Raw genomic sequence first — 72,089 nt, forward strand, 5'->3', positions numbered from 1 at the left:
GAGATGATAATTAATGCCTACAAAAGTAAATTGGAAGCTAATCCCAAGCTTGCTATAAGAGAGGCTCGTGTAATTCTTTCCAAAGAATTAGGCATTGGTATAACCACAATATCCAACACGCTTTCCGAGTATCGCAACTTTAAAACAGTATCATCACCGAATAGGACGAAAATTTTCAAAAATATCAATGTTAAGGTTGATGATTTTGACAAAGAAGCGATACGAAGAAAAGTTCATCAGTTTTGGGTAAATCGTGAGTTGCCAAATTTAAATAAAATTTTAAGTGTTGTAAATGAAGATGACACTTTACCGGACTTCGCATTGACAACACTATGGCGTCTTTTGAAATCAATGGGTTTTCAATTTTCAAAAAGAGGACGCAACAGTGCATTAATTGAAAATGATGATATTCGGGCATGGCGTAGACGGTATATCAGGGATATAAGGAAATATCGAGAGGAAGGCCGACCGATTTATTACCTGGATGAAACGTGGGTGAATGCCGGAGACGTGGCAATACGAGTATGGTGTGATACAACCGTTAAATCGAGCCAAGCTGCATTTTCCCAGGGTCTTTCTACCGGAGCAGTTAACCCCACCGGAAAGGGAAAACGGCTCATAGTGTGTCACATCGGCTCTGAAGATGGATTTGTTTCGGATTCGTTATTATGCTTTGAGTCGAAGAAAAACACCAACGATTATCATGATGAAATGAATGGTGATAGTTTCCGTGATTGGTTGGAAGGTGTTTTACCGAGGCTCAAAGATAATGCGGTCATAGTTATGGACAACGCGCCATACCACTCGGTGAAGTTGGAGAAATGCCCGACTTCAAACTGGAGGAAGGCTGATATCATCCAATGGCTACAGGGTAAAGGAGAAGTTGTTGACCAAACTATGATTATACCGGAACTACTGGAAGTTGTTAGAAGGATAAAACCGATCTACAACAAGTACGTCATCGACGAGATGGTTTTACAACAGAACAAAACAGTGTTAAGGTTACCACCTTATCATTGCGAGCTCAATTCAATTGAGTTAGTTTGGTCTGTTGTAAAACGTCACGTAAAAGCCAACAACAAGACATTTAAATTACCTGATGTCAAAAACCTCTTGGTCGAAGGAATAGCCAAAGTGGACGCTGAAATGTGGAAGAACTTCGTAAAGCACACAATTGAAGAGGAAAATAAGTTTTGGACCTTAGATGGCACGGTGGACGAATTGACGGCTGAACAAAACAGATTGGTTATGGCCATAGGAAATAGTGACACTGAAGAAGATGACGATTTCGATCTTTTATCAGATTAAAAGATAAAATTGTGTAAATATTTGTAAAATTATTATTGTAAAAACCTATTTATTGTATTGTGTACATGATGTATAAAAATTTACTGTAAATTATTATTATACAACCATTAAGTTGATGCTCAATTTAAATAATCATATTATCAATAAAAAACTATTTAAAAAATATTAAATATTCCCGATTCCTTGGTAAACGTTAACGCCGTGTCACTTGGATATGATAAATAATTGTAAACCGGCTATTTTAATAATTAGTGTATACTGTATACTCGTCGGCACAGTTTGATCGGCAACTTTCGTGCTCGATCGATGGCTAGTTACGGCGAAAGTGGGAGAAATTAGCCTCGGGACGGCTGGCAGCCGTCAGTCGACATGCGCGAAACCGGTATGTTCTCTTTTGAAATGTAGTGTATGTTATAAATTATATATAATATCATTGATTATAAATACTATAGATCGCTCACTGCAATACAAAATACGTTGCGCGAAAATTAATTCCGATAAAGTGCGATAAGGTATTATTTTTGTCTACAATAAAATTAATATTATATTATTATCTAATTGCCCGCTGCATCATCGTCGTCGCCGACCTCTGTTGTACGTTATCGTCAACCGCCGTTTCGTGTCGACCCGCGGGCCGCGATCATATTCTCATGAGGAGCATTATTTGGCATTTGCGCAATTGCGCGTTGCGCTACAACTTTCCACAGGTCATCCGCGGCCAGGGCCGTCCCGAACAACAATTCATGGGGGGGGGGGGGGGTAGATCTATTGATTTGCCGACTGAAAAATTTTTTTCTCGCTTCGCTCGAATACGTTTTCTACTATATTATATTAATATTTATATTATTATTTAATTTATACCATTTACTTATTACCATCAGGGTTTCTTCGACAAATCCCGACCCACAAACACACATATAATGTGTCCCTCAACCAACCGTAATTCCCCTCACAAATAGTTGCCAATGGTTAAGACCAATAAACGAAGAAAAAAATTTCTTTACTTTTTTAGTTGCTCATGTGAAAATAAAAATATTAGGTACCCAACAATTTATCATAATTTTACAACTTCCACATTTCATTTACTCAAATTAATAAAAATGTGTATTTTAAATCTTAATTAAGAAAATGTAATAAGTATAATATCAGTTTTAAACAAAATATTTTTATTAATACAAATTATAATATTATTATTTGTATAAAAATATATAATAGGGGGCTTCATCTATTGACACATACAATTAGATATTAATTCTACGGTTTTTCAAAGTTGCCCATAATGTTGCTATTTTGTTTATATCTAATTGATCAACCACATCTTTTTCCACGCTTAAAATCAAAGTGAATCCAATCTATCATCACCTATAGATGATCTTAAATTATTTTTTATTAGTCGGAGTTTGCTAAATGATCTTTCATTCGTTGTGACACTTACTGGAGCAGTCAAGGCCAATTTACAAATTTTATTAGCCCATGGTAAAATGTGTTTCATTTCTTCAGATTTATTTATAAGAATGTCAAATGTATTTGAATCACTATCATGGCACATCCTGATTAATATTTCCATTTCTGCTTGAACAGAATCTATGTCTTTGCATTTTGCTTCTTCAGTATTGGGAGGAAATAATGCCAGAGTACTTTTAATGACATCAAGGGAAATATTTTCCTTTTTAAGAGGATGAGACAACATTTGGAATAAAGGCTTAATTTTTTCAATACAACTTTTCAAATTATCTTTTGATAAATTGATTAATGTTAACAAGACGCATTTGAATTCTTTTCGGTAAAAAGTTTTAATATCATAAATTACTTGTGTATTTGAATTTGGATCTAACCATGCTGGAGGCTTTTCTGGCGGTGATGAAGTTTAAAATCAGCTTCAGGATCAATTCCAAGGGCACTTGAAAATGATATTGCACTTTCAATTAAATTGTCCATAGCTCCATTATCTTTATTAATATCATCTAAACTGTTTATTGTAACATAAATTAAATTAGCAGCATCAATAATACATAAATTTTTTTTTCCAAAGTTTCAGTAAGCATTTTAAGTTTGTACATTATATTTTTCATAAATATTAAAGATACTATAAAATCAAATGAGAGCATTTTTTTGTTCAGTCCTAATGCTCTTGTTCTTGTAACACCATCGAAATAACTAGAATTTGAATAAATATTTGATAAAGAAATACATAGAGCTTCAAATGAATTCCAGACTGCTTTGATGGACTCGGCTCTTGCAGTCCACCTTGTTTTAGATAAGTTTTTTAATTGTAATTTATTCTCTATATCCATTTCTTTATTTAAAACACTATAACGCTTGGTACTAGCAGAGAAAAATACATATAAACTTTCTAAATTATCAATCATATTTGATATAATTAAACTAGTATTACAGCCATGTTCAAGGAATGTATTCATTCTATGAGCTTGGCAAGGAATATAATAAACTTCATGGTCTACTAATTTGGAAAGATTAACTTGTGCTCCATGACCCTGACATATTACTTGCAAAACCATATGATTGAAATGATAAATTATCAGTACTTAGAGTGTTCTTCTTTAATATACCAACAATTTGCTTTGCTGTGCCCAGTCCAGTTTTATCAATTCCTTCATTTATTTCCAACAGCCTTTCCATTGCTTTCCCTTCATTGTTAATATAACGTACACAAACTGCTAACCTATCTTTATGGGAAATATCAGGAGTTGTATCAGCCATTACTGAATATAAATTAGCATCTTGAACTTCTTTTATAATAATTTTTTTAACTTCATTACATAGAATTTCAATCATTTCATTTTGAGATCGAGGTCCAAGATATGACACTTTATATGAACGCATTGAAATATCCTTTATCCACCTATTAATTAAAAGATTGTGTCTTGAAATCAATTTAACAATCTGATTAAAATTACCTCCACATTCATCTCCATCATCACGAAAAGCTAACCCTTGTCTTGCTAACGTTCGAACAATGTCAAACAAGATCACAATAACTTGCCTGTTAAACTCGTTTTCATGTTCCAATGTAATTAATTCATTTCTTTTTGCTCTATTCATAATTACATCTATGTGATTTGTGTTCTTCATAAAACTGCAATAATCACCTAAGGAAGCTTTATGAGATAATGAAGTGAAATGTTGTTCTAATTTACCTAGCTTGGATTTTCCTCTGCTCTTCATTTTGTGCCATGTTCTAACACCTTCATCCACCCAAGCAGTATTTGAAAACATTTTTCCTGCTGCTTTAGGAAAAAAAGAACAAACAAAACAATACGCAGCGTTTTTTGCTTAACTATACTCTAATTTCGGATATTAATTATACCAAGATGAATTAAAACTTTGTTGTTTTACTTTATCAATATTATTATTAATTGGGTATTTTATAAGTTTTGGCTGGTGTGGGCCAATTGCTATAAGATACTGTCTTTGAAATAAAGTAATAACAGGCCCTCTTTTACCTGGATCATGTTCAATAAGTTGATTGGAATGTTGGTTTAATTGATCGTCAAATGAATTACAAACATGTTGTGAAATTTCTTTCAAAGTTTTTAAAAATAGTTCACACTTTGAATTTATATTGCTGATAATATGCTGACTTTCTAAAAGGAATGTTATTGGATTAGGTGTAGAATCTGATTTTAATTTTTTCAATAATGCCCTGCATTCAACTAAATTTGACACAATATCTTGTATATGACCAGCACACAATAACCATGAACTTTCATCAAATTCCTGATTATTTTTTGGAATGTTATCTGATAGTTGATTAGTAGAAATCTTAGAACACTCAATGTTAACATCTATAGCAGTAGATGTTGTTGGTGTTTCATTGGTAACATCAAGGAATGGCATATCAAGTGATTCTGGTGGCTAAAAAAACAATAAATCAATATTTAATAAATATATCTTAGGATAATTATAATTATCTTAATTAGTAGGAACATACAAATATACAATTGTAAAAATATATTATTCATAGTACAAAGGTATCTCATAAAGTAATTTGTGATAATTTTACAGCTAACAATGCCATACCTACTGATAAATTTTTAAATACCTTTGGTGGAAGATGGTTCAAATTAATATTTGTAAAACAACTTTTTTCCAGTGGTCTCTGGGTATTTTGAATCTAATAGATGAGAACATAAAAAAATTAATTAGTTACCTTAGTATCTACCTATATCTACTTACATAAATATTAATACAATTTACTAATTTGTATTTGTTAATAACATAATACTGATACAGTACTCCCTCGTTAACACGAACACGACGGGACCACAAAATAACCTGTTCGTGTTAAAAGAATTTTTGTAAACCGATAGGTTTAACACGAATTTGTTCGTAATATCAGAGAAGATTAAATCTAGTACGTTATTTTACACTCAAATACATTTTTTTTATTAAGTAATCTTCAAAATATAAATTTACATTACTTTGGTACATACATACTACATATAAATAAATATTTGAAATATTTTTAATTAATTAATTACTACGCTACATTACATATATAAAGAAATATTTTTAATACATTTAAAAAAAAAAAAAATTAATTTAGACTCACGTCGGTTTAAAAAAGTCAGTGATAGGTTTCTGGGTGAATGTAACTTCATAGTTTTCTAAGCACTGTTTTCTGATGCTGTTCAATTGGTCATCAAATTTGCAATCTAACTCTGCACTGGTTTGGGAAAATTTTACGAGGGTATCAAAGGCTGCCAACACATCAGCCCGAGAGGGTTTATCCACTGGAGGTTCAGTAGGTTCAATTTCTTGATCTGAGATTTCGGGGTTTTCATCTTCTCCAGCATTTTCATCGCAGATCTCGAGATCATTATCCATTTGTATAAAACTTGAAAAAGTTTGAGCATTTTCATCAGAAGTTACAGCTAACAATTTATTCCAATCGTCCTCAATCATCACATCCTCAATGTGTATTTCAGGGGTTAAGTTGGCGTCGTTTTTAATGTTCCAGGCTTTCTTAAAACAATTACTGATCGTTGTTGCAGTTACATCATTCCACGATGCAGCCATTGCCCTCATCGCTTGTAAAATATTCCATTTTACACATGGTTGATCGGAATCAAGGCATAACAGTGCATGGCGTACAAGTCTAGTCTAGAAATATCGTTTAAAAGCTGCAATTATTCCTTGATCCAGAGATTGTAACCTGGATGTGCAATTTGGAGGAAAATAAACTATTTGTACGTTTGGAAATTCCAGGTCTCCAATATTATTATGGGTACTGCAATTGTCCATAGTCAAAAGTACATTTCTATTCCGAAGTGCCATTTTTCGTTGAATTTTAAGTAACCATAGGCGAAAAGATGTTGAATCGACCCACGCGTTTTTTTGATTAGTGTATTCGAATGGAAGACTAAGCTTATTTACGTTTTTAAAGCATCTGGGGTTTTGATATTTGCCTATCACCCAAAGCTTGAGTTTTTCCGAGCCAGTAGAGTTGCAGCACAACACAACAGTCAATCTCTCTTTACTCTTTGCACCCCCATGCGACTTCACTTCTTTAAAATCCAATGAACGGTCGGGAAATAAATTATTAAAAATATCGGTCTCATCAATATTGTAGATATCATTTTCGCTATAGGATTGCCTCACCTTTACGAACCCTTGAAGCCATTTATTTACGTCTTCATCTGCAACTTTATTTGCCTCGCCGCTCAAAACATGACAAGAAATATTATACCGTTTTTGAAATCTCCATAACCAGCCATCAAAACACGCCATATGCTCAACGCCATTGGAAATACAAATCTCCTTTGCTTTCTCCCTTACAAGTGCACCTGATAGTGGAATGTTGGAGTCTTTGGCTTTTTTGAACCACTTCAGAAGTTCCTGTTCAACGTCTTCAAGCATGGGTTTTCGTAGACGCTTTGTACTGTTGGTTGAACCAAGCGCAACTGCTTCGTCAATCTTATCTTTATTTTTAATAATTGTTGATAATGTTGATTTTGGTATGCCAAATTTCTTCGCGATTTTGGTTTTAGGCAGTGTACCTTTTTCGACTTCTACTTAAATGAGTTGTTAAGTTTTTAGATCTATAGACATTTGCTTCCTTTTCAAACTCATTTTGGTCAATCACTAATGACACCAACAAAGTCAACTGATCAACTGATCGATAGAGCAATTATTAGTTTAAACGAGAGCGATTATCGCCGAACTAGATTGCACACATACAAATTTACACATGTATACATATGTATGTACCTACAATAGAGAATATGTACATACATAGTAGGGATAAGATAAGATATCGATAAAACTGTGTTGTAAAGATTAAATTACTAACTATACGAGGAATAAAACGAAAATAGATACATAGTATGTATTTCACGTGTATTTAAGAACACGAACGTACGTGTTTTTATGGAAACGGTGTTAAAGACCGTGTAATTCAAATACACGTGTACACGTGTATTTAGAGTCCGTGTATACGTGTATTTAGAGTCCATATACCCGTGTGACGTGTATTAAAAGTCCTTACGTTATGATCAGTGGTAGATACAAGGATGGGTAAAAGGGGCACGTGCCTTTGCCTCTCCGGCCTCCCCATTGTCATTTATAAAAAGTAAACATGAATTTAATTTAATTTTTAAATCTGAAACTTTTTTTTAATAATAATTACTGATTTGAGTTTTATTTAACGATTGTATTATAATATATTTGACAGTAAAACACTATAAAGATAACTTATAAATACGACAAAAACCAAACCAATTCTTTTAATAAACTACAAATTAGATTCATACATAATAATATAAATTATAAATGTTTTCGTATTTGCTTTTTCAATGAATATTTTTTATAAATAAAAATTACAATATAATAACAAAAATAATTTCTTAAACTATAAAGTATAAATACAATTATTAAAAATTAACTGTAGAGAATTTTTTCTTATGAAAACCTATGAATAAATAATTTAGGATAAAGAAACAAAAATATGAAATAATAATTAAACACAGTCAATGTATAATTATGAAAGAAAAAATGTACATTAAATGTTCTTTAATAATAATTGACGATTTTGATACAAAAATACTAACATATTAACATTTTCTGGTGCTAAACAGTTCCTTTTGGACGTAACGACATTCCCGGCAGTTGAAAAACATCGTTCCGAACTTATAGATGTTGCTGGTATTAACAAATATTTCTTTGCTAACTCGGCTATTAAAGAATATTTTTTTTCATGTGACTTCCACCATTCAAATGGATCAAAATCGTACCTCAGTTGTGGTTCTGCTAAGTAATAATGGTATTGTGTCGAAGCATCATTGATGTCACGAACTTCTTCGCCGTATAAAAATTCAAGTGCACCCCTATTTTTTTGAACACAAACGTTAGTTTCCTCTCTGTTATCCGAAGTATTCATTTCATTCAACCAGTAAATTTTTTACTTTGGAACGAATATTTTCCCTTACATCTATTTCTTAATGTTCCAATTCTTTATACCTCGGGTCAAAAAATGATGAGACTTGTCTTGTAGATACTATGTTTTTTAAATTGTTAAGCTTAAAACGTTCTTTCAATTGCGACACTACTGTCTGTTTGAAATTTATAACGACTTCATTATCATCTTTGTTTAGTTGTAAGTGTTTTTTAATCACTTTTGAAAGAAGTGGTCTAACCATTGATACAGAAGAATGTGTTTCGGCACAAAACACGGTTGTGACAATTTGTAATGGTTTTAACAAGATAATCAAAGTTTCCATTTTTGTTCAGTCACTTTCCGTAATTTCCAACTTTTTTGCTATTGAAACATTTGTTGTATTACGAACTGCTAAGACGTTTGTCACAGCACACCTGTTAGCATAAAGACGATCCAACATCATATATACTGAATTCCATCTTGTTTTACAACTTTGGATCAGACTTTGTTGTGTTAATCCGAGCTGCTCTTGCATTTTTGTTAAAACATGCTTAGCTACATTGGAATGCTTAAAATGACCAACCATTTTACTACTTAACTGAATTAGTGTAGTGATTCCATCTTGTTCTAATCCATTGTTGACCGCGAGTTGAATGCTATGAGCAGCGCATGTTACATCGTATGTTTCAGAGATATTTGTCAGTAACTGTACAGCATTTATTGCATTTCTCGCATTATCTGTGAAAACTGTCATAATTTTTCCACCAATTTCCCATTTATCAAACGTATCTTCTAATTGATGAGCAAGATTTACAGCAGTATGAGATTCCTCCATTGCATGTGTTGTAAGTGTATATGACTTCGGGCACCATTGATCATCAATTATATGAGTAGTAACTGTAATATAGCTGTGTTGAGATAATGATGACCAACAGTCAGATGTACATGCTATACTTTTAGAATCACTTAATTTTTTCTTTATTATTTCTGTTACTGACGATCTTAACACTTTAATTCTGGATTTTATTGCTCCTTCTTTACAAATTTTATAATTAGGTTCAACAATAGCCATAAATTGTTTAACACGTTCACCGCCCAATACTTTTTTGAAAATCTCAGGACAAACCCAAACCCAATATAGTTCATTTCTAGTTCTAAGAACTTATATTTTTATAGTTTAGACCTTAAAATTTTTTTTTACCATCCCTTCCTGTTTTTAAGGCATGTCACATATTTGTGTCATAGGTTTATATGAACAAAATTATTATTACATAAAACCCAATGTCACACATAATTGACATTTTATTCTTTTTTTTTCTAAATTGTTTGTATACCAAGATAATATTTTTTTATATTAATTGGAATAATAAAAACAAAATAAATCAACACGTTACAAAAAAAAAAAAAAAAAATGAAATCGTTTATAATTAAAAAAAAAAATTTATAATAAAATCAACACATTATAAAAATTGAAAATCAAATCGTTATAAAATTTAAGAAAAATATATAATAAAATCAACACATTATAAAAATTGAAATTAAATCGTTATAAAATTTAAAAAAAATATATAATAAAATCAACAAATCATAAAAATTGAAAATGAAATCGTTATAAAATTTAAGAAAAAAATATAATAAAATCAGCACATTATAAAAATTAAAAAACCAAAATGAAAAATCAATCCGTTACCCATATAAGAAGTAGGTAAAAAAACAAATTTAATTCGACGTAGAAATCGACTATTTTTAAAATTAAAACAAAAAGATTAACAAATAAAAATTAATAATAAAGAAATTATGAGTGGAATATTTTAAAACAAGGGTCTGGGCACAGTCCTATTGTTTTTCCTTTATCGTCAATACATATGTCACATACGAATGAAGTATTTTTTCGAATCTTCTTTGAATGGCAAACTCTACATCTTTTTCTCGTATCAACTTTTTTAACCACATGTAGATTCATTACACTAGTTGAAGGACTTGAGGTGTTTACAGTGGTATGTCCAATTCATTGGCTGGCAACTTTCCTTCTAAACTCCAAATGAGGCATATTTTTAACATTACTGTTATATAAATGGTTCCCGTTCCATAGACAAATATCCATTATATGAAAAAGAAACTTTAACATACCAGCGCATACTTTTTCTTGGTATTGGATAATAACTTAACATTTGATCTACTCTATCAATCCCGGACATTTTAGTATTGTAGTCAACTACCATATTTGGTTTCAATTTGCTTCGTCCAAATTTATCAACTACATTTTCAAAATTTAATTTATGTTTGGATGATATCATGCATACATCTCTTGTATCTCTCCATTTTATTACATGTTTATTTCCCTTTTGGGAGTGACTTACTTCACCTTTTTTTCAATTTAGCGTTCAAAACATCTTTAGGGTTATCTTTTCTGTTTTTCCGTAAAGTTCCCACGTTTGTGATTTTATTAGCATATAGATACTGAACTAATTTAACACTATTGTAAAAGTTGTCCATAAATAAAGTATGGCCTTTACCAAAATAATTTTGCATTAATTTAGTAACTATGCCAAAAGTTACTCCATTCTCGTCTACAACTGTTCCTTTTCCCTTGTAAATAATAAAGTTCAATAGAAAACCATCCGATGAGCAAAGTTCATAAAATTTTATACCATACTTATGGGCTTTACTAGGTATGTATTGTCGAAAGGTCAGCCTTCCTCTCCACAACATCATTGATTCGTCCAAAGACAAATTTTGTTTCGGATAATATTTCGTTTGGATATTATTTATGACATGTTTTGTTATGTTATTTATTTTATGCAGACGATCAGATCTGTTCACTGATCTAGGATCGTAAAAGCATAAAAATCTTAAAATGAGTTCGTAACGATGACGACTGATTGTTTTGCTAAAAATTGGGCGGAAATCTAGTTTGAACTTAGACCAATACGTACCTAGCGACGGAAATTTCAAGTATCCCATTACAATACTGAGACCAAGAAATTTTTTTAGTTCGTCAACATCAATATCTTTCCACCTATTAAGATTAGAATATCGGCTATGTCCTTTATTAATCACACTGTTTGCTCTTAGATTTATCCACGTAACAATATTTTTAAAAAGGTCGTCATCAAAAATAGATTAAAATAATTAAAAGGTTCAGAATTTGGTATATTACACTGTAAGCCAGGAATCCCGGTGAATTCAACAAATTAGGGTTCGATATTTATATCAAAATTCCATTCAGAATTTTCTAAATTAATATCATTTTCCACAAAAATACCATCAGCATGTTCACTATCAGATTCATTACCTGGTGGAAGATACTCTTCAGAACTACTGTAATCTTCCTCGTCAGAGTCTGAATCAAAACTGTAATTTAACATTTCATTGATTTGTTCAGGATCCATTTTTCAATTTTGGCGTTTTTTTCCACGAAAACGAAATAAAGTTATTTTTAAAATGTTAGTATCAACTATGATAACGATTTGCAAGTGTCTGAACACAGTGATACCAAGTGAAAAAATAAATATAATAAGCAATGAAAAGAAAAAGATCGATAAAAATCACGTAACATTAATTTTGATTATCTCGCTATCTAGTGGTTCTAACAAAAAACCACATACATCAATAGATAACGTAGGTAACGTTTAATAAAACCATAATGCTATGATATTTGTTTGAAGAAACCCAAACCCACCATAAACAGTAGAAAATCATATACCAAGTGTCACATATGTGACACTTGGGTTTTTTTAAAGAGACCCCATGTCACATATATGTGACACGTGGCGGCGAACGTGTTAAAACCTTCATTTGAACAAAAAGATATGGGCATTTGATTCACGGCTATCATTTTTGCCAATACTTGATGTATCTGTTCGGTTTTTTCAGAATTGTAAATTTTGTCGTCCTCCCGATTTATAAAAGTTCGTCGTCGTTTCCTAGGTATTGACGCGTCAATTTCCAAACTTTGCGATTCTGAAGAACTTGCAGTCGTAGTTGAACTGGTTAAGATATCGGAATTAACAAATTCATGACCAGAAACAACCCTTTATTAATGAGAAAATATATAGATAAGTTCCTATGATTAGTATTTTAAAATTTTGAATATTTTATTTTAAATATATTGTGAACTATGATGAAAATTCGATGCATTCCTAACTATTATTTACTAATTTTAAGTCTTTACCTATCTATATTCTATATTATACATATTAATATTTAATATATATATATAACATAATAGGTATAATATTTCTGTTAAATAAAACAGCAAAACATAATTTTACTTTAAAAATCAGATTATATTTCTAAATAAATACAGTGTGATCACGATAAGTGGAAACACTCAATAACTATGTGCAGACTTAATATAATTTAATATTGTTATTTTATTATTTTATTATTTGTTTAATTATAATACGTCATATATAAAAAATATTCTTTGTAAAAAAAAGATAATTTACGGTTTATGAACATAATATATATTATATTAAATGTACTTACCTTCGTGTTACAGTTGTAGGTGGTTTTATACTATGTATAGTTTTTAAATGTCTGCCCAAAGATCCTGTTGTTCCACCAATACAACAAAATTCATTGTTTTCATTTTCGGTACACAAATCACAGTAAGCTTTATCGCCATGCCGTTTAGCATACAGCCACACCCAACTTTTACACTTATTACTCATCTTATGAATTAATAAAATAGTTATCTATTGTTATTTGAGTATGGAAACATATGACAATGTACAAGACGTGAACAACACACAAATGAAATAACATCACTCCAAATTAAAGAACCCAACTCGTAATTTAAGTTTTATTAATAAAATGTATTTACGAATTTGCGATAATGTTGTTATCTTCACTATTAAATATCTATCATACTCGTTAAAGTTGCTTCAAGGACGTCGTTCCATAAATTAAAGTTAAAAATATTAACTCTAGACTTTGACAAGCTTGCCGTACTGGCTTCGTCTATCTGTTAGTAAATGTCAATTATCGGCCGATAACAAACAATATAAGAGACAAAATAACTCAGTACACGAAAATTGTATAGCACACGTCAGAATAACATGGCAATATTATTAATAAAAAAATAAAAAGTTTCTGGACTTTAAATACACGGGTATCTGGACCTTTAATACACGTGTATTAAGATACACGTGTACACGAACTTTAAAAACACGTGTAATTAAATACACGGGTATTACTACATTTTATTGTACATGTTCGGACTACGTGTACACGTGTATATCAATACACGTACCAAACCGAGAGCCTTAATACATACATATGTACAGATTGACATTTTTCTGTTCGTGTTAATCAACAAAACGACAATATGGTCCTAAAATTTGTTCGAGTTTCGTGTTAACCGAAGTAATAAAAAAAACCCTATCTTATAGTATAGAGATCTTTCTCGGGACCGAAAAACCTGTTCGTGTTATCCAATAATTTGTGTTAACCGAGTTCGTGTTAACGAGGGAGTACTGTAGTTAGTATTATTTATTTTAAGTACTTTAATTATTTTAAGTATTTTTACTTACTTGTTTTGAACTTGATTTAGAAGCTTCGAATGGGTTTTTAGGAGCACCAAAATGTTTAGTACCGACTTTTTTACCATTATGTATATTTTTTTCATGTTTTTGTTTATAATCATTGTCAAATGATTTGCCACATTCCAAGCACTCTAATTTAATCCGCTTTCGTTTGCCGGAATTTTTTTTCATTTTTATTGCCAAAATTCATGATTATATTTTAAATAGCAAAATGCAAAATTATATGAATAACAGAATAAATAAATAAATATTTTTTTAGGTATTTTTAACTTTTTATCAACCATTTTAATTTTTTTTGTTTTAGACGAACTTGATATTTTAATCCAAAACGTTATTGTGAATGCATGTTGTTATTGTGAAATACCCTCTAGCATAGTTGATCATTTTGATTTTAAAACTCTAATTCAAAAAGGCTTTCCTGGGAGAGCACTTATGTCTCGTTCAACTTTAATGAAAAGATTAAATACTCAATTTCAACACCATTTAATCCGTCTTAAAGAAGAAATGTCTAATATTGAATATCTTACTACCACTGCTGACTGCTGGTCAATATTTAAAAGGTAGGTAATCTACAATTTTAATAGTATTATTTAGTAAATATCAGTAGCAGTTTTGAAAAAAACTTTAAGGGAAAAAAAATTTAGTATAATGGTATAAAAATATGCAAAAAGAAAATTATAAATTACTATTTTAGAATATTAAGATATTAACAAAGTCCCATAATGGGGAGCAATCAGCTGTTCAAAGCCATCACTGCTGAATACATTTAGAAAATTGATTATTTTATAATTTTTTGATAGATCATATATAGGCATTACTTGTCATTAGATAGTTAATGAAGATTTAAATAGAAAATCTTGTTTACTGACTGTAAAACGATTGGAAGAGAAACATACATTTGATGTATTAGCAAAGGAAATGGAATCTGTGTACTTAAAGTATGATATAAGTAACAAAATAAGTTATACAACTACAGACAATGGTTCAAAATTTGATAAAAGTTTTAAGTAAGTAATAATTTACCAGATTTATGTAATTTATCTGCATAGAATCTAGACAAATTTTATAAAGGTATTAGTGTATTAATAATTTGATTGTATGTATAACACATTTAAAAAATAAAATTTAAACAGAGGTTATTCACTATAAGTTAGTTTTATTATTGATAAAATTATCAATGTATCAATTTAAAATTTTTTTACTAGGCTGCTAAAAACAATTTATCTTTTCAAATTATTTTATATATCAATACTTATTAATTATTATTAATACAATTTCAGAATTTTTGGAAAAGATAATAATATTGACAACTACAGTGATACTATATCTAATATTGATGAGATTGAAGAAGAAACAAATACTGAAATGATCAATATTGCTGATGTTTTTAATGAAAATATATTTTCTGATGACTTTAATTACAGTTTACTCAAACATCATAGATGTGCTGCTCAGACGTTAAATTTAATTGTAACAAATGTAAATATTCAGATCACTACCTAATATTATTATTATTTTTCAATATTATTTCATCAATAGTGATATTATTATTAAGTAGATATTTTTTTTCTCATTACAATACAAAATAAATTTTTATGGGAAGATTTGAAACTAAATACTCGTACATATTTTAACTGTCTTTAGGAAAAGTGCTAATAAAATATCTTAAAATAACTTTTTTTAAATATTATTCAAATTGTACTTTCTGATCTTTATTGAAATATACATATAACCAATAAAACCTTGTAAAATAAAATCTAAAATAATATTAATTTAACTGTCTCCAAAATAACCACCAAATGTGTGTTATATACTTTAAATTCATAATTAGGTGGTTTCATCAGTTTCGTGGATGGTTTTTAATAATTGTATTTAAAATATGTCACAGGATATTGAAAATGCAGTGAATAAATGCGACATTAGAAGAGACACTAGACATAGTGATTTGTTACTTTTAAAAAAACAGAGAAGACAGACAATTACCAAATACACAGCTCTATGGAACAAACAAAATAGGTCTACTACTTCAGGAGATATTGTTAAAAAATACTTAGGTGTCTATCTAAAAAACCCCAATGAGACTAGGTGGAATTCTTTTTTTGACTCAACCAAACATTTATTGTTACATTTAAAAAAAAATCCTGGGATATTTTTAAGAATGTGTGATGATTTAAATGTTATTCGTTTAAACAAATCAGACACAGAATAGTTAGACGACTATGATTTTATAATGGAACCTCTTGCCATTTGTTTGGATATTTTACAGGGTGACAAAAGCATGTATTTTGGATTTTTAATTCCTTCAATTTCGCAACTTATCAATAAATATTCAAACATGAAACAAAGACATTTTATCGTAAATGGCCCTTTTGTAGACATTATACACAATAGCTTATTAAAAAGATTTTCTACTATTCTTACTGATCTTTTTTAATAATTGCAGCAGTTTTTCATCCTTTTTTTAAAACACAGTGGTGTGACAATACAAATAAAGAATTTGCCATAAAAGTTTTTACAGATGCTGTATTAAAAATGCATACTAAATTACCTAATGTTCTAAATACCATACCTAGTCAAAGTGAAGAAAACTGTGAAGCTGATGAGAATGAATTTTTTCCATGGTCAAATAAAAGCTCATTGGATGTTTCAATTGAAAATGAAATATCCACTTACTTATCAAAAAGTCTTAATAAATTACTTTTATCATTAAATGAAACACATTCAATAAAAAAAGTGTTCATAAAATATAACACTCCTCTTCCAAGTAGTGCATCTGTAGAAAGGGTTTTCAGTGTCGGAAGCGCAGTGTTCACAAAAAAACGTGGTCGTATGAGCGATGAAAACTTTGAAAAAATAATGTTATTAAAATGTAACAAAAGTTTATTTGATAATTAAATATTAATAATATAAAATATTTAAATATGTAATAACCATTTGTAAGTAATAAATATATTATATTGATATATTATTAATACTATTTGTATTAATTATTAACTATAATCGTTAACTCCAACCATTCTAAGACTGACCAAAACTATTTTTTTATAAAAAATAATAATACATTTATAATATAATATATTTCGTCATATTCAAAATTAAAAAAAAATTAATAATAATATTACATTTTTGTACTAAATTTCGTCATAGTAATAATTAAGGTAAGCAGTAATCATGGTAGTGAAATATTATATGTTATGCCTTTTAAATATGAAATGTAGTCTCCACTATCATATTGCTGTACTATTTTCAAAATACGTTTATCTAGATCGGAAAATTTTTTTAATTTTTTAGGTGGACTTTTTCCTGCAATTACCTGAGAATAAAAATAATCATGGCCAGATTGAACTTTTTTCAAACAATTAATAAAAGCCCAGATTGACGGATGGCATACTCCCATTTCAACATTAAGTCGTCTATTCGCAGCTTCTGCATGGTTATTAGTCCTATCTTGGGAATTCAAATCTCTATTATAAAGGTTCCAAATATCAGGTGAAAAACGTGCGTGGCGTCTACCTCTACCATTTCTATTTACCCTTCCAATATAGTTGTCTTCGAACCATTCTAATAAAGTATGAAACTCTTTACTAAGGTATTCGGCTAACGCGTCAACAGCAGCATCAAGATTTTCTAATTTAACGAACGCTAATGCAACAATAATTTTTACAGAAACTGCAAAGTCGGAATTATTATTATACTGAGAAATAAGATGTAATTCACCGAGTTGTTTTCTAATATTTTTCGTCAAATGAAATAAACACCCAAATATTTGAACGTGAGGAAATGCTATTTTAATTGATTTTATTGCGGCTTGTTCAAAATCACATAAAATAGAACTAGGATTTAAATAGGGTCTTAAATTTTTTAACATTGAAAAATTTTTATCGTACGTTTTTGATTGTTTATCTGGTAATAAAATATATACTAATGGAAGTACACTGTCTATACTCCGGCCACTGAGAGAGCGCTACTCCTTGGCGCATCCAAATGAACGAGCTCCGCGATTCCGAACCCTTTTTCTCCCACTCTACTACCTATTGGCCGCCCAACATGCCCCCACTCGCTACGCGGTGATGGTAGCTAATTCCACGGCCGCCGCTGCCGAGCGGCAACAAGTGGTTTGTCTACAGCGGCTCAAGTAAACAATAGAAATAATAACACCCGGTCTCGGGCATGTCTATTGTGTATACACTATACAACACAAACGATATATATGTAACACCAATATTTTATTTATGCAATTTTTTATTTATTTAAACCAAAATGAGTAATTACATAATATATGTATATTACATAATACACATTTAAAAAACATGTATTTAGTAAAAAAAAATCGTTTAAATACCAAAAAAATTTAATACAAAAAAATTACAAATAAAATACATAAAAATTATCGCAATTCATTTAATAATTCATAAATGCAATGCAAAATGGATTTTGTAAATAATAATACCAAAAAAAAAAAAAAAATTTAAATAATACAATAACAAAAGAAATAATACAAATTAATCATTCAGAATCTGAATACTCTGAATCAAAATCAGAACATTCAGAACCACTGGTATCACCTGTTCCTATTTTCATGAAGTGATCTCCTTCGGCAGGTTCTTCCTCCAAAATTTCATCTGTGATGAAGTCGATTTCTTCAGAATTTGTGTTCCTCCTTTACGACATGCTCAACAAAATTGGTCCACATTTCTTGCGTTACATGTTCTACGCCTTGTTTTAATAATTCTTGTACGTCTTTTGTTTTGTATGTATTGTTATGCGTCCGGACATAATGTTTAATGGATGACCACGCGAGCTCTATCGGGTTTAGCTCGCAATGGTATGGAGGCAATCTTAATACGGTTTTATTGTTTTCTTTTGCGTACTCGTCGATAACGTATTTTTCGTGTTCCGATTTTATTTTTTTTACTCTCTCCAACAATACTGCCTTTACTATTGGTTGTATTACGACCTCACCTTTACTTTCCAGCCAGTTTATAATTTCTTGTTTTTTCCACGACCTTACTGGAGTTGGATCTTTTTTCACGGAATGATACGAGGCATTATCCATGACAATGACTGCATTATCTTTAAGTAACGGTAAAATTTTGACAAACCATTCAAAAAAAGTAGAACCATTCATCTCATCATGGTAGTCGGATGAGTTTGTTTTTGATTCAAAACACAAAAGGCCCCCCCGGGACAAAGCCGTCAGATGAACCAATGTGTAAGACGATGAGCCGTTTACCTTTGCCCGAGGGTTCCTTTTGTCCTGTTGTGAGGCCCCTTTTGAATGCGTCTCGTCGTGAAGTGACCAAACTGTCGAACCATGTTCTACTATGCGTTTCTCCCGCGTTGACCCACGTCTCGTCTAAGTAATAGATCGGTCTGCCCTGTGCTCTGTATTGCTTTATGGTGCTCAAATAATTTTGCCGCCAAGTTACGAGGTCATCTCTTTCAAGAAGCGCGCTATTCCGACTTTTTTTGACGTATACAAACTGTAATTCTTTTAATATTTTTTGAAATGATGAACGTTTCATACTTGGTAATTGCTCATCTTCATTTATGGCAGTCAACATCTTCGCAATTGTGGGCACTTCACGATTGAACCAAAAACTATGAATTTTTTGCCTAATTGCATTCTTGTCAAAATCATCCACTTTTTCAATAATTGTAGGTCTTATTTTCTTTTTGTTGGGCGATGATACAGTACCTTTATTTTTATACTCGGCCAAAGTAGTTTGGATTGTTCGTTGACCAATACCGCATGCCTTTGAAATTTTCAAAATCATTTGTCTATAGTTCAATCGGGGGCTTTCGGGATTTTCGAGTTGTTGATTGACTTCATCTTTGTACAGGTTTATGATCATTTGCTTTTGACCAGTACCAACAAACTGCAGAAAAAATAATTTAAATAATAAGAATTAGAAAAAGATAATTATAGAAAAAAAAAATTATACATTTTTTAACTAAACACCTACCTTTCCACAAGGATTTTTTTTCTTAGGTGAATTAATATCATTACGATCCATTGTAGTCTTGCTAATACAATAAACTAAAAAATTTAGTCAACTAAAAAATGTAAAAACAATAAAAAAATGTGTAAAACACGCGATAAAAACTTGGTATGGGTTGTACGGCAATACGTAAAAAAAGGTAAACAGTAAACACTATAGTCGCGCTGTATACAGACAACCACTGTCACGTGATACGTTTTTGGCGGTGACGAAAGCGACATCAGCGGCGGCGGTGGTAACCTGACGGTGGCAAGCAAAAAATGTGGTATGGTGGTGGAAATGCGCGAACATGGACGTAATTTGGTCGCCGCCCAGTAGCGGTCTCTCGGTGGCCGGAGTATAGATATTCGGCAAGTATTACATATACTTGACTAAACAGAGGAGGTGCAATTTTAAATGTACCGTCTACATACCATATTTTAGAGTTCTGTAGTATATCAAGGCTTCGGGAACGACCAAAAATTAATATTCAATCCTGACTCGGACCACTATCATCTTGCAAAAATAGTTCCTCATTTCCTGTAGATGAAGTGTACATACGATATGATACGGTATTTCAAATATGGTTAAATAATCCGGATTTTGTGGTGCAGCTAGAATTTCTTGTCTTTTGCGTCGAACTTTTTTTAATGCAGCACTATTTTGTAATGTTGCCTGATAAATAAATAATATAATTATAAAATAAAATATTCACCTAAATAATAGTTTTTTTTTTTATTACTTACTTTGGCTGTTTCAGACAATGGATCAATACACATGTTAATCAAAGTAGACGTAAGCTCCATACATTCAGTAGCTTTTCTTTTTAGATTTGTCACGGCGACATCTGCTTCGATTTTTGACGCTTCCGAGTCGTGACAATGTTCATTAATAGTTGTTATGACTATTTGGTCATTTATTCTTGTATGAATTCGCGCTTTGCAAAAATTTCTATTACGGCAACGCCAAAACCGTATTGTATTGTTAAAATTAACATTATCATAAACATACATAAAACCGTCATATACAAATATTTCACGACCACGAGTAGATTTTACTTAGGATTCCATTATGTTATACTTATGTTTTGCTTATTAATTTACTGCAAGTTGTGTCGCCAGATGAGAACTGATTAAAACTTTATTGCAACAATTGTAATCGTGATCCAATACGAAGTAACTTTCTGTCATGCCGGTGACTTCAACATCACCAAAATATTGTCCGATATAGTGGCCATTGACCCTATATTAGGCGAAGTAGGCTAGATATATTGTACGTAATCTTTACGGCCTTTTGTACCTCTAAATTGATAGCTAATTTTGACTGCCATTGACCTACTAATCAAAGCTTAATATCGAACAATTAATCTCAAAATTACATATTGTTAGAGGGCTATTGACCCCAGGGAAGAGGAGTCGCGATTAAGACCATAAAATCTATTTCTATTTCATAGCACCCGATAACTTGCGCGAACTCCACTAGTAAAAAAAAAAAACAAATAAATGCATTACAGTTAAAAGTGGTAGAAACTCTAGATCTAGAATCTAAATTAAATTATACACCGTAATCTCGCCGATAAATTAGATGAGTTATAATCCTAGCCCTATATATAATATATATTTTATCAAATAGCCTATAAATATATACGTTATCGATATAGAATATGCGTTATTCTACGTATATATAAGTTTTCTTACTTTTCGCTGTTAAATATTTCGCGGTTTTCACATAGACTCGTCTATACACAATTATTCGACCACGGCGAAATGTCTCTACGGCTAAACGGCTCATGGCGAAATGTCCTCCCGGTGAAATGGCCACTGCAAAACGGCCACGGCGAAATGTCCCATTTCGCAATCGTGTTTGGAGATCATGCTAACTGTAGACAGTACTTCTGCCAAGGCACAAAAGAAGGTAATATCATTAAATATAATTTATAAATGTATTGAGTAAACAGATATATAGAATATATTTTTAACATTTATAGGTGAAGATAATCTTGTCAATGAATTAAAACGATTCGAACTATGGAATGATATTACACGTGCTAGAAATTTACTGACTTATCACACGGAAAGTGTTATGTATTATTTTAATAATAACGCGGCAGAACTTTACAATTCAATCTTGGCCAAATTCATCGGAGGTAAACGGATCAACTTTTCTTTTAATTTTCGTCTTATTGTAATTTAAAATGTGTTTTATTTTTTATCTCGGTAAAATTCACCACATTTATGTCACATAATAGTTTAAAAATAGGTAGTGAAACCACGGAATAAATAAATAAATATTAATGTAAAACTAATACATTTATCGCTTCACTTAAAATCTAATGTCATATATATATATATATATATATAATTATATAAACAATATTCAATAAAACACTAGTATAAACATTTAAATATATTTATTTATTTATTTATTTAGCGTATGGTTTGTGGTTACATGCATTAGAATTATAATATGGTAACGTACAGTAAATTTAATTAATTAATATAATATAAAAGATGAATAAAATAAAAATAAACAAGTAAAAAAAAGAGAAAATATGAGTAATATTAATAAGGTAACGATAAGGTATTAGAGATCTAGTTCTAGTTCCTCCAGCCATTTAATAAATTTTGGAGGGGTTGTGAGGCAGTCGATTCTGGGACCTTGGTAGGCGTGGATGGGACATACAAATGCTATGTGATAGATGGTCTGCTTCTCTGCTCCACAATCACATTTTGGTGAGTCTCTCATGCCCCATTTGTGCAAGGAATCTGCACATCTACCGTGTGAGGTTCGTATTCTATTAAGTGTGCACCACAGATTTCGCTGTAGGTCAAATCCTGTGGGTATATGTCCTGGTGATATGTTACATAGGATGTTGTCGTTCTCTGCCACGGCTGCCCACGTTTGTTCCCATTGCGTCATCATGTCGAAGTTTGCATCGATTAGGTCCTTAGCTGTTTTTGGTGTCGGTTTTCTAGACTTCAATCGTGTTTTGGTCGCGTCGTCAATAAAATTATTAATGGGCAGTTCATGATTGAGACTTATTTTTGAGAGCTCTTTAACTAAGGCGCTCGCTCTGCGAAGTGGTGGGGGGGCAATTGCTGTTAATGTTGGGAGCCAGTGAGTAGGTGTCGATTTTATTGTGCCAGATATTAATCTCATGGTAGTGTTTAGTTGGGTGTCTACTTTTGCCACATGAGCGCTATTTAGCCAGACGGATGCGCAGTATTCAGCTACTGGGTAGACCAAACCAAGAGCCGAGCATCGCAGAGTGTGAGCCGAAGCACCCCAAGATGTACCGCAGAGTTTATGTATAATATTATTTCTGGAGTTAAGTTTGGCGGCAGTGTTTTCGAGATGAGTTTTGAAGGAGAGTGTGCGATCTAGTGTTATTCCAAGGTATTTGGGGTGGCAATTGTGGTTTAGAGCGTCTCCGTTGAAAGTTATGTCTAGTTGAGCGCTAGCAAGTTTATTGTTGAGGTGGAAACAGGACGCTTCTGTTTTGCTGGTGTTAGGTTTTAGTCTCCAGGCATGGAAGTAATTACCTAGAGTGATGAGATCGTCTGTGAGTATCCTTTCTGTTTCGTTGAGGTCTTTGTGTTGAGTTACAATGGCTAGGTCATCAGCGTATGCGAATTTAATGGAGTGAGTCAATGGGAGGTCGGCTATATAGACATTAAATAATAGAGGTGCTAATACCGAGCCTTGCGCTAGGCCGTTATTTAATGTTCTAAAGTTGCTAGTTTTATCATTCATGTGAACTTTAAATGATCTATTAGTAAGCATAGTGTTGATTAGCTGGACGGTATTTCGGCAGCAAATAGTTTGAAGAAGTTTGTACAGCAGGCCGTGTCTCCAAACGGTATCGTAAGCAATAGCTTACTACCGACCAATAGCACTACTCAGCGTATGCTATAAACTACTGGAGAGAATAATCTACAATCGAATAAGCCCAATTATACTAAATACCATTCCGGTAGAACAAGCCGGGTTCAGGCCGGGCCGAAGCTGTTCCGATCAAGTCCTCGCATTGACCACTTATATTGAGGCTGGCTTTCAAAACCGCCTAAAAACTGCAGCGGTATTTATCGACCTAACAGCTGCTTACAATTTAAATATATAATACACACGTATAGCTAATACCTATTCACTTTATCGGTTATTCACTTTTTAATAGTAACAAAATGTTTAGGTTCTTATGAGCTTCGATGTAATGCAGCAGTTGCCGCTTACAACGAAAGAGCAAATCATTTATCTTCTTTTAATATACACGTAACTAATAAAAGCCCTGGAATTTATACTAAACATTACATAAAAAAAAAAAAAAACAATTGAAAACCATAATCGACGTCGTTGTCTTTTTAAAACATCTGAACGCACAAAAACTGTTGCCAAATCACTTACCAATACTGGACCAGATGAAAATTATGGGAATGTAATACACGACCCGTTTTTAGATTTAACAGAAAGCCAAATCGAAAAGCATAAACGTAAATACTTGGATAAGTTATCATTATCTGAGTCAAATAAAAATATTGGAAATGAGAACAAGAAGGCAATACCAGTGTGAAAAATGGTATATTGAAAAGAAAAAACAGTTAGTATCTATTTATGATTTTTTTAGTTTTACTTATGACTTTTAATTTTATGTGTTATGAATTTATAATTTACAATAATAAATTCTTCTTCTGCTTCTTCTTTGCAATCGACCATTAAGATCATACATTCAAACATACATCTTGACATATCACTCTATCCATTGCTATGATATTCCATTCGGCCCTTGGGTTTATTGTTTGTACGTCCTTCCTGACTTGGTCTTTCCATCTTAGTGGTGGTGGTCATAAGGGTCTCTTTTTAGGGGAGTCCCACATTGAACCATTCGTATTAGAGTTCCTTCTTTTCTCCAGGCATGTCCTGCCCATTGGAGTCTTCTTATTTTAATTTCTCTAATTATATCAGGAATTTGGTACAACTGTTTAAGTTCCTCGTTTTTTCTAATTCTCCATTCCCCTGTGGTATCGTCTATACACGGTTCGAAGATTCTTCTTAATATTTTTCTTTCAAATATCAGTAGTCAGTTTTGATCTGATTTCCGTAACGTTCATACTTCACAACCGTACATTACCACTGGACGGATGAGGGTGCGATACAGTTGTATCTTGAGGTTCTTCGATATCGTTCTCACCTTTAACACATTACTTAGTCCGTAGTAACATTTATTACCGGATTGAAGTCTTGCTTTTATTTCAGTAAGTTCATCGTTTTTTTTTTTGTCAAAATTGATCCCAGATATTTGAACTCTTTCACTCTCTGAAACTTGTACTGTCCAACTTCTAAAATGGGTGGACATGATCCACGACCTCTGCATGATTAGGTACTCCGTTTTCTCAGCATTTATTTCTAAACCTATTCTTTTTGTCGTAACTAGAAGTTTTCCCGCTTGCTCCTTGAGATTTTCCTTATTTTCCGCAAGTAATACTATGTCGTCTGCGTAGGCCAATATTCCTATTATGCAACATCCCAGACGTATTCCGTTTTCTTCAATACGGCTCTCCCTGATGACCTTTTCTAACGCAATATTAAATAGTATGGGTGACAGAGCATCCCCTTGTCTCAAACCAGTCGATACTGATATCCCTTTTGATAAAATATTGCCAACTTTGATCATAATTTCCGTGTGTAGGATGTGTTTGCTTTTATCAGATTAATTAATTTCTGGGGTAATTTGAACTGTCTTAGTACATTCAGCAGAGATCCTCTATGTATGCAATCATACGCCTTCTTGAAATTAATAAATAGTACATGTACTTCTCTGTTAAACTCCCACATTTTTTGGAAAATTTGTTTCAGAATAAAAATCTGATCCGTGGTGGATCTATTTTGTTTAAAACCCGCTTGATAATCTCCTAAAATATCTTCTGCCCATGGCTTAATTCTGTTCAATATACATTTAGATAGCACTTTTTAGGTAACGTTTAATAGAGCGATACCTCTATAATTATCACACACCTGCTTATCTCCCTTTTTGTCTATATGGTATATCAACGCTGTTTGCCATTCCTCTGGAATCACTTCTTTTTCCCAAATTTCTTTTATTAGTTCGGCCAAATATTCAAGCAAGCTATTTCCCATATTTTTTAGTAACTCTCCAGGTATACTATCCTCTCCGGGTACCTTATGAATCTTTAAGTTTCTTATATGTTCTTGAATTTCTTCCTTACTCGGTGCTAGGCAGATTGTATTATTAGTTTCCATATTCTCAAAGTGAAATAAACTATCTGGTGTATTACAATTCAGCAGCTGCCTGAAATAGTTCGCCCATTTATTCACTATATTTTCTTTAGATGTGATTAGCGTTCCATCATCATTTTTGAGCACTTTCTTTGGCTTCTTATATTTCTTACTTAGGAAGTTATCTTTTTTTATATAAGTCTCATGTATTGTGACTAGCAAAATCTTGTTCTGCCTCCTTAAGTACTTTTTGTAAATATTTTCTTTTTTCGCATCTTAATATGTTACTCGCTTCCTGTTGTCTCATTTTTAATCTTTCCAACTTCTCCACATTCTCAGTGTCAGACAGCCATATATTTCTAGCATCTCTTCTTCTTTCTAAAGCTTCTTCGCAAATATTATTAAACCAGGTTTTCTTCATCGTTTTTTGTTACCCTACTGCTTTTCCTGCTTCTTCTTGATTAATATGTTTCTTTGTTCTACTTCTCTGCCTGACCAACTTTTAATCATCATTTTTAGCTTTTCTTCTATACCTTGTTGAAAAATCTCAACTACCGCTGAATTACTAAGGTTCGTGATGTTAAACTGTCCCATGACTCCTTCTCTCTTTGTTTCTTGTTGTCTTTTTAACTTCACTCGCAGTCTGCCTGCCACAAGAAAGTGATCCGAATCACTGTCGGCTCCACGTACGGTTCTTATATCTAAAATACTGTTATTGAATCTTTCATTTACAAGTACTATTTGGTTTTTGGTCTATTTGTTTCACATGTCTTCCATCCGGTGATATCCACGTACCCTTGTGTATCTTCTTATGTAGAAACATGGTACTTTTAACCCTTAGATTTTTTTCCGTTGCCAAGTCTATAAGTCTGCACCCATTATCATTCGATAACTGGTGCAGACTATGCCCTCCTATTATTGGCTTAAAACATTCTTCACGTCCGATTTTTGCGTTAAAATCGCCTAATAAGATTTGTACACAGCCTCTTGGTATTTCATTCAATATTCTCTAACAACGTGTAGAAATCATCTTTTTCATTTTCCTCCTTGTTTTCCGTAGGAGCATGAACATTTACAAAGACTACTCTAAATAATTTTGTCTCCAGTGTCAACAACGTTACTCTAGGGTTTATAACTTTAAAACTTTTTACAGCTGTTAGTAATTTGTCATTTACCGCGAATCCTTTTCCAGCCTGTCTTCTTCCATCACACGCACCAAAAATTAGTGTTGTATTACTTATTTGCATTGAGCTCGTATCTTGCCACCTCATTTCTTGTAGTGCCACTACTCCTAACTCGTATCTTTCTATCTTTTTAACTACTGTTCCTACTGCTCCAGGTTTGAATTAAGTGCGTACATTCCAGGTTCCAAAACGTAAAGCCGAGTTCCAGTTTTCCAGTCTATAGTCCTTTGATCCACAATTCCGAGGCAAATTTATAATTGATTCCTGAACAAGGGATTTTTAAAGGATAGGTTGTTAGCCTATCGCCATTTCATTATACCCATGGAGAGGGTAGCTCGATGCCCCAGGTTCGCTACACCCGTAGTACTAATTGCTTAGTACCCCCCTGAGGGGACAATAATAAATGCGTATCTAAAATATTAACAGACTTACAGCATCAATTTTTGGGAAAGTTTGTAAAATACGTGATAAAACATCACGTATTAAAACTGAATAATATTTTATTTGACACATTCACTGGAAATGCCGCGACTAGATATGAAATTTCAAATTAAGTAAATGCTAAAGAACAATTAGGAGACCATCTAAAGCAAAAAATACAACCGGCCGGTTTAATTGTTGACGATATATACGAATATATGCCATTTATAGCTGGCTCCCCTGACGGAATTTTAGATAATGAATCGTTAGTGGAAATAAAATGTCCAGCTAATGCCAAAGAACTTTCACCAGAAAATGATATACAAAGCAATAAAATTAAATATTGCTCAATTAATGATGGGAAATTGTATTTAAAACGTAACGATAGTTTCCGGAAGGTGGAAGTGGATCGATGGGGGATGTTGAGGAAGAAGAAAATAATAACACAAATGTTATATTATTAAGAAAACGGTATTTGCCGATTTATTAAAAAAAAAAACAAGTTTGTACTGTTTTGTCACTGTAAAAGGTTCACGGTACGTAAATCGAAACTGATCAAGAACGATCGCGTACGGTGCGGTGGTAAGAACTAACTTCGGTCGTCGTACCGGTTCGCGGTGTCGGCGTTCAAGAAGTTCCGGCCGTACCGGTGTTGTTGAGGTTTTGGTGCTAGCTGATGGTTTTTTTTTTTTTTTTTGTTTGGTTGGTTGGGTGTTGGGTGGGGTAAACACGTATTCTAGCTAGTTACAGTTGACGTGACTGGGTTTTTTTATTTTTTTATTGTCGGGGGGATGTTGGGAGACTGTGGAAGCTCGCGTTGTCGAACACAATCTCCTCCATGTCCACGTCATCAGGAGGGCCTCCGTCCGTGTCCAACAGTTCCGCCTTCTCTTCCGGTGAAATTTCATATCGACTGGTGTCGAGGGGGTGGTTGTTGGTTGTTCCGAGGTTTTGGCTGTTTCGGTAGATACTGCTACCTCCGGTGCCGCAGCCTCCCGAGTCTTTTTTTTTTTTTTAACGTGGTATCGTAGGAGGCCGGAAATACCATGGAGGCAATTTGCCAGCTCCCCTACATCGTTTATTTCAAAATAAACAAAATACATCACACAATACCATAATCAATAAAATATAGCCCGCATTCGCAGGTCACAAACAAAAAGACAGCCCTACACTGTCGGAAAAGTTGGCCTTCAGCCTATAACAAAACATTTCTTAATTAACAGGAATTCGTTGCCTTTCCCACTCTTCCTTCTCACACAGCGCCAAGACATGGTCCACAAATCTGTCTACTGTGGCCCAGTTGAGTGGCGACTTGAGCATCATCTGGACGACAGTTTGTGGGTTAAAGTCTTCTCCAGTGCACCCCTCCACTTGTCTTCTCTTCCACTCACATCTGTTGCACGCGAAGAATGCGTGTTCCGCATCGTCCATAGGCAATCCGCAGTCAACGCAGCTCGGGTCCTCTACTTTTTTGATTTTACATAGGTACTTCCCGAAGCACCCATGCCCTGGTAGGAACTGCGAGAGGTGGTAATTCACATCGTCGAAGCTCCTCTCCATCCAGACAGCTATGTTCAGGATAAGCCTCCTGGTCCATTGCCTCGTTTCCGCGCTGTCCCACCTCCTTTGTCATTCCTCATTTGTCGGATATCCTGGCCCGTCCATTCCGCTTCTTCTTTTGAGGTAATACACCTCCCGGCTTCTTACTAACAGGTCCGCAGGGGGGTTGCAGCTATAACGCACGCTGCTGCTTCGGAAACAGTGCGATAAGCACACACCTTTCGGAGAAGCACTTTTCGCTGGGTTCTGTTCAGCAGTTTGACATTGCCAGGCACCAGGTCGAGGGTGTGTGCCCATGACGGCGCCCCATACAACAGCACCGAGTTAACGACAGATGTCAAGAGTCGCCGTCTAGACTCTCGGGACCCGCCAACGTTTGGCATAAGTCTCCAGTCGCCCTCCTACCTGCTGCGCCTTCTGTGTAGCCATTTTTATGTGGTCCTTAAAGCACGACCTATCGATGACCACCCCGAGGTATGTCATCTGATCTGTTATTCTAATAGGCGTGCCGCATACCCTGATTTCTGGTATTGCGTATTTGTACTGCCCGGTGAATAGTACCGCCTCTGTCTTCTCCGCCGCTATCTGTAACCTAACCGGTACCGGGAACGAGGAGCCCTGGGGACCCGTCTATAAATGGCTCAAGTCCGGGGGGACACGGCCCTCAGAGAAATTACCGGCGTCCATCAGAAAAATGGACGGAACATTTACGTGTTCGCTTAGGGAGACCGGCGAGAGACTTCTCGAGCAACTGGTCCCTGAGGATAGCGACGCAACGGATACCGCAGGTTAGGCGGAAACCCATAGAGACCGGCGTTTATGTGGGTAGATTCAAGTCGGCATTACCTGGGCTTAGTCCGACGTTCGACCCGGTTGAGCCGTGCACGGTCGATAAAGTAAGAGATGCCATATGGCGGATGAAAACATGCAAGGCCCCAGGCCTGGACGGGATCTGGCAGGAATCTTGCGGCAAGCATGGCCCGTCAGCAAAACCAAATTAAGTTGCGTTCAATACCTCACGCTGAGGACATTTCGAGCCGGTGGAAGAACAGCACTGGTTATCGATAGAAATCGCTGACCAAGTACCCGACGGGTAGATTTTCGACCCAGTAGCTATCCGTTCAGTAAGGCACTGAATCAGATGTCAGATTTAGCAAGTCCAGAAGATACGGACATCTATATGTCGGCCAGAGAATTTGGTTTTACCAAGAACCTATCGACCGTAATGCATGACACGCCTCGGCTGGTTCAGATGAAAGACAGGAGAAACCCTACGTATAGGCGCTATTCCTGATATATCGGGGCGTTTGACGCCTCTGGTTACCTAACCTTTTTGTGTTTTAAAATCGTGGCGTTGTAGGGGGGAACTATACCCTTGCAGGTCATCCTTCCCCCTACATCCACATCGTTTATTATAACCAATAAAAGTTTTACATTATTTTTGTATTTCTGGCATTCACCATGACATAAAAAAGGGAGGGGGCTCTATCCCCCTAATTTTGGCCTTCGGCCTATAACAATCGGTATTTAAATAATTAAATTGTCAGCTCTTTGCGCCTGTCTTTCTTCTTCTTCTTTTTTTCTCAAGATGTTGCTTACGTACATTTTGACAGCTTCCCAGTTCTCCCTTGACTGCAGCATAGTCTCGACCATCGAATTTGGTTCCATGTTTCTTCCTATAATTGTCTCGAGCCTTCTTCTTTCTTGCCACCACCTGTCACATCTAAAAATGGTGTGATCTGCATCGTCGATTGGATACTGGCAGTCAACACATTCCGAGCTTCTCCGTTTTTTGAATCTGAACAAATATGCTCCAAAGCATCCATGACCCGTCAATACCTGTGTTAGATGAAAGTTAGTGGCTCCGTGCTTCCTGGTTATCCATTGTTTTATATTCTTGATCAATTCTTTTGTCCAAAGACCTTTTCCACTAGTGTCCCATTCTTCTTGCCATTTCTGTATTGTGTCGGCCCTACATTCCATCTTGGCTGACTTTGTATCGACTCCCTCCTTTTGTTTTAGTCTTATCTCTCTCCTTTCCTTCGCTAATAAGTGTATAGGTGGTACGCCGGATATTACTGACACCGCTTCTGAAGAAACCGTACGGTACGCTGATGTAACCCGCAATGCCATCTGTCTTTGCGGTTTCTGGATAATATTTATATTGTTCTTGAAATTTAGTGTATTTGTCCATATAGGTGCGGCATACAATAGTTGACTATTTACCACAGTCATGTATAATTTTCTCTTCTTCGTGGATGGTCCGTTTACATTTGGCATCAGTCTAGATAAGGCGGCCGCTGTTCTATTTGCTTTTGCCGCCGCCAATTCGAGATGTGTTTTGAATCCCCACTTTTTGCTTAACTCAATTCCCAAGTATTTTATGTGTTCCTGGAGGATGATCTTTTCTCCATTTAACCAGAATTCTGGCATATCGTACCCACGTTTAGTTGTTAGCATTACTCCTACTGTTTTTTGGCAGTGATAATTTCAGTCCATTGTTTTTCATCCACTTCGACTCTGTTTCCAGAGCTAAATTCATTGCTGTTTCTAGAACATTTGTCTTATTTCCTGTGGCTATCACCGCTATGTCATCCGCGAAGGCGACAATACTTGTGCTTGATATTCCCTGAATATTTCCTGGTAATTCTAGTGTCAGTAACTCATCATACATAATGTTCCATAAAAGCGGACCTAATACCGAACCTTGGGGCACACCACTGGTGACCTTGTGTGTCTGGTTTTCTCCGTACAATAATTTTCTATTACTTAAATAGCTATGTAGTATCGCAATAAGGTATTCAGGGATCTCTTTGGTTATAAGTGCCTTGCTGATCTTATCCCAGGAGGCCGTGTTAAACGCGTTTTCTACATCTAACGATGCCATTGCACACAACCTCCTTTTACGCAGCGGACCGTGTCCCGCTTGGTCTACTATGTTCATTACGTATTCTATTGCATCGGTTGTAGATTTGCCTCTCCTGAATCCAAATTGATATGACGATATTCCTATATTTCCTTCCATATAATTCTCAATTCTCCTCTTAATTATCCTTTCAAATAGTTTGCTGATTGTGTTTATGAGACATATAGGTCTATACGAAGATGGTTTATCCAAAGGCTTGTCTCCTTTCCTAAGTAGTATAAATTTCGCTGTTTTCCATAGGCTAGGAAAAATTCCATCTCTAAGGCAGATATTAAATATACTCGCGAAAAAGGATGGTTTTGCATTGCAGATGGCCTTGATCACGAGGTCGGGAATTCCGTCGACGCCTGGGGCTTTCCCACTAGGTATTTTTCTTCCTACAGTTTTTATTTCTTCAACAGTGATCTCCTCAAAAACCTGTTGGGTATTTATTTGTGGCCATATCAATTCCTTATGTTCTGGGAAAAGCGTACAGACGATATCCTCCATCCTTCCAGGTATGGCTAATCCAGGTATCTTCTTTTTGCCCACTATCTTTTTCGCTACTATCTTGTAGGGCAAGCCCCAAGGGTCTGATTCTATAGCTGTGCATAAACTATCCCAGGATGCTTTCTTACTTCTTTTAATGGCTATTTTAAGAGCTTTCTTGGCTTCTCTGTGTGCTATCTGTTCTTCCTGGCATTGCTCTATGTTTTTTCGCCGTCGTGCTCTTTGAAAAACTCTCCTGGATGCGAGACACGCCCTTCTTAAGTCTGAAATTTCGGTCGTCCACCAGTGCATCGGCTTTTTACCCCCTTTATAACTACCCTTAGGCATCGATACATTACACGCATCTTCCAGTATGCCTGCCGCTTCCATTGATACGCTTTCGGCGTCCTTGTTTGAGAATATAGGGTTAATTTCTTGGATGTATGTTTTCAGTTTATTGTAGTCAAACTTTCTCCACGACCATTTAACGCTTGCAGGTATACGTTCTTCTGGCTTTCTTGATATCTCGAAGTAAATGCATCGATGATCACTGGCAATTTCTTCATTAAGGACTTTCCAGGTCGATATGTCCCTTATGCTATCTATAGATGCGAACGTCACGTCTATGTGCGAAGCTGTGTTCCATACCGGGGATACATATGTTGGAGCGCCTGTATTCATAGGTATAAGAGATATTGAGTCGGCCATTTCTTGAAGATCTAATCCCCTAGTATCCGGGAGTGACGAACCCCAGCTTGGATTGTGTGCATTAAAATCTCCCGCTACGATTACTTTCCCTGCTATCTGTCGAACACTAGTCTCTAAAGCCCCTAGGAAATCCCCGTATTCTTGATTGGAACAGTTCGGTGATATGTAGCAGCTGTATATAGTGAAGTCCTTGAACTGAATCCATGTGTAACCGAGGCCATTACCGCTCCTTATAATTTCCATATCCTCTTCTACTTTTATGGCGCATAATTTATCCTCGCTGGCGAACCAAGTATCTTCTTCAGGAATATGATTTGGTTCACTGAGGATGAGAATCGATGCCTGGGTCTCGTATGCCAATTGTGCTATTAGCGCATGCGCTGTTTTACTTTTGTTCAGGTTTGCTTGTAATGCAACAAACCTGTTGGTATCCGAGTTATATTTAGGTGACATTATGCTCATTTTTTATATCTTGCTGCCTCCAACGCACGTTTGTACGCATGGCATCTGTAACTTCCAAGTGGGTGATCGGAAGAATCTTCTGTGCTACATAGCATACATTTCGGTTCGGCTTTGCAGTTGGCGCTCTTGTGCCCTTCCTCTCCGCACCTCCAACATTTATTCTTTAGTTCTTGACCTTTACAATTTTCCCTCGTATGACCAAAGTCCTGGCATTTGTAGCACTTTTTGACCTCCGTGAGACGGCGGACTCTACAGTTAACGTAGCCTATTCTTAGTCTCTCATTAGTCAGGCTGGCGACTACTTTCGTCGGAACAGTAATAACTATAGTTTGGGTACCGCGTCCCGTGTTCCTCGTTGTTAGAGTGGCAGGAGTATTTGGGTTACCTGTCCTCTGCATAATGGCTTGTCTCACTTCCTCTTCGGTAGCTTCTTCGTCCACGTCTCTTATTTCGACTTTTGCAGTGTCCGTGAATATCTTACAGGCGTTTTCGTTACCAGTTGCTTGAGAGACCGCATTTCTAAGACTATCTGAGTTGTCGACATTTCTGCAGAGTTCAATGCGCATGTTTCCTAATCTGGTTTTAGATATTTTATTGATAGCCTGGCTAACTTCTTGGACATTTCTGCTAGTTTTGATTTTTTTTAAAATTTCTGAATAAGAGGAGCCTTCAGCGCTTATTATAATAGAGTCCGGTTTATTTTTTTGGTATGGCGGTTTCTTCTTTCTTTTCCTCTCGACTTCCTTCCAATCAGTGTCCCGGTTTTGTTCGTAGGTCACCGGCCGGTCTGCTGGCGTGCTCTGAAGGGCCAAGATTGTGTCTTCATTTAAGTCCGGGAACTCCTGTTGTGATTGTTTGGATTCTAATTGATCCTTTCTCTTAAGTCTTGATTTCATTTCCCCAGTTGTTTCCCATTGGTCATTTTTCAACTCCTGGTGTGATTTAGCCTCTATCCTTGTGATTTTTTCTGCAATGACATCTAACCTGCCACCTTGTTCCTTCAGGTGTGCATTTATCATGGCCAAGGCACCTTGTTCTTCTAGCAACGGAGGAGTTAAGCCGTCTCCATAGGGCTTTTGTCTTAAATCGTCCTGGATTTCTTTAAGAGTCTTTATGGTTTGATCGTGCTGTTTTTGCTGCAGAGTTTGTAGCGCTTTTATTTTTTGTTCTTGGGCATCAGGGTTCCTTAATAATCCCAGTTGCCTTGCGAGACTTGCGAATTCTTTGAGTCCCGTCGCAACCATCCTGACGCCAGTTTTGATGTCCAGTTTTGTGTTTGGGGCTGCTCGAACCGCTGCTTCTAAAGATTCCATATGTGACAATGTATCTTCCAACAACTTAAGGTACTTTGCCTCCGCTTGGGCACGGGTGGTAGTCGATGTCTTCGCTGTCTTAGTAGTGACCTCTACATCCAATGTTTCGGACGAATTTGAGTTAGTCTTCTTATACTCTAATAATTTCCCCGCGAGAGAGGATTTGTTTGCATCCGTTTTCGAAAATCCAGCTGTTCCATTTCCATTTTCCGTTTGGGCACATCGCTGGACACCCACGTGGGTGCCCCCCGACGCCTGTGCAGGAGCGCCGAGGGTCTTGAGATCGCTCCTCAACCCCGCTTGGCTCTCTTGCTTACCAAGCGGAGTAGTCTCCTGGGGGATTTCCGGACCCCCTGGAGAAGTAACCTTTATATTTTTGCTTTCGTTCATCATCGTATTTTGGTTTGTTTTAATGGCTTGGCCACCACCGGCGACACCAGCCTCGTGCCACCTGTCTGCTTGTATCTTCATACCTTGATCATCCAGGACACCGGGGGTTGATCGTTCCCCCGGCGGTGAGCTTGTCCGCGACTGCTTATTCGTCCAATCCCAAAGGTATGGCTTATATCGCAGCTCCCCTGTATATCTACAGGGAGTTCCCCTATCCGCAACCTGGGGACGCGCCCGATGGCATGCTCATGCCTCCCGTAGGCGGGAACCTAACCTATCTGATCTGATGAGAACGGCTGGCGGCTTTTTGAAGTTGGCCGGCAGCTTTGGCTTAGCAGGGGGCTTTAAGGACTCCGCAGCGGTGGGAAGGCGGGAATCGGTAACGGTCTTTCGCCTCTTTGAATCTCTCTTCACGACGCTGGACCACAGAGCTTCCACATCGGTGTTCAAACCTAACCTAACCTGAGGATGTGACTTCAGCGGTGGATTTTCATGCTACTAGACGCACGGAGCTCCTTCGAGAAGTTAGATGTTCGTAAATGCGTCAATTGTCTCAACGACATGCCGTTTTTCTTCCTTTTTATTCTCTTCTTTGTCATTCGTTTGGACTGCTTTACATTCAGTAGCAACTAAACTGGTACTTAGAAGCGCCGCTCGGTCCTGGCTGACTAAGGTTCTTGCGCACTGAATGGTCTCATTGAATGCGGCTGTGACTTCGCCTCTTCTTCCTTGCAAGCCTTTTACAACCCCTAATAAGTCCCAAATAGCAGAGCTAACCGTCGGACTTTGGCTCTTTTTCGAGACAAACTCTAGATAAGATGCGAGCTCAAACAGAAGTTTTAGGTCTCCTTCTTGCGTGACCAGGCACGACCCCAACGTTTTAGTTGGGGACCTGAGGGCGTCAACCACCGCGTGATCTGCTTTGGCCGTCTAGCAATCGCTTGCCGATTCCTTAACTGGTCAAGATCAGGAATAGCTCTGTGGGCACAGACTCCAACCAATTAAGGCCAGAGCCAGGTGTGGGACTGCTTGGTAAAACCTAGTTGAAGGCTCGCAAGCTCCCCCACCGCGTCAAGGTGGGTCCCGTCGGGAGAGAACCTAACCTAGCCTTAGCAGAAAGTCTTTGAAATCAGTAATGCTGCAGTTATGAGTGCAGTAGCAGCTATACAGACGGAAGTCTTGGAATTCTAACCACCGAAATCACAATTCTGAGGGGCCAATCGTGTTAACGGGGATGTTGCTGATCACCGCAATCGCCGACCTTCCCCAAATCCGTGAACCAGGCGTCAGACCCCCACCTCCGAATTTCGGATTCAAACCAAGGCCTTTCGTTTGTGCTGCAACCGTTCAGGAGTTATAAGGGATTTTTTGTGAGGTTTTAACGCACCCCAAATTCAAACATTTGGAACTCCAAATGAGCCATTTTATGTTGACACACTACCATTAACAATTATTAATCCATATCAGTCTCATTGGTTTTGACATTGTTAGTGATTATTTGTACTCTTTTTCCCATCGTTATTGCTTTACTCGTAATTCTTAAAAAAGTTTTTAATCTTTTTTATAAGTAAGTGCTCTGGAAATCCTAAAACGAGTACAGCCCCTAGAGTTTTGTCGGAAACTTTTTGTAGTATATAGGTAAATTTTCTATATGAGTCTTTTGATTATTTCTCGTAATTTTTATGTTCAAATTTAACTTTACTGTAAAATTTTGATTTTTGTAATATTTACGTAAATCAAGGGTTAGTAACCCGCTGCCGGTAAAGCAATTTTTCATTACCCACGCGTTAATTTTTGTTCAATAATATTTTTCATATAATTTTCAGTATTATTTAATTATTTTGGCTTTATAAATAAAAAGTAGTCTAATCGTTAATACTTAATGTTTATACTATATAGTTAATATAAAAGTTAGAGGTTATTGAATTTCAAAATAATTAAGTTCTAAACAATTTTTTTTGATATTTCCACGTAAACCGATAAAATGTAATAGCAATAAAATTGTTAGTATTATATCGTATGTATTTTTTATTTTTTTTTATTAAAGTGGCCCTTGATGAAATTGAAAAAAAATATGACCTGCATAATTAAAAAGGGTACAAATAATCATAATTATTGTGAACACCTACTACGATATATATATAACTTAACCAGTCGCCAATAGACAATATTTCCTTTTACAAAATAATCTGTATCTTTAACTGTTGAATGTTAAAATCAAAAACCAATAACTACAAAAAAAAAAAATTAGCAGCACGCAACTCTCAACTGCGAACGCCTGTGGACGGACGTCATCTTTTTCCATCCTTCTGAATTCATTTTCTCCTCCCAGAATGGAGTTGCATATAGCAGCATCGAAGTTGTAACACCAGATAGGAGGCGACACGACTTCTGCCTAGGACCTCCGATGTCGGACATAAGAAAACCCAACTGTCTCGCAGTTCCGGAAGCCTTTGCTGCGACAGTCTCAGCGGGTTCCGTAAATCCCATCTTCTTATCTATCTGCACCTCAAGATATCGCAGACTCTTTTTAGATTTGATTTCGTGACTCGCGCACTGAACAGATATCTCGTTCCGGGTACATTTGTTTGTGAGGACTAGTGCCTCAGTTTTTTCAGCCGCCAATTGTAGGCCATGGTCAGACATCCATCCCTGGATGACGTTGAAGGCCTCTTCGAGCCTTTTCTCAATGATGAACGAGATCTGATGCATTGAGATCACCGCGACATCGTCCGCCGCAAATGCCAGAAGGTGCACCCCTCAGGAAGTTCAAACCTGAGCAAGCTGTCATAAAGAACGCTCCACAGGTCGGGACCTAGAACCTAACCCTGAGGGACCCAACATGACATCATCTTTGTATAGTTAGTGTTGCCCGATAAACTTGACACAATAACCGACCTATTTGACAGGTAAGCTTCCAACATACCGGTTAGACCCGGGGACAAGTGCTTGGCATGAGCAGCCTTCAGAATTGCGTCCCGTGGCGCTGAATTAAAGGCATTGCGGATATCCAACATGAGCATTCCCACGAGTTTGTGGTGAATGACATGTCCTTCTGTTGCCACTTTCACCAGTGACCCTAGTCTGTCGAGCGCGTTCGGGGTCAATTTACCACTCATTAACCCGAATTAATTGTCACTGATGGCATTGCCGTTTATCAGGTGGCCTCGCATTTTACAGACCAACGGTTTCTCCAATAATTTTCCGTAACTGTCCAGAAGACCAATTGACCGGTAAGCTGATGGGCTATCTAGAGGCTTCCCCAATTGAAGAATAAGTACTAATTAAGGGCCACGGGAACCATTTCTCGATAAGGTACCTGTTCGCGCCTAGACGCGCCATGTGTGGTGGTACGGAACTTCGCGCGACGACAACCAGTTCTTATCTTTCCCGTTTCCTCCATCCACACCTCAGTCGGTAATATATATATTTTAATTATGTGTCTTTATTGTTTTATTTTTTATATTTAATGTGTTGTATAAGTAATTATTATTCGGCCTTATACCTCACTGTATTGTGCTATCATTTTGTGTATTTTATCTTTGTAGTTTTGAGTGATTTAGCGGCCAACGCCCTTTTATTATCATTCTTATTATTATTGCTCGTACGAACTTTCTTTCGTTTTTAAAAAAAATGTTATACGTATATTCAACCATTTTTTTGTGGTCATAATTTTTTCTTGCTATTGAAGCAATTGTACAGCATTTTTTCTGTTTTTATTCGTTGTTGCCAATGCGGCGACATAGTCTTAAATCTATAAATTATTTATTATTGCAACAGTATTTTGTTATAATTGCGTTTGCCGTGTCATTGTGACCGGAAAAACTAAATTGATATTATTATTATTATTATTCTTTTATATTATTGTGTTTATTTTATTATTAAAATAAATCACCACAGTTCGTGTTTGACTCCCGACCGAGCAACACGTGTGTAGCCTTATCGCAACCGCATTTTTATCTTCCGTTAGAAGTGTTCCCACTTTGCTCTGCGATAAACTAGTAATATGATTTTATTATGCGCGATTAGCTATCTACCTAATTAGAATCAATTACGATATATAATTGCGTTCGTTCGCAATAACCACCATTATGCCTACAACATCGGGCAATTTAAAATCTAACTCAAACAAACTTACTCTTAATGAAAAGTTATTAGCGTCCAAACATTCAACACCAATCTCCCCACCCAAAACCACCTTAACCCAAGACAACCTCACCATCAATGATACCAATAATATTCAACCCACTCCAAATAATCCAATAAACAACTCCCAAGTTAAAAGTTTTGCTGAAACAACAGCCAACTCGCTAATACCAAAAATGAATCAAGCTATCGTTATGAACTCAATCGACAGAATTAAACAAATACAATACATAATTGCGCTCAGCAAAATTACCGACGCAACCAACATTATCTCCGCTTCACGTATATCCAATAACAGGTTCTGCGTTTTCTTCAAAAATCAACATATTACTAATGACATCATTAACAAGCACTCGGCCATATTCATTGATAACATCGAGGTACCAATACACAAGTTAATTAACCCGGCCAAACGCATTATTTTATCGAATGTATATCCCGCTATTCCGAACAAATCTATCATCGAGGCGATAGAGACATATGGTATTAAAATAACATCTCCAATCACGGCGCTAAAAGCTGGTTTCCCGCTTGACATATTTGCACATATCACAAGCTTCCACAGACAACTTTACATCAGTCCTGAAGATTTCCCAAAACTACCAGGATCGATCGTTATTTCCCTCGACAACACCTCATACCGTATATTTATTACCGATGACATCGTAACTTATTTTTTATGCAAAAAACCTGGCCACGTATTATCCTCATGCAAGACGGTACACTCATCGCCCCCTCTGTGAGAAAATATGGATACCTCAAATGAACAAACTTCCACTAATATCTCATCCCAACATATCATCGTAAAAACCAATAGTACAAACGCAACTTCTGAACTACCTCTAGAAATCACTAACAAAATACCAAATAAAAATAATGCACAAATCACCCAAGATGATAACTATGATGATATATCGGACATACAGTCACACCAAGCTACTTTTAAAAGGCCAGCTCCTGAATCCACATGCCCGTCAGCGCCACCCTCCCCCACTCTGACCAACGACAAAATTGAGTTTGATAAGAATACACTCGATGTCAAAAACACAAATTCTAAAAAACAAACCACAAAAAAAACTAAATTAAGATCAAGATCAAACTCCTCAACAAGAACCACTGAAATAACAGATAACCTCCTCGAGCCAGCAACGGCTATCCTGCAGAATAAAGACTTCCCCCTTAATCTAACCACTTTCAAATATATTCTAGAAAAATCCACGAACAAAAATTTAAATATACACGAACTATGCATTAGTATTGGATCCAATGCCACTGAAATCCTCGATATGGCTGAAAAAGTATTACCACTTATGGTGGAAAGGAAAATTAAAAACAAAATATCTAAACTAACCCAAATGCTATTTCAATCTATACCTCCCCCTGAAAAATCAACTCCCAGACTTCCAGCCTGAAACTGAATCAATCAAACCAATAAAATATTACTCAAAATCTATCCCCACTTCTTTATCAAAATGACCAATATCATACAATGGAATCTAGATGGTTTCTACAAACGAAGCACCGATTTACAACGAATCCTTGCCAACTTACAACCCAGCGTACTATGTCTCCAAGAAACCAATCTCAAAATGGGACAAACTGCACGCGTTAAAGAATATACCAGCTATTGCAGGAACCGCCTAAACCATATCAGAGCGAGTAGCGGCGTTGCCATATTCATCAAAAATAACATTGAAAACAGCCAAGTCAATCTCCAAACACATCTCGAAGCCATAGCAGTAACAATAAAACTCTAAATCCAAATATGCGTATGCAATATATATCTCCCTGACAGCACCAACTTCAGCCTCCATGACCTTATCCACATTATCTCCCAACTACCAAACCCCTTCGTATTAATTGGTGACTTTAACAGTCGGAATACACTATGGGGCTCCTCCTAAACGGACAGCAGAGGAAAAATAATAGAGAAACTGCTTGAAGAACCGAACATAATACTCTTAAACAATGGTAGCCCAACCAGACACAACGCAGCTAACGGAAAACTATCAGCAATCGACCTATCTATAGCAAGCTCAAACATTGCCCCAAGTATCGAATGGAAGACCTTCCCTATCTATAATGGAAGCGACCACTGGCCAATACAGCTACAACTTTTTTACCAATCTTCTAAAACAGATCCTATGAATAAATAGAAACTCAAATCACCAAACTGGGAACTATTCTCCTGCCTTGTTGACCAGTACATCACAGAATACCAATTAGAAGTTCCCATCGAACATAATCTACCCATAAACCAAATCCACATTGATGAACTGATCAACAAATTATCAACGCTAATAATAAAGGCAGCTAATATAGCAATTGGAAAATCTAGTTGCCCTCTTAACAAAAGAACAGTACCATGGTGGAACGAAGATTGTAAAAACGCAATCACAAAATATAAAAAAGCTCTCAACCGCTTCAAGAAAACCCACTTACAAACAGATCATATACTAGTCAAAAAATACAAAGCTGAATCCAGATACATCACAAAAAAAAGTAAACTAGAATGCTAGCAGAAATATACATCTACAATCAATATCAGAACCCACCCAACAGCAGTCTGGAACAAAATACGTGCACTCAAAGGATGTAAACACCAACCTCTCCCTAACCATATATATGAACCACAACCAAACCGAACTACATTCAACCTCTGAAATTGCCCATGCCTTTGCTGAGACATTCCAATCAAATAATAGCAATGCAAATTATGAGGAGATCTTCTTAATCTTCAAAAATGAAACTGAAAATAATATCACAATTAACCCCTATACTCAACCTGACAACGCGGAATATAATCACCCATTCAATATAAAAGAACTCTACCTCGCGCTTCACAACTGTAACAGCAAAAGTCCCGGACCCGATGATATTCCTTTCATCTTCTTGAAAAACTTATCTAATAATGCTATCAACACTCTCCTTGCAATTTACAACTTAATCTGGAACAATGGAATTTTCCCCAATCAATGGAGACAGGCACTCGTAATTCCTATACTAAAACCAGACAAAGATAAATTCAATATTCTTAACTACCGTTCAATTTCGCTTATCAGTACCCTAAGCAAATTACTTGAAAAAATGATAAACAAACGCTTAGTGTGGTTTCTTGAAACGAACAAAATATTCACAAAACAACAATGCAGTTTCCGCAAAAATCATTCAACCCACGATGTCTTAGCTACACTCCACACAGATATAACTGAATCAATAATTAAAATACAACACCTTATCCTAATTGCTTTCGATATAGAAAAGGCCAATGACATGATATGGGAAAAAAAAGTACTATCCTCCCTCCAAAAATGGAATATAGCAGGAACATGCTAACCTTCATTCACAATTTCTTTCTAGATCGAAAAATCCAGGTAAAACTAGGCAATGCACTTTCCGAATTTTTAGACATTGAGAACGGACTACCGCAAGGATCATCAATAAGTGTCACATTGTTCCTCGTTGCCATTAATGACATATTTAATAACATAAAGCCTCCCGTAAAATGCACACTATTCGCCGACGATTGTAACATATATTGCAGAGGAGCCAATATCAAAACTACTGTAGCACTTCTCCAAACTGCATTAAAAGCCCTATATGACTGGTCCTCCTCCACAGACTTCAAGTTCTCACCAGCCAAAACTCATTGCATAATTTTCAATAACAAAAAAAAAAACAACGAAACAATCCATCATGTATACCTAAACAACACAAAAATTGAATACACTAAAAACATCCGCATACTCGGGATGATATTTGACAGCAAATTCACATGGGTCTCTCACCTTAAAAATTTAAAAAACAAATGCAAGAAGAGAATGAAAGTCATCAAAACACTGTCCCACCACACATGGGGTTCCAAAAAAAACACTCTTATCACCATATACAAATCACTCATCGTGTCTAAAATTGACTACGGTTCTTTAATTTACTACCCAGCCAACCACAACATCTTACGTACAATTGACCCAGTCCACAATGAAGGAGTAAGACTTTCAATAGGAGCTTTCCGTACTAGCCCAGTTCCCAGCATTCTTTGCATCGCAGGCGAACCATCTCTCCAGATCCGAAGAAACAAAGAAATCTTAAAATACGTGGCAAAAAAAAAACCTTGAATACCACATAGCACCACAAATATTCATCTTCTCTCCTAACCTCAGAACTCAAATGAAACACGAAAAAATCATTGACACATACACCAAACTGTGCAATAATTCAAACTGCCTCATTAACACAGACACCTATTTTCCTTTTACGTCATCTCCCTACTGGCAATGGTCCCCTAAAATAAATACGCAGCTCCTCCATTTCAAAAAGGATAGCACCTCTCACACAACTATTATAGCAAACTTTAACGACATTTTACACACCGAATTTCAAGATTTTAATCACATCTATACCGATGCCTCTAAAACCTCTGTCGGAGTAGGATTCGCTTACTCTACAAGCCACTCCTCAAAACGATTTAAGCTCTTCTCTGAAGCCAGCATATTCACAGCGGAAACACAAGCTATCAAAGAAGTCATAATGTTCGGAAAGTCAACATTATCAAATAAAATCTTAATAATCAGCGACTCTCTTAGCGCCCTTCTAGCAATTGAAGCACCGAACCCCTCTAATGAGATTATTTGTCAAATACATAATATCATCACATCGACCCATAAATCAATCGAATTCATGTGGGTTCCCTCACATACGGGAATTCCTGGAAATGAAAAAGTAGATATACTAGCAAACGAGACAATCACCTCGTTCTCATCCTCAACCATTACCACCCTCCCATACCAAGACATCAAAAGATGTATAAATATACATACTTCCAATATGTGGCAAACATCTTGGGATGAAATACCAATCACCAATAAACTTAAATCGATTAAGAAGAAAATCACAAAATGGTACACTCAGCCCAATGCCTCCAGACGATCCGAAATCATCAATACCAGAACAAGAATCGGCCATACCAATCTCACTCACATTCACATCATAAAACATGAAGAACATCCTCTCTGTAGCCAATGTAACGTACCGCTCTCAATCAAACATGTAGTCTTAGACTGCCCGCTATATGCCAACGCAAGAAACATACTCAACCAACCATCAACAATGGAGGAAGCTCTAGGAGAACACAACACGCACTTGATCCACACCTTCTTCAAATCCATCGGCATTGACAAAAAAATTTAATATAAAGATAGAACTATACTGCTAAAAATATAATGTAAATATACATTACCACTGTAAAATCCATATATTCCATATTTGTAATGTAAAATTAATTTAGAATTTAGTCATTTATTTGTATATTCATTAATTAACCACAGGCTAATGACCTAGCTGTTGAAGCCTTAAATATCAATAAAAAAAAATAAATAAATAAATAAATCACCACCATCACTACCGGCAACCAACGTGAGTTAATTTTTATATATATAAGCTCTTGTTGTCGTGTACTTTGTGCACGAATTCCATCATCGCCTGGGATCGGGATTGGTGTCATATTCCATCGCTGCGTAAGACCGCCAGCATCCGCCGTGGTGTGTGAGAGGCCGCCCAGGTCGTCGAGTCCGGTCCAATTCCCTCGATCCAGTTCAGCGTCATCATCATAGTTTTAAGTACTTATTTTTAAGAATTAGCCCGATTAATGTAATCTCGGTGATCATTGCACCAGACCGATTCCGATCACCGGGAACTCCCCCCTGTTAAAATAAACTCTTTTTCCTGCTTCCCTTTGTGTTTAGGTTGTTTGTTTCCTCTCGGTTGTCGTGTACGGCCTACCTAAGCCAGGTGAAATCTGGCAATATTAAGTTGCCTAGCCTTTACCCCTGTAAATGATTCGTGTGCCAGTGTGAAACAGAGGGCACGTTACTGGCGCGCATACAGTACCTGTTGTATAATCGTTGGAAGCGCTGCAGTTTGGTGGTAACCGCTACCTTTAATATCTCGTTAGATATGTTGTCAGGGCCGGGGGCCTTGCGATTTGGAAGGAAACTCGCCACAGCACTGATCTCGTGTTCGGTAAATTGCCAGTCCGGTACTTGTGTGTGAGAAGATGGCACTGTGATAACCTCTCTAAATGGTCTCGTAGGGAACAGTGCGTTTACCACGCTTTCGACCCTGCCAAGCAGGTCAATGCCTGGAATAGAACTGTGCTTCCGTTGGCGTTTCATGACTATTTTGTAGCGCTTTCCCCATACATCTCCGTCGATCATGCGAATCATGTTCGTCCAGCACCTCTCTTCAAAATCGTGGGAGTTGTGATCCCCAAATCTTTTTCGCTTCTTCTGGTATATTCTTCTTGTCTTGAAGCATGTACTTCGAAGTTCGCTTAGCTCTTGGTTCCACCAGGGTACTGCACGCTTACCCCTACCGGATTGCCTTTTGGGCAGGAAATGGTCTGCTGCAGTGGATATCCATTCAACGAGCTCTGCTGCCTCCACCTCCGGGTCAGAGTGAACGCTTGGTTGCCCTTAACCATTAGTCATCAACGCAATTGACAACAGGTCCGCATTAATACGTCTGGTGGACCAGCCAGGATGGCTCTGTACCGCTTCGGTATTCGGTCTCGTACGTGATAGCGTGAACGTAATATACCTGTGGAGGCTCAGCGACTCATCCTCAAGGATTCTACGGTTATAGATCCTGTTACGGATGTTACCGGTAGCGAAAGTAATGTCAATGTGAGATCTTGAGGATCCGCGCACAAACGTAGGGGAGTTTCCGACATTGCATGCAGACAAGTCAAGTAAAGCCGTCATATAAGCGAGGACTTTGCCACTCGCATCCTTAATAGGGCTACCCCAGAGTTGGGATTTAGCATTAAAATCGCCAGCCACTATAATGGGTATTGTGGACATTCTGATGCTACGCTCGAGGCGTAGCAAAAAGTTCACGTACTCCATGATGTTGCAGTTCGGCGAGAAGTAGCAGCTATATACCTTTGCTCCAGAGACTTCAATTCAACGGAAGCCAACCTCGGGTACTCCTACCCGGTTAACTGCAGTTGCGCCTTGGATCACAATGGCTGATCTGCCCTGGCAGTCAGGGAACCAACCCTCTTCCTCTGATCCACAACGGTAGAGTTCACTCTAAACCATAAAGTCAATGCCCATCTCCATTGCCGTCGCTAGTGCCAGGTCCTGGGCTGCACGACACACTCCCAGGTTGATCTGGAGGAAGCTGATCATTTCACTGATGCTTCAACCTAGTTCCTGCCGGCAGAGGCCTCCTTGGGACCTCTAATCCCCGCAACCAGTATCTTCGCGAAAGCACTGGCCGCCAAGGCTGATACGCCACAACTAACGACTTGATAACCGGTATCCCCGCATCGCCGACAGCACCTCGTTCGGTCTTGCCCTCCACAGTCCTTGGCCAGATGACCGTGCGACAAACAGCGGAAACATCTGACCTTGGGATCGGCCATCCTGACCCTGCAGTACACCATGCCGACCAGCAGTCGGCCAGAGATGATCCGCCCATGTGACGCCCTTGTGGAAGCGACACCAGAGCAGTCTACGAGCTGCCAAACCTTTTTCGATGGCTTACCACTTTCAACGCTTCCTGACCAACCCCAGCAGCCGTGGACATTGCGACCAAGATTTCCTCAGAACTTGTCCACTCATCGAGGTAATTCCCAGACCCTCCGGACTGATTTCGATTTTGAGAGTTTCCTCTTGACAATCTGCCCCTAACGCCCAACGGCTTTTGAAACTGACTATTTGAGTTTTGACTAGATGATTTTGACTTTTGTCCAGGCAATTTTGATTTGCCCCGGATAAAACACTGGTGGAGGGTATAGGGGTGTTGCCTCCGCATGTGCAGATTGCTTCCGCTACCTGTAGAGTCTACCTACGCTTTTCTTCAGCTAACTCTCGCTCCAAGCGTTCCACGCTATTGCTAAGAGTAGCGATTGTAAGTCGCTGCTCGTCGACCGTTGATTCCTCCACTTCAAGTCTATCTAACATCTGTTCCATAAATTTATTAATTAAATCCTTCACTGATTTAACCTCATCACTGCTAATCTGTACCTCCTATGTATTTTCTATCGGTACCTGGGCTGACAACACGTCAGTTACCCCAAACCGTACTGTTCTAAGATCCATCTTTTCTTTAACTCGAATGTACTCCTCTAGTACTAGAAGTTTATCGGCCTTGAACCCCCCGGTCCCAATACCACGTTTCGATAATTCCCGGTTAATATCAACAATATTTAATTCACCAATGCACTTACTTGCCACTATGGTAATTAACTGTAATTGCTTTTTCTACCTAATTAAATTATAATAGATACGAAATTAACTTTAGTCGGGGTATCGCTGGTAGAGATACGTACTTTCCAACCTATGAATAGCCTAAATCAAATTTAGCATTGCAGGAATTACACTAAATTTGGCAAATTCTGCCAAAATTTATCACCTCAGATTAAACAAGTACTTAATATTCTAATACACATATTTAAATCGAATATCTATTAGGAACCGGTATGATCAGGGTACCTATGTAGGTTCTTTTATCCCGATATGTAATAATTTATTTTATTTTACGTAAAATTAGTTTTTATTACAATTAGCACTTACCTTAATCCTCTTACTGACTGCGCCAAATATAGGTGTCGGGATTTGGAAAGTAACTTAAGTCGCTTCAGTTATTTAATGGACACTTTATATTTTTGCAAATTAATAATTCTACACATAAACATGTGCCGACGGCGACCGTATTCAACATGAACTGATCTCTCCTGCCGCCGGTCGGACCGGTCCCGGTCGCGCGCTCGCGGACTTAGATAAGTAGCCGCAGTCTTTGCGATAACGATCGCGACAACTTAGATATAATTAAATGTATTGCAAATTCTTACGACGATGCATCTGTGATGTCAGATTGTAATAATAGAGAGCAATCCAAAATTCGTAAATTTATTGTCAAAAAATGCTTGTACATATGTGCACTATTACGCTCATAGACTCTATTTAATTTTGGTAGACACAGCAAAAAAAAGTTAAAACACTTATTAGAAGCAATTTATGCTTTTCAAAGCTCTTTTACAATAAGACATAATGCCTTTATACAAGCTCAAAATGATTGTGGCAAAATTATTAAAGTTCCTCAACATTGTGAAACTAAGTGGGTTTCCAAGTATAAAGGGGTCCATTTTTTTTCAAAAGTTAATTTAAATGTGTAATTGCTGCATTAACAGAATGTTCTAAAAGTTAAAAAAAAGAAGTCGCTGAGGCTCGTGGTCTTCTATATCAATTTTCTTCATTTAATGTAATTTTAACTCTATTTTACTTGGATGATATTTTAGGTCTCATTAACAACTTATCAATTTATTTGCAAAAATCTTCTCTAGATATTATCAAGTGTTTGAAATTAGTAAAGTCAACAAAAATTTTATTACAAAATATGAGAAATGAAAACAAATTTAATAAATTGTTCGATGAATGTGTGATTGTTACCCAAGAGTTTAATATAACAATTCCATGTAACCAAACTACTACAACCTCAATTCCTATGCCAATTAGAAAAATTAATTTATCATCAAAATTCAGTTCCTCGCCGTTAGCCGTGCGAGCATGACCTACGGTGCACCTGCTCGCTCGGTCGCTCTTGTATTACATCGTTTTCTCTCCCTACGGGAAAGAAGGAAAGATTCTACCTCACTGAGTTCTTCAACGTGTTTACACATCGTCATCAGCAGCTCTCAGAATTCGATCACTCCGACCACAAGTAATACTATACTATTTTATATAATATATATTATATTATATTTTCATTAGCTTTAAACATACAATACCCACACAACTACTCACACTATAACCAAACCCGGGCACTGCCCGCGTATCGACCTTTGGACCCCAACCAGATAAGCTATGCCACGTAACCAGCCAACAGTCTCCCCAATTACGATTGTCAACAATAAAATCGTAAACAAACAAAAAAATAACGATAAGACAAAAACTAATGAAGGCAAACGCGCCTTATCTACATCATCCACCCCACCGTCTTCACCGTCTGCCATCATTGCCAAGAAAACGAAACTATTTGTGACACCAAATCGCTATGAAGCTCTAATTGCTGACGATGATAATCCGAACCCCGATAACGAAAACATAGGCATCGATAGCCAGCTTGAAACTTCCAGCCAGGGGCAATCGAATACTACACATGCCACACCAAAGCCTATTCTCCCTCCACCCGTATTTATCAAAGGCGTCCTGGACTACATAGGATTACGAAACAGTATTCGAGACCTAATTGGCCCAACCAGCTTTTCGTGTAAGTCCTCTACAGCCCACCTTAAAATTCAAACAGACAGCCCTGACAATTACAGGAAACTAATCCGACTCCTTAAAGACATTAATGCCCAATATCACACCTACCAACTCCACTCGGAAAAATCCTTAAGAATAGTAGTCAAAAATCTTCATTCAACTACCCCAGTTGAAGACATCGCTGCTGCAATCGAAGAAATTGGCCACTCAGTCAAAAATGTAATAAACATCAGGTACCATCAAACAAAATCACCACTCCCAATGTTCTTTGTTGATCTAAACCCTCAAGAAAGCGACAACGATATTTTCTCCATCACTGCCTTACTACATACAAAAGTCAAAATAGAAGAACCACATAAAAAACGAGAAATACCGCAATGCCTTAACTGCCAGTCCTATGGCCACACCCGAACCTACTGCGCTTACCCCCCTAAATGCGTCAAATGCGGCGACTGCCACCCAACATCATCATGTATAAAACCTCCAGAGCTCCCAGCAAAATGTGCCCTCTGTTCAGGCCCTCATCCAGCAAACTATAAGGGTTGTCTCATCTTCAAACAACTCAGACAGAAGCGTCCAAACTTCTCGAGTAAAACCGCCAACATCTCAAGTAAAACTACCAACATCTCAAGCTACAACTCTCAACCACAGCCACCCTACACTTCCAGCAGTCCAGAACACCAAACTCAACTTAATGAAAACTCCTCAGCGCACCCACGTACGTATGCAAACGCGACTAAGGGTCCCCCTCCCAACAACCATTCAGACTCAACTGATAATGAGACCTCTCTCACTAAATTTCTTGATGAATTTAAATCAATCATAAATCCCCTACTATCCCTCCTCACCCAAGTCCTCACAAACCTCATAAATAATATAAACAAATAAAATGCAAACCAATAATTTTACATCCAACTCTCTCCTCATCCTAACCTGGAACTCTAATGGCCTAATTAACCGTAAAAACGAACTACTGGCCACCCTCCAAAACAATAGAATCGATATTGCACTTATTTCAGAAACACACCTATCTAACACCACACAAATAAACCTTCCTGGTTACCATATTATTAAATCAAACCACCCAGACGGCACAGCCCATGCTGGCGCTGCTATTTTTATAAGAACCTCACTATTATTCTACCCTCTTCCTCAATACCAAACAGCCCATATACAAGCCTGCGGAATTGCTCTAATATTAAACAATATTCCCATTAATATCTATGCCATATACAGCCCTCCCCGTCATTCCATAACACCAACTCTCTTCCAGCACTTCTTTAATACACTAGGCCAAAGATTTATAATTGGAGGCGATCTAAACGCGAAAAACATACAATGGGGCTGTCGCACCAACAACCCTCGCGGGAACACCCTACATAACCTATCGCAACAAAATAATTACAAAATTCACGCTCCTCCTTCTCCAACCTATTGGCCCACATCCCTAAGAAAAAGACCAGACATTCTAGACATATTTGTCACGAAAATCCCAAACAGCCTTCACAATACATTAACTAACCTCGACGATCTATGCTCTGATCACTCGGCAGTCCTTCTCACAATAGACACCGCTGCCTCTAAAAAGCCGAACAAACCTAGTCTCACTCAAGGTCGTATGGACTGGGAAGCCTTCAGAACCCAACTCGTTAACCGTATAGATCTCAAAACTAGACTAAAATCAACTCAAGACATAGACGACGCTGTTCACACCCTCACAACATCAATTCAACAAGCAGCTTGGTCCTCCTCCACTATTCCTAACCCACTGAATAAACCCACCTCTAATCTTCCATATTTTGTCAGAACTCTAATATCGGAAAAAAGAAAAGCACGCGCTGTTTGGCAAAGAACTAAATATCCCTCTGACAAACGACTATTTAATCACCTCACCAATAAACTCAAAAGAATCCTAGCTAAAATCAAATCCGATAACTTAACAAACCATCTCGCATCCCTTTCCACCACCGACAATTCTCTTTGGCAAAACACCAGAAAAATTCTCCGCTCTCAACCACCAGTACCCCCCCTGAGAAACCCTGACGGCACATGGCTTATCAGTGACTCGGAAAAAGCTAATGCTTTTCGTCATCACCTACACACAACGTTCCAGCCACATATTGACATCATACCCCGTAATAAAATAGTTGAAGTCGACCACTTCCTATCCAGTCCACTACCTATGACCCTTCCGCCAAAACATATTAGACCCAGTGAAGTCGAATTTTCAATCAATAAATCTGCGCGTCATAAAACCCCAAGTTACGACCTCATTACATCAGAAGTCGCCTCCCAACTTCCCAGAAAAGCCATCTTATCACTCACGCACATTTTCAACTCCATGCTCAGACTCTCATACTTCCCTCTACTTTGGAAATTTTCGATCATAATTATGATACTTAAACCCGGGAAACCCGCTGACTCTCCCAGCTCATACAGACCAATAAGCCTTCTACCTTTCTTCTCCAAAGTATTTGAAAAACTTGCACTTAAACGCCTACTCCCAATCATTGACACAAACCTCCCAGACAATCAATTCGGATTTCGTAATAACCACTCCACCATACACCAGGTTCATCGTATAGTTGACAAAATTTCCTATTCTCTTGAAAAGAAACTAATCTGCACAGGCGCCTTCTTAGATGTAGCACAAGCGTTTGACAAGGTATGGCATCACGGCCTCCTCTTCAAATTAAAATCAATATTTCCACCCAGCTTCTACTTAATCTTCAAGTCCTATCTAGAAGACAGGCACTTCTCCGTACGATATGGCTCAGCCCTATCTGACATATCATCAATTAGTGCTGGAGTACCGCAAGGAGCTGTAGCGGCACCTCTTTTATTCAACCTGTACACATCAGACCAACCCACTACCAACTTCACCACCACCGGTGACTTCGCTGATGATAAAGCCATCCTGGCTCTTCACCATGACCCTCTCGAGGCATCCAGCAGAATCCAAACCCACCTTGACATCCTCTCGACATGGTACAAAGAATGGGGGTTCAAACTCAATGAATCCAAATCCATTCACTGCACATTCACTCTCAGACCAATAAGCTGTCCCTCTATCACACTCAACAACCAACCACTCCCGACTGCTCAAAATGTCCGTTACCTAGGCTTATGCCTAGATCGTCGACTCACGTGGGCTACCCACATACGTAACAAACGACTTGTACTAAATAACCGTCAAAGACAACTTCGCCTCCTCCTATCATCCAAACATCTCTCACTACACAATAAAATCCTCATGTACAAAGTACTCCTCAAACCTATCTGGACCTACGGAATCCAACTCTGGGGTTCAGCCAAAGACTCCAACATAAACCGAATCCAAACATTTCAATCCAAATGCCTCAGGCAGATAACCAAAGCCCCTTTTTATGTTACAAATGATACCCTCCACAGGGACCTCCTCATTCCGACAGTAAAAAACGTCGCCAAAACCCTCTATAAACGTTTCCACCTTAAACTTCCAAATCACCGAAACCCTCTCATCCAAAACCTATCTTGCCGAACAATCCCGGGCGACCCTGGCCGACGTTTAAAGCGTAGCTGGTGCCGTGACCTACTAATCGACTAGTTGACTAGTCCACCATCCTGCCATGAAGTGCTATTAATGAATAGTCTCTTCAACAAGTCAACCATGTCCAATTACCAATATATACTATCATTATCTCCATTGTACTTATTGTAAATATTTTTTATACAGATTGTACAAATAAAAATAAATATGACAAAAAAAAAAAAAAATCATCAAAATTGAACAATGGTTATGTTCTATTATATCTAATAAAATAGTATAAAACATAATTGAACTGAATCAAATCATTCTCAAAGGAAATAGGAGATTATCAGTCAAGATTATATGGGCCCATAAAATGAACTGGAGCATACGTATGATCACAATATGGAAACCAGGCAATAATTGTTTGAGGATTTACTGTGTCAAGGAAGACCTCAAGCTCAAATATATACAATATATGTGTTTACTTACTCGATACAATTCTTAAAGATGTAATAGGATTTTCTTCTAATTTTTGTAACACAATTTGAGAATATTCTTCAGTAGTTTTGGTACATTTACTATTTTTACTCTTATTGAAACTTCCCGTAGATTTTAAGTCTTTCCAATCTTAAACAAATGCTTGAATTAGGAACTTGCTTCTCAAGCCCAAATCGTTGGCTGTATAATAGAGTGGCTTTCCTTTTATTTTTTTCCACTTTCTATAAAGCATGACCACATATCTATTTTTTCAGTAATAGAGTAAAACATTGTAGTTGATTTAACGTTGAAACAATTTTTGTGGTTTACAATAAAATAAAATATTTATTTAATATTGAGGAATCCAGAGGATTAATTCAACTGAGAACATATAAAATGTGAAAACCAAATAATACTGTACATTTAGGAAATAGATAGGTACCTTTATTTTTTTTACCTATGTGAAACATGTCATATTCATCATTCAATCAATTATGTTTTACAGTGGTCAGTGATATGTAGGTATATAGGTATGTAATATAGATAATAAAAATTATATAAATTTGGAAAACTCAATGCTTTAAGTTTTATAAAGAAGATATTATGTTGTATAATTTGTTAATTTTGTTAGAACCCCTTAGTTAGTAATAAGAATACACCAGGTAAGCAATTTCGATGTGTATGCGACATCCGTCGCCAGCATATTTTCTTAAGGCAGTCGTTCACAAGCCGTAGTATTAACAAGACGTTTGTATTCCAATGTAAAATTTAAGGTTATTCATTAAATAAATTAATAAAAGTAATTTAACGACCAAAACTGTATTTGTGATTTCTTTCCTCGAGAAGACCCACCACCAAACAAACAACCGAACCAAAAACCAAATTGGAACGGGATATAACAATTTATTTAAGTTTATTATTTGTTAATTATACATAATACATGTGTATTTATTTAATATAATTTATATTTCTATATCAGATGGACTGGTAAATTACAAAATAAATATTTTTTTTTTAAACAATATGGTTTATCTTAATTACTATAGTAAATGATTATATCAAACAGAAAATACTCGTATTTATTCATTTTAAAACAAAGTAAATCAACAATTTCTATGTATTTAGAAAAATAATTCATAAATACAGATACAAATGTATAATTTATGTACTTGGATTCAAGATTTAGAGCCAAAACTAAAGTAGTTAAAGGTCTATTCACACATTTTTTTTTTTTTTTTTAGTTATACATTTTTACAATGCCCTTATCATTTAAGGTTTTCATTTCTTTAAAAATAAATAATTACAAATCAATCTGTGTATACTAAAAAAAAAAAAAAAATAGAATTGATAAGTATTTTGATTACACAAATAAAATGACACAACAAATAACCTACATCAGACTGATATTACAATGTATTGTGCATCGAGGAGGTGAGTCCTGTATTGTTAATCTGATGTGGGGCTATAGGCCCAGAGCCCGTTGTTCATAGTGCCTACCCCACTTTCCATTTATAAATATTAGGTATTCTGAGATATATTTTTGTATAATGTATAATTTGCATTTTATATCAAAACTATCTTGTGTGTGGATAGACCAAATAATGGACATTAATTCAATACTAAACTATCAAAGGCAATAAACACATTAGTTATCAATAATTTTACTAGAGTATGATCAAATTTCCGTAGTGCATATTTTTGCAGAATTTGGGTAAGATCATAACTTTACATGTCCACTACCCTAGATAATTTAATAAAAATAAATGAACATTGAACATACTTTATATTATCTACTCTAGATCAGTGGTCTAATAGACTTAAAATTGGGTCGCGACAAGTCTTTTTTTAAAATAAAAATTAAATTTATAAAATTATATAAGGTAAAAAAATAATAATAATATTATTTTGTTATAATTATAACGAATATTGTATGCGCGCCAGTAACGTGCCCTATGTTTCACACTGGCTCACGAGTCAGTTACAGGGGTAAAGGCTAGGCAACTTAATATTGCTGGATTTCACCTGGCATAGGTAGGCCGTACACGACAACCGAGAGGAAACAAACAACCTAAACACAAAGGGAAGCAGGAAAAAGAGTTTATTTTAACAGGGGGGAGTTCCCGGTGATCGGAATCGGTCTGGTGCAATGATCACCGAGATTACATTAATCGGGCTAATTCTTAAAAATAAGTACTTAAAACTATGATGATGACGCTGAACTGGATCGAGGGAATTGGACCGGACTCGACGACCTGGGCGGTCTCTCACACACCACGGCGGATGCTGGCGGTCTTACGCAGCGATGGACTATTGATGACAGTTGGTTGCCGGTAGTGATGGTGGTAATTTATTATAATAATAAAATAATCACAATAATATAAATAATAATAATAATAATATATCAAGGTAGTCTTTCCGGTCGCAATGACACGGCCGACGCAATTATAATAAAAGACAGACTGATGCAATAATAAATAAATTATTATAGATATCAGATTATGTCACCGCATTGGCAACAGCGAACAGACAACACAAAAAAAAATGATTGACACAATTGCTTCAATAGCAAAATGTATGTCCACAAACAGGTGGTTGAATATACGTATAGCAAAAAAATTTGTATAAAAACGAAAAAAAGTGTTCGAACGAGCAATAATAATAAGAATGATAATAAAAGGGCGTTGGCCGCTAAATCACAACAAAACTACAAAGATAAAATACACACAATGATAATACAATACAGTGAGGCATAAGGCCGAATAATAATTACTTATACAAAACATTAAATAGGAAAAAAACAATAAAGACACATAATTAAGGTATAATTGATTACGGACTAAGAGGTGGTTGGAGGGAACGGGAAAGATAACACTGGTTGTCGTCGCGCGAAGTCCCGTGCCACCATACATGGCGCGCTTTGGCGCGAACAGATATAAAGTATAATGTTTCATATTACACTGGTATGATTTTACATAAGCAATTTGTTCTTTTTTATCAGGCTTACATGGGTCACGAAAAATAAAGGCCTAAAAGAGTGGATTGAGAGTACAAAAAGGTTGAAGACCACTGCTCTAGATTACAATATATTTTTAGGACTATGGATGTTTTAAAAAACTATTTATTTTTACACTTTTTTTGAAATTATGTTCATGTTTAATTAATATTTTATGATATAAAAATCTTTTAATATTACATAAAAATGACACTATCATATTAAAAAAAAAATTTCAATTTGCCAATTTAGGTTAATAAAAACTCCATAGCCCTAATTATGGAAAATAGTAAATCAATAACTTGATCTAATTATTTAAACATACAATTAACTAATAATGTAACAAACAAATTTTACAAATGTAGAAGTAGTTGGTCTTGATGCTGCGCTGTTTTTTTTTTTTATCTGAATGCAAAAAAAAAAAACTTTAAATTATTTATAGAAATGATTTATTTTATAAACAAAAAAAAATTATTTATTTATACCTATTAAGTTATTAGGTGACATGTCCAATGCTGTGACTAACCAAAATAACAAATTGTATTTGTTCATCCAATCATGTTATAGATATTTGAATTAAAAGTTAGTACTACTAATTGCAGTTGAAATTTGAAAGAAAACAAAATTAATTTTCTAAAAAATAAGCAAAAATTATGATAAACATCAAATTATTTATTTAAAAAAAAAAAAATCATACTTACATAACAAATTGTTTGGTTTGCTTAAAGATTAAAATATAATATGTAAAGAAATATGGATATTTTATTCTTTTATAGTCATCAGATACTAGTAGCAAGCAGTGTAAATTTGCTTTAATTGCTGGTCAAATTGAGCTGTCTAGTTATATAGTTTACTGTATTTTTTGATTAATTATATAAACTCTACTAATTGTCACTGAAATAAAATTAAAATATTTGAACCATGGTTATTATTTGTCAATAATATGTAAAAATCATTTAATAAAAAAAATAAAATTCTAATATATTAATTTTAGATTGAACTTACCAATAAATTATACAAATAAAGTTGTCGGCAAAATATGAAATCTGATTCCCATATACATAATAATATTGCTGATTGGATAGAAGTATATTTGTAATTAAATTCAAAATTGTTAACCAAATTACAACATTAAAATTTAAAACACTATCAAAAAATATAATAGGTATGCATTGGAATAATTGGCTTAAACTTTAAATTTATATTTTAAATAATACACATTATTTAGTATTTACTTAAAACGTATTCTTTGGTTAAACATTCAAAGAATAGTAATTCATTTTATTAATAATTAATATTCCATATTTGATAATGGGAAACTAACATTAACGAATAACGATTAACCTATAACCACAAGTTTTCAGAAACAGTTTACCAGTATTTATTATCGTTTATCTACTAATACGTGATAAGATCGTATACCAGGAAACAGTAACCAGTGTTATATTGTGTAACCATGATGGTAAATTGTAAAATGTTATTTTTATACTTTACATATAGCTGATAACCATTTTATAAACACTTTTTTTTATCTAATATTATTCTATCTTGTTATTATCAATTATGACCCTAATGGCTAGTGTTAAATTGAGATAAAATTTCATTTTGACTTCTGGTTTTTACTGTTGGGTTTGTAAGATTGCCTAGTAGCAGTAAATTGAACGAATATCGAATCATTAATAATTCGCAAACGGATTACTCAAATTAAATTCTATAAACGTTAAAATTATTTTTTTCAGTATGTTTATAGATTTTCGTAATTGAAAATAGGTATTGCCATTTGAAAATTGAAAGCTGATAGTTTTTTATCAAATAAGGGAGGACGTTAAAATTATCAAAATTGTAATACAGTGTAAAAAAGTAAAACTTAGAAAAGTTAAAAAAAAAATTATTTTAAAATTCCTTATACTTCCCGAGATATTAACTGGTTCACGATAAAAAAATCACCCTGTATATATATAATTCTTAAAAAATAAATAGACCTTTAGAACTTCAACAATGAACAAATATTTATAAGTGTTATTGTTATTTAATATTATGTTACATTAATACAACTTCACTAATGCTCACATACATGTTTAATAATAATTATACATAGAATAACAAACAGTTCAATGAAACAAGCACATCATTTAGAAATATTTACCTTTAGAAATTCAACAATGAACAAATATTTATGAGTATTATTGTTATATAATATTATGTTACATTAATACAACTTCACCAATGCTCACATACATAAATTATATACCTTAAGAAATGAAAAACAATTTTTGTTGAGCACGCAGGGGAATGCAATTTTAGCATTCTAGCCTGTTTCTCATAAATTTGAGAATAAATTGTAAGAATAATAAATATATTGTAAAGTGGACTGTATATTTTAAAGTGTATTAATAATTATATAACAATAAATATAATGATAATAATAATCAGACAATTGTATTAAAAAATATTATAAATATAAATCAGTCTTTAATAATGACAATTAGACTATTGTAATAATAAACATAATAAATATAAATCAGTCTTTAATAATAATTAGACCATTATAGTAAACATAATATAAATATATTAATAAATTAAGTGGTGCACCAGCTTACCCTGAATAATATTAAACTAATGGCATACAATGTGATCCCAGTTGACAACACATAAGTATATGAACAAACATAAACACGTGGACACGACAGCCAACTATAAGTCCACAAAGAATAATAAAATGAAGTCAGAGGCCAAGAAATGGTTAGAGCGTGACAACATATTATATTGTAACTGCAATAACGTGATGCACAGTTAGCCATGAAAAACGAAACAGAACATGTGATGTGATGACAATCCAGACGACAAGAAGAAAGAAAAACACGAAGACCTTTTTTTTTTAATGCAACCTAAGTGCTGAGAGAAAGATAAAAACGAACTGACTAGAGAATAAAACATAGTAACGCTAAGCGTTTACTTAAAATTTGATACAAAGATATTTGAAGTGCGTAACGAGAATCCATAATCTATAATATGATAATAGGATTTTTGGCGGGCAGTTTAAATTAACTATGTAGCGCCAACAATTTTCATCAATCTTTTTTTCGTTTTCAGATGGTTGATTAATTGATCCATATTAGACACTTTCTGTTGAAGACGATAATTCCTTTACCTAAGAACATTTATCTTTTTCTGTTTGGCATCAATAGTATTTCTACTAGCATTCCAAAACTTGTGCCGAGAGTTAAGACTTTCAATGTCTTCTTGACTGAAGTCACCAACGTAGTACTTGCGTTTTCTATAAAATGATGAACAACATAGGTGAACAAATAAAGGTGTTTGAATCAATAAATTACTTTGGTTTTGGAGGTGTCATAAATGAGTGACTTGGCTGTTCTGCTGTAAATTCCTCATCTGGATCAGAACCTACAAGTTCACTAACACCGTCAAATGTGGATGATATAGACACATCATTATCAATTGGAGAATCTACTAGAAATACAAAAACATTTAATGGAAATTAAGAACTTAATTAACAAATTTGACAACTTACATAACATCTTAGCAAGTTATTTCCTTCTTCATCTTCATAAATCTCAAAAACATCAACGTTAAATAAGTCTTTACATACTTCTAATAAAATATAAATGTATTTTTAGTATAAATTAGTAGTAAAAAATAAAAAAGTACTGCAATTAGTATCTGTGTATCAGTAAATTACAGAAATTATATTTTTTATGCATTTATTTTTATTATAATTTCAGAAAAACATACCAGGTCGAAAATTAGTAGGTATAGCATCTCGTTTCAAAACCTTTTTATTTGAAACTACACTCATATTATAGTTTATCTCATTAAAATGTTTGCTACATAATTTTGAATGAGCTGTTAGTTTAATTTCTGGTTGATTCATTTGTATTGCGTCATTCCATTTGGAAGTATTTCCAGATTTTTAGGTATACTTTTTTAAGAAATGTAATTTTAATATAATTGAAAGTAAATATTGTGAATTTAATTTACTTACCTATGAAAGATAATTTTATTTTCACCCTACTTGCTTTTACAAGACTGAATAATGCATTGTATAACCATTTTTAATATTAAATTAGTAAAGGTTGTAAATTTAGAATACAAATTTAATTAGTAAAATCAACAAGTCGTATATTAAGAATAAAATTTAAATAAATATACAAGTGTTATCATTGATGAACTATCTTTATAATATACTCCATGATAATAAATTTGTTTCTTCACGGAAATCATAAAATATTAGCTATCTTCTTCTAATAACTCCAGCCCTCTAACCTCTCTTTCTACACGTGGTCCATATTTTTATAGGTCTATGCCCTGATAGGACAACAGCGCTCCTGGGGACTGCGATATGAAACTACAATGGAACATTTTGTCCATTAGTAGTGGCACTACCCTGCTAGGACTGGTCTTGGAGCCGTCGGGTACATAGCAAGGGGAAGGTCCGGCGACCCTTGCCCCCTCTGCTGCTACCACTTCCCGACGATCACCAAAAGGACGAATAGTGATACCAAATTCGAAGGTATCAGTACCACCACAATCGAACCTTCGGATCGCGCTCCATTAACTCGTGATTGTTCCGATGGTTGCAGAAACAACGTCTTTAAGTTGTCACTAGATGCCTGTAACGCCCTACGAAAAAACAAATCACTCAGCAACAATAAGGATGAAAGTCTCTTTTCCCAAACCCTGCCGATTTACACCAAATTTGGTGAGGGCGATAAGAGGGAGTACCTGTGGGCGTGTGCAAAGTTTGGTCCAAATCCTTTAATAGGGAGCCGAGATCCAAACCAAAAATTAAGTGTGAATAATTGTAATAATTACCTACCTATTTTAACACTGGAACACAACAAGCCTTATGGGTGTTATTCATTATATTTTTGGACTATTTTTATGGTAATAATTGGAGCACAGATTTATATGCATTAAAAACCAACCTAATATGCGCTAAAAAATCTTCAATATACATAAATATAGGCACTAAAATGTTAAAATATGCACGAAAAATAAAAAATATATGCATAAAAAAATTATTTTTTGAACAATAGTGATATAATGTCAATGTTCGACCATGGCCGTACCTATTCGATATTTTCTTACCTTAGTATAGGTACGTATTTTATTTCCCCGATCATTGAGCTAAGGTCATAATTGGAAAACCATTTATACCTATTTATTTATTTTGATATTAATTCAAACTATAAAAATATATTATTTTTTTTTCTTATTTTAATAATCGTCTGCAATGGCATATATTTAAAAAATTTCAAAAAAAAAAAAAACATTAAAATAATATGCATTAAAAGACGAAATATGCAATTAAAATTGTAAAATAAGCCCTTAAAATAGAAAAGTGTCGAAGTATGCAAAAATAATAATGCACTATAAAGTTTCATTTAAATTGTTATGGCATGAAACAAATTTTGTGCTCACTTAGCATATCATACGATCAATCAGAATAAATGGTATGCAAATGCATACAAATCCGCACTTAAGTTAATCATCCATCGTATAACCACAGAATAGATAAATATTGTATATACTTTCAATTCTATTAAATGTACGACTAATACTGAATAATAAATACTGTAATAATAAAATATTATTAAAATGTTATTATTCATACACCTGTTTATAAGCGATACCACATCTTCTCCATTATAATAGTTCTAATGACTTCCACAAGGTAGCGCCTATTGCCCTGCCTATCGCGAATATTGCGAATGATTGGTGAGCGAGTACCGATAACCGGTAGCGAGAAGGAGTATGCGCTGTTGTTAATAACTGGGTGTTCGTGTCTAATACGTAATAGTGCTGTCACTGAGAAACGTCATACGGGCTCTCTCGTAAGCATAATTTTATATTTATACTTATTTTATACTATTTATGTACGCGACAGTAACAAAATAGTATTTATCAATATTGGCAATACCGTAAGTCTTTGTAGTGTGATATTGTTCCGCGAAAGGTATATTGGCCACATGGTGTATGGTAATTAATGTGGTGTTACGTGGTAGTCGTATAACAATCGGTTCGTTCTCCTTTCGTCAAACACCATACACGTGCTCGCGGACCTTCGCAAATAGCCAGGTCAGTGGTAGATATGAATGAATTTTATGTTTTGTTTTAACTTCGTTGTTATTTTTTAAGATAATCATGAAAATATTGTTTTCCACTAAGCCAAAAATTAAAACTCGCACAATTGTCTATTTCATTTTCTTTTGGAGTCGTGTATTTTTATTATCCATATAACTTATAAATAATAATAAAATTGTATTCAATATACCTACTAAATACTTAATAAGTAATAATTCACTAATACACTAACAAACTTCTAGAGTTTTTTTTTAAATGACAAGTATATACTTTTATATAGGTACAAAACTTTTTTGTGATTTGATACTATCAAATACATGTTAGACATTAAAAAAGTGTAATAAAGATAGTCTAAAAAATTCTAAATTAGATTTTTAAACTAATTTGGGCTTAGCTTTTACTTTATTAAGTATGTACATTTATATAATTTTATTCATTAATTAATTTGAAAGTAACAAAAGGTAATTTTTATCATTCATTTTGTTAATTTTTAAATTATTCAATCATATTGCTACTTATTTTTAAAATTTAAATTATAGTAAGTAATTATTTAAACAAAATTAAAATATATGTGAAGATATTTAGTTATCTCTTGCTAAAATTAGTGAACTATTTTATAGTATTTTATATTATCCATAATTTTCATCAGTATTTTTACTAGGTTCTTATATTTTTATATGTACATATAACCATATTTTAATAATATAGTGGCTTATATTATAATAAATTAACTTATTTCTTTTTAATTTTAATTAACTGTTATAATTTTTATAAGTTATTAAAAACATCAATATTACTAAATGATATATAACAATCATGAAAATTAGATTAATTCCTTGTCAAAAATGTATTTTATCTACCATTTAGTTAAGATTTGATGAAGTGTAATTAATTATGATTATATTTGTTTTTGCCAAACAATGTACCCAATTATAAAATAGAATATGTAATTATTGGCAGCATAAGAAAAAATCAGGTTTCAAATTATTTTATTCTGTGTTAAACCTGGTTAAAATGCTTTAAATTTTCTTTGATTTATTTTAAAATAATATACCTGATATACCTATTTGTTTAAAACATTAAAAAATATTAGGTATTGTAACTTGTAATTATTATTTATATGCTTTAATTTTAAAATGAATTTATTTTCAATTAACCCTAAACTGCATAAATTAATTTTGATAGTGAAACTTTTACTTGAAATAATTATTTTTAATTGTAAATAGTGTTCATGAACATTAAAAAACATTTTATTTAAATTTAATTTCATAAAAACTATTTAAATTCCTAAATCATCTGTGATACATCATGTATTGAGATAAAACAAAAAAAAAAAAAATAACGATAAAAATCTTTCCTTTGTAATATAACAAGTTGTCACATTATAATCATTTAATCACGTTAGTAATAGGTTATTACACTTTCAATACATATAAAAAAAACTGTAAAAAAATACTATTAAATTATATAAAAATTAAGATACTATTTTCTTAAAAAATAAATGAGTAAAAAAATTATTCTTAAAAATATTTAAACAAATTATCATATTTTATTATTTTGATCACGCATATAATAGATTATTCGACTTTAAATACATATAAAATGATAAATACTTATGATTTATGAATTTTATAAAAATTTAAAAAGCTATTCTTAAAAATGTAACAACAAATTATCACATTTTAGTATTTTAAAATTCAAAAGATACTTTCCTTAAATATATGAATAATTAATATAACTAATATTAGTATTTATGAAATAATATAAAACAGTTACTGTTTACTTCACAGCAGAAATAGTTATTACATTTAGTACAGGTACAATTAGTCTTCCACATCCATTTAGCTTACAACGTTCTTTACTTCCCAGGTTAGACTTGACTAGGCCAATGGTCTAAAGTTTAGACTCTAATCAGTTTCTTCTGACTAAATCGGTAGATAAGTGACGTATAAGGTTTTTTTTTTTTATTGCCATTTCTTTCAATAATGATATTTGAGGTCAACCTCTTTTGGGCGTTATTGTGCCAATTTTAATCAAAGAATTTGATACATATAAATAAAAATTAAATAAGCTCAATGTAGGTTTTCTGCTATATAGAATTTCTACTCTTCTATATAAGAGCCACGTATTTACAACTGTTATGTCAATTTGATGATACCAAATCCTCAAGTACAAGTTTTTGTTCGGATTTCTCATTTTATAACAACTATAAGAGAATCGAGCAAATTCACTCCCCCTCCCCATATGTCTTTTGTAATCTATAATGATATCTGGACAATTAACACCCAAAGTACAATGATATACATCCGATTTTAAATACACCTTAATTTTATATCTAAAAATTTTTCAAAGGTAATTTATAATAAGCTTTGTTTTTTATTATTATTAAGATCATTACATAAATGTACTTGCTTATAAACTATAATCTCTTAAATGGAAGATAAAAAGGAAATAAGTAATTAATTATTACATTTAAATTTAAAAAGATATTTAATAAAATATTGAAAACTGTTTCTTAAAAATGCATTTGAATTTTTAGTGACTTTTCATTAAATATTTGCATCGGCAACTTTGAGCTTGTGGAGCATTTGTAAAAGTTTATTTTAGTAAACATTGTTTGAAATAATAGTGTATTTTGTTTTGATGAGAAATATTTCAGATTTTTATATGAAAGCAGCCTTATAGTTAATATGATAAACTCCAAAACTTAAAAAATGTTGTCTGTAATTCATGCGACTAATTTATAGTCTTAAGTAAGTGTTGCAATATCTTTTATTATTATTTATTAATTTTTTACAGATCATGGATAACAAAGCAATACCCAAGAAAAATGGAAAATTCTGCTTAAATGGGTTTAGTGTTGGATTAACACCCGAAAAAATAATCAGCATGAAACAATTAAAAAACAGTGAACGTTTCTTCTTAATACAATGGAAAGAAACTAACGATACAACATATGTGAATGCTAATATAGCAAACAAATATTGCCCACAACTAGTAATAAATTTTTATGAAGAATTTTCTCTTTGGAAAGATGATTAAATGTTTTATAAAGTTATTTTATTTTATTTTGTTTGTTCATATACTTATTGTTATTTATTAAACAAACAAGTACATAAAATTATACTGTATCTTTATTCATTATACAGGGTGATTCTTTTATAGAACAACACTCATTATTTTAAAATAATCCATAATTTTGGAAATATTTTTTTGAATATTTTAAAATTTAGGGAATAGTAATTAATTTTATTAATAAAACTCAAAAAATATAAAAATAGCTATAAGAAATTATGTTTTAAAGATATACAAATTACTAACTATATAAGTTCATTGAATTAATAATTGAATCTAGTATTTTATATATAGATTTTGTAATAAAATTAAAATTAAATGAATAACAAAACATATTTGTTAGATTATAAGAATAGCTTCTCTTAGGATTTAGTTAATACTAATGATTTCCAATTATTAAAATTAAAATGTGTACTGTAGGCATGCAAGGTGTCCATGCACATTCTATGATTTTTTTTTTTTTTTTTTTTCATAGACCACTGTGACATCATGGATAAACATTTAGTTACGACACTTTAATACAAGGGTCGGCAATTAAATTTTATGGAGGTCCAGAAAATCAAAAAAAAAAAAAATTTCGAGGGCCAGTAAAAACTGAAAACTCAGATATTAGTTAATAATTGTTGTGTTATCGCAACTATTATTATAAATAGTAATTAACACCATCGTAATCTCTAAATAAATCACAAAATATATATTATGTGTGGAAGTCCAGCAATATTAAAAAATATATTTTTTGTGTTCCAATTATTTTTTCTTCACTGACCGCCTATTGCCGACCACTGCTTTAATACATGAGTATTTTAGTGCATTATAGTGACCAAATTAGTTAAGACAATATTAAAAAAATATTTCAATAATGATAGTGAATTTAATACACAATGTAATATGTGTAAATGGATACCAGGGTCAGATTAAGGAAAAATAAACCTCAAAGCAAAAGGTAATGGTGTTACCTGTGCTCCTTTGACCCTATACCCTAAACTTTTATTGTACTCTACCCAATAATCTTTGACACTTTTAATCCCATATTATGAAAACCATTGCACCTATATATTATACAGTATTCAAATATCACAATAATTATGTTCACAGCCAGTACACATTATAAAAAAACCTTGTGCTTTTTTGGTTTATTTTTATCTAATTTTTATTTTTTGTAAATTAAAATTTGCATAATATTAACAATCTATTATAATTCATTAACTATAAAGACTCAAATTATTAAAAATGTATAGCAGTATTTTGATTAACACGTAAGAATGAAATATTATTAAAATATGATAAAAAGCACATTTACACCAAAAAATTCTGTATTAGTCAAATTTCAATTTAACACAGTATTAAAATCTGCAAAACTTACCTCTAAAAAAGAGTTCTATTTAAATTAATTAAAAAACTAAATTATCAAAATTACAGAATACAATTAACATTAAATAATAAAATAACTGATGATATAATTCATGTCAGAAGAAAGAAACCAATACATTCATAGATAAAAAAAAAAAGAAAAACATAAATATATATATTTGTATATAATTGATCATACAAAATGTCAGAATTAATACAAACATTTCAAGTAATAACTATAAATTTATAAAAAAAAAAAAAATATGAATTATACTTTTAAAACATAAAAACAATGAAGTTGACTCAGCTATTGCAAATAAATAAAAAAACACTCAAAAGTTGTTCATTTACTTATAACAATAAATTTGATGGAAAAAATAAAAATTATAAAAAAAAAAAATACAAAAATGAATAATGACAAAAAGTACACATGTTAAATAATAATAATAATAATAATAATAGTTCTAAACATATTATACTAAATATTTAATTCATGATAAAATTTGTAATTATCAAAAATAGGTTGATAGGTACCTATATGAATAATGTATTTGACAAAATATTAAAGGAATTGCAAACGGACAGTTTTTAAGGAGTAAGTATAAGCAATAATATAAGTACAACGTGCGATCCATACTATATAGTAATATGTGCGTAGTAAATGACACTGCCGGTCTGACGGGGAAACGTTACGAGTGGAGGTTCTGAGAATACAGCTTTTCAAATTCTTGTCTGGCTACAAGTTCGAATTGTATTCCGTAATTAAATTCAAATTATTAAATAAGTGAAATATTATCTACATTTAAAGAGGAACAGAGTTCAAATTTACCAAGTTGCAGAGTTATCGTGAAAATAATCTAATTGATATATAATTGAAATCACTTTTTTTTCTTGAAGGAGTTTTTTGCAGTTTGCAGATTTTACCAAATTGTGAAGCAGTTTATCTTTTATTTCTTTCATTTTTCCATTCTTCACAATTTAATTGTTTAACTTTGTAATTCATTTATCTTATACATTTTTAATATTAAACCAGCTAAAAATTTCAATTTTTTCTTCAAGCTCTTCATGAAATATAAGTAATGGATGATAATCTAACTCTTCATCTACCGCTCCATAGTTAATTTTTTTTCATATTTTCGATCTTTAATAAATTAAAAATAATAAAATTGTGAGGTAAATAAATATTATTATAAACAGGTATATTACTTACTTTGAGCTAATACGTTGTATGTAATTTGAAATTTTTATCTAATTTCTTTAGAAATATGTCGTTTTGTATATTTATCAAGACTAATGTTAGTTACTTTTTTGTAAAACTTTCTTGAGTGCTGAGGTTCATAATTATGCGCTAATACTACGTCATGACAACGAAACGAATATTATAAGAACCTAAAAAATTATTTAACAGAATTATCATTTCAAATTTTATTAATTAAATAAATAATTAGTTTTCTTATAAAATAAAATAACAACATTCGAATAAAACATCTATTTAAAGCCATGTAAATGACAATTATTTTTAAATTAAACAAAAACATAAACTACTTATTTTAACTTACCGTGTTTTTATACGATTTATTTTTCAATTTTGTAGTAATGATACATTCTCTTTATGCTTTTTTTTCGGGATAATCTAATTTTTTTATTATTAATTTTACAAATATTGTTATCCATTTTTTTAATCAAATACACTATTTAAAATTGTTGTTAAAAAAGTAAACGATAAACAACGTTATGGTTGAATGCGTACTAGATATACTACAATTGTATGTACAGATATTATTTAATATTTTACAATAAACAATGTATTGATTATCGTTACAATGCAAAATTCATATTATTCATAGAAATGGCTTTTACGGACGTGCCAGTATCTAACAGTAGACTTTTGATTTTTAGATAATATATTCCTAGAACTAAGCTATGTAGGACTAGTGAAGGATTTGAAGGAAAACGCTTCCGCACGCGAGTACAAGTCACCACACGACATCGCACGCGTCAACAGTTAATGTATGCTGATTTGTATATATTTTTTGTCAACCCTACCAATGGACCTAATGATGTGATTAAACTTCTGAAAACTGATTTGAATTCTTAAAAATATCCGCTTGAGATCAATCAAGCCACATTTTAAGATATTAAATTTTAGTAAGGAATAATCAAAATTCAAATTTATTATCGAATTACTACGTCCATCTGTAAATTTGACAAAAGACTGGTATATTTTGGTTGAAATAACAGACGTTTACAATCCCCTTTAAGACAAAACTTACAACATAATATTAGATATGACTAATACCAATACGTATACACTTCCTAGTACATCAATATTAATCTTTATAGAATGTAATACCATATAATTGTAATGTAAAAATTAATTTAGAATAAGACTTAATCTTAAACTAAATAGTATAACAATATAACTAATATACACCTATAATGAGTCAATGACTAATTATAACATATAGTATTATACTAGCATTGCTGCATCAGTGCAAGTTTATGGATTATTCATAGCCTATGATTTAACACTCACAACTATTCATACTAAAAGTCTATACATTTATGCATCATTTCTCCATCAACAATATTTCATCCCACAAATCTCATGACATATGCCAATACAAAAGTTGTTTACATAGAAAATTACCTAAAAAAAAAAAAAATCACAAACGTTAAAATCCTCCACTTTATGGACATGTAACAACAAAAGCCCAGAACGTTTAATAACAGCAAGATTTACTCCCAAGACACTATGACAGCACTACAGAAACATCTATTAGGTACTACCACAATAAATCCAGATAATATAGTTCAAAAATCAATGGGACATTCATATGTAAATCAAGGACTACGTTTAAAAAGACAAATTATATAAAATTTGGGAATGGGTAACAACATTTGGATCTTTTATTTCAGAACTGTTGAGTTTATTTTTTATCTGGATAGCAATATCAATATTAATAAAAAACAGCATTAATATGACTAATATTACCATACTTAATTGAACTTTTAGCTAGAGTATAAGACTCATAGCAGGGATATTCTCTAGTACAACACAATTTACATAGAATAAATATTATATAATCAAAACTACAGAGAAAGCGACAACTATACCTTATTCATAAACAGAAAAAAACAAAACCAAAAAGAAAAATATATGTTTAAGAATATGTCCATAAACCACTAATGTTTGTTACAAATGGATAAACTGACACTCAGTATAATATTTTGTACACTCCTTCTTAATAATTTAATAGTTTATTATTTAACATTAAGATAAAATATTTTACTTTATCTCAATTTGTATACTGAAAATAAACTTAAATACATCATTTATTTGTTCTCACAATGTCTAGAAGAATTTATTTAAGTTTAAATGAAAAAATGAAAATTACAGAAGAAAGTTGTTAATTGTTAAAAGAAAAACGGGACAAAACTTTACACGAATTTTGGAATTTTTAATTGTATTTTAATCTGCTAACTTTATTTTATTATATTATTGTTTGATTAATACCTACTAAATATTATGTTCTACAAATTTTTGAATTGAAATTAATCATTATTTTTAAATATCTAATTAATACATATCATGTAATTATTTACTAAAAATTAAAATTTATTGTAGCGTATGATATTAATTAATTTTCAACATTTTAATTTTTATTGTTGGCCGGAAAATTTTATAACTTTAAATTTTAATCATACAGAATATTGTAACTCTATAGTACGGAATTTTCTTTTTTATTCAATTACATGGAAACCTGCTTAAAACGGAAATGTTTTCGGTCCCGTACAATTCCGCACAGAACAGGTTTTACTATACAATTAATTGATATTACACACAATAGGTATGTCTTATTAAATAATTAATTAAATGTACAATACAAAAAATTTAAAGTTATAAAATTTAAATTCCTTTTTTCAAAAATTATGTATTTTACACAAAATTATTTTAAAATGCTATGAGAACATAATATTAAAAAAAAAAAAAGTATGGAGGATGTAATAATAATCTCCCTTTATAGTCAATAACTAAAAAGAGTGTCATCATCAGAATTTCCAAGTATACATATTATTATATAAAAACCTCGTTACGAGGAACCATTAAGTTTCTTAAATCTGTCTTCCAATCTCTCGAGTTTTCCTAAAATAACTTAAGAAAATAATTATCTTAAATTTTAAAATCGTACAATGAGTGTACCATAATATTTTAATCTTACTATAATCATTCAATAATGTTTGAAATTTGAAAATAAAAATTCT

General features: G+C 34.0%; 4 protein-coding genes and 1 pseudogene across 4 annotated transcripts; 2 read left to right on the forward strand and 3 right to left on the reverse strand.

Moving 5' to 3' along the window:
- Positions 1-48: 48 nt before the first annotated feature.
- On the forward strand, positions 49-1,308 carry LOC112600317 (the record flags this gene model as incomplete). The annotated part of the gene is made up of 1 exon (XM_025347514.1): positions 49-1,308. A coding segment is annotated over one exon (1,260 nt), but the record flags the coding sequence as incomplete, so codon positions are not given.
- A 1,241-nt stretch (positions 1,309-2,549) lies between these two features.
- LOC112600333 lies at positions 2,550-2,998 on the reverse strand (annotated as a pseudogene).
- Positions 2,999-11,065: 8,067 nt separating this feature from the next.
- On the reverse strand, positions 11,066-11,416 carry LOC112600334 (piggyBac transposable element-derived protein 4-like). Its single transcript, XM_025347532.1, has one exon. It carries the CDS (start codon positions 11,414-11,416, stop codon positions 11,066-11,068), a length of 351 nt encoding a protein of 116 aa, XP_025203317.1.
- Positions 11,417-17,422: 6,006 nt separating this feature from the next.
- Positions 17,423-18,121, reverse strand: LOC112600335. Its single transcript, XM_025347533.1, has one exon. It carries the CDS (start codon positions 18,119-18,121, stop codon positions 17,423-17,425), a length of 699 nt encoding a protein of 232 aa, XP_025203318.1.
- A 44,904-nt stretch (positions 18,122-63,025) lies between these two features.
- LOC112600336 (chromobox protein homolog 3-like) lies at positions 63,026-66,460 on the forward strand. Its single transcript, XM_025347534.1, has 2 exons — positions 63,026-63,148; positions 66,198-66,460. The coding sequence occupies exons 1-2, from the start codon at positions 63,026-63,028 to the stop codon at positions 66,438-66,440; spliced, it is 366 nt and encodes a 121-aa protein (XP_025203319.1). The 3' UTR covers positions 66,441-66,460.
- Positions 66,461-72,089: the final 5,629 nt, after the last annotated feature.

The sequence above is a fragment of the Melanaphis sacchari genome, unplaced genomic scaffold (assembly GCF_002803265.2).
Source record: "Melanaphis sacchari strain LSU unplaced genomic scaffold, SCAv2.0 Contig63_pilon_pilon, whole genome shotgun sequence".
NCBI classification, from domain to species: Eukaryota; Metazoa; Arthropoda; class Insecta; order Hemiptera; family Aphididae; genus Melanaphis; species Melanaphis sacchari.

What these genes read in the sequence shown, in the direction of transcription:
- LOC112600334 (XM_025347532.1), bottom strand. Translation starts at nt 11,416, where the DNA reads ATGTTGTGGAGAGGAAGGCTGACCTTTCGACAATACATACCTAGTAAA.
- LOC112600335 (XM_025347533.1), bottom strand. Translation starts at nt 18,121, where the DNA reads ATGTTAAAAAATTTAAGACCCTATTTAAATCCTAGTTCTATTTTATGT.
- LOC112600336 (XM_025347534.1), top strand. Translation starts at nt 63,026, where the DNA reads ATGATTGGTGAGCGAGTACCGATAACCGGTAGCGAGAAGGAGTATGCG. An exon ending in AACGTCATACGGGCTCTCTC is followed by an intron (nt 63,149 to 66,197) that starts GTAAGCATAATT and finishes AATTTTTTACAG; the next exon opens with ATCATGGATAACAAAGCAAT.